Source organism: Pristis pectinata, chromosome 32 (genome assembly GCF_009764475.1).
Source record: "Pristis pectinata isolate sPriPec2 chromosome 32, sPriPec2.1.pri, whole genome shotgun sequence".
Classification (NCBI taxonomy): domain Eukaryota; kingdom Metazoa; phylum Chordata; class Chondrichthyes; order Rhinopristiformes; family Pristidae; genus Pristis; species Pristis pectinata.
The window spans coordinates 13,753,334-13,825,422 of NC_067436.1; the positions used below are offsets into that span (position 1 = coordinate 13,753,334).

A 72,089-nucleotide genomic window follows, 5' to 3' on the forward strand; every position below is an offset into this window, starting at 1 on the left:
AGAAGTTTAAGGAAGCAAATTCAGAGTTTACAGCCCAGTCACAACATGAAAGGGCTGAGAGAGCATGCTTGGCAAAACCCAAGAAGTGTGAATCAGACGATCTGTACTTGAACATCACAGACGTTACATTGTTAAGCACCCTGCAGGTCCTTCAGTTTTCATGTGAAAATGCAAGATACAGACTGTGCTCCAATTTCAAACAACCCTCGAGCACTAATCCAATAATCCACAGATGACCATTTTAAAAATTCCCCATAAAAATATTAACCATTACGCAAGAGTCACCTTCAACACCATTTTAGAGCTTGGGGAAGTTTTTGAGGAAAATATCGCAGGCATCAGAGTTACCTTCTCAGCAAAGCTTCAGAATCAGGTTTATCACCGTCTTATATACGTGAAATGTGTTGTTTTGCAGCAGCAGTACAGTGCAAAGACATAAAAGTTACTATAAATTATGAAATAAATAAATAGTGGATAAAAAAGGAATAACGAGGTAGTGCCCATGGACCATTCAGAAATCTGATGGCCAGGGGGAAGAAGCTGTTCCTGAATCGGTGAGTGTCTTCAGGCTCCTGTACCTCCTACCCAATGGTAGTAATGAGAAAGGGCAATGTACCAGAGGGTGAGGGTCCTTAAAGATGGATGCCATCTTCTTGAGGCACCGCTTCTTGAAGACGTCCTCGATGATGGGGAGGGTTGTGCCCGTGATAGAGCTGGCTGAGTCTACAACCCTCTGCTGCCTCCTGGGATCCTGCTTATTGGAGCCTCCGTACCAGGCGGTGATGCAACCAATCAGAATGCTCTCCACCATACATCTATAGAAACGTGCAAGAGTCTTTGGTTACATACGGGATCTCCTCAAACTCCTAACAAAGTAGAGCCACTGGTGTGCCTTCTACGTGAAGCTTTTATCAGAACTCAAAAATTAAATTTTAAGAATAGCTTCAGATCAAGTAGAAGCACTTACCATCACACCCCTTCTGGAGATCACCACCATCCCCATCTCTGCTCAGCTCTTCTTCACCATTCTTTTTCTATCTACCCCCTCCAGCCTTGGCACTCTTTCAAGCAGTTACGCCTCTAAATTTCTCCCATTCCAATGCACACCCCAAAAATATTACATTCCTCCTTCTCACAGGTACCACCTGATCTGCCAATTTCCAAGGATATTTTTTAAAAAAAAACAATTCTGAATATACTTAAGCATCAGTTCCTGGTGTTGGTCACAAATGTCTTCATGGTTGTCCGTGAAATTGCTTTGTCAGCTATTTCAACCCATTAAGTCAGTATCAGAGATTGACAATGACTTCCTTACAAGCTTCAAGCAGCAAGAAACCATTCGTTAAAATCCTGGATATTTTATGGAAGTCACAATCAACACTAGAGGGCACTGAGGTTGCATACTTCAGATGCTAGTTTCCGAAAGTCTTGTAAAGCTGTTGCTGTCCTTAAAGGATGTGTCAAATAAATACCAAGGCAACTCACTTTGGTGAATGGATTCGTCAAAATTTATGATTCAAAAGTTTAAGAAAATGTGTTTTTCCTGAGACTAGTCGGAGAGTCGTACAGCACAGAAATGGGCTCTTCAGACAACCAAGTCCACACCAACCATTAAACACCCACTTACACTAAGGAGTAGTGTACTAATCCCAATTTATTCTTCCCATATTCCCATCAATTCCCCCCCACAATCAACTGCAATCACCACTACACCAGGGGAAAGTTACAGTGGGCAACTAACCTGCCAGTGTTTGAAATGTGAGTGGAAACTGGAGCACCCAGGGGAAACCTACTTCGTATTGGTATTGGTTTTTTAATCACTTGTACCGAGGTACAGTGAAAAATTTGTCTTACATACCGATCGTACAGGTCAATTCATTACACAGTGCAGTTACATTGGGTTAGTACAAAGTGCATTGATGTAGTACAGGTAAAAACAAAAACAGAGCACAGAGTAAAGTGTCACAGCTACAAGGAAGTGCATTCAAGGTAGACAATAAGGTGCAAGGTCTCAACAAGGTAGATTGTGAGGTCAGAGTCCATCTCATCGTATAAGGGAACCCGTTCAATAGTCTTATCACAGTGGGATAGAAGCTGTCCTTGAGCCTGGTGGTACGTGCCCGCAGGCTCCTGTATCTTCTGCCTGATGGGAGAGGAGAGAAGAGAGAATGACCTGAGTGGGTGGGGTTTTTGATTATGCTGGCTGCTTCACCAAGGCAGCGAGAGGTAAAGACAGAGTCCATGGAGGGGAAGCTGGTTTCTGTGACGTGCTGGGCTGTGTCCACAATTCTCTGCCGTTTCTTGTGGTCCCGGGCAGAGCAGTTGCCATACCAAGCTGTGATGCATCCAGCTTTCTATGGTGCATTGATAAAAGTTGGTGACTGTCAAAGAGGACATATCAAATTTCTTTAGCCTCCTGAGGAAGAAGCAGCACTGGTGAGCTTGCCTGGCAGTGGCATCTACATGATTTGACCAGAACAGGCTATTGGTGATGTCCACTCCTAGGAACTTGAAGCTCTCAACCCTAGCGCCATTGGTGTAGATGGGTGTGTGTACACCACTCCCTTTCATGAAGTCAATGACCAGCCCTTTTGTTTTGTTTTGTAATAGGGAGAACATGCAAACTCCACACACACAGCACCAGACGTCAGGACTGAATTCAGGATACTCAGCTGTGAAGTAGCTGCTAATAGCTGTACCAGTTTGCAAGGATAGATTAGCGAGGACAGCACTGTTTCCTTTGAAGAAGGTGGAGGCTAATATAGAAAATGATGAGGATAGGCGGGTTCTTCTGGTGCAAAGAGAAACAAGAGGCAAAATTCTCTCAGAAATGCAGTGTGGTTACAACCCAGAACGTTCAGCCTGCAGATGTGGAGGAGGCAGATTCCACCATGGCCATCAAGAGTGACATGGAGACACAAGAAACTACAGGTGCTGGAATCCGGAGCAACAAACAAGTTGCTGGAGGAACTCAGGAGCTCATGCAGCGTTTGTGGAGGCTAAGCGATAGCCAATGTTTCGGGTCAAGACCCGGATTTGGGACTTTAAGAGCAAGTTGGATAAATACATGGTGGGGAAAGGGCCAGTAGGTGGAACTAGAGAGTTGATCTGGTACAGGGCTAGCACAGATGTTGGGCTGAATGGTCTTTCTGACCAAGATCATTCAATGAGCTCATTGGCCCATTAATATTGTAATACAGTTGATAACTTCTTTTTTTTACCTCTCGCTGCCTTGGTGAAGCAGCCAGCATAATCAAAGACCCCACCAAGGTCATTCTCTCTTCTCTCCCATTGGGTAGAAGATAGAGGAGCCTGAGGGCACGTACCACCAGACTTAAGGAAAGCTTCAATCCCACTGTGATAAGACTATTGAACTGTTTCCCTTATACGATGAGATGGACCTTTACCTCACAATCCACTTTGTTGTGACCTTGCACCCACCTTATTGCACTGCACTTTCTCTGTAGCTGTGACACTTTATACTGATATTGTTTTTACCTGTACTACCTCAATGCACTCTGTATTAGCCCAATCTAACTGCACTGAGTGACAAATTGATCTGTATGAACAGTATGCAAGACAAGTTTTTAACAAGTGACAATAATAAACCAATACCAACTTATCAATGTCTTGGTTCCTTGTGAAGGTGCTTGAACCAGGTGCTTACTTGGAACATACTCATTCCCTCTGTGTTGCAATGAAACTGTAATGGGTAAAGCTCACAACCAAGCCCTCAGCATATTCATACGACAGCACTGTGTGCTAATTTTAAACAGGCATTTGAGATATTAACTCCCTTATCAAAATAGCACAGAGGAATGTGGCATGTGTTTTAAGCATTTGTTGGCAAGCTCAAGTCCGTATTTCTACCATATCAGGAGCAAATGGTTCAGTTGTAAGAGGCCTCTAGATCTCAGCTGAATTTTTGAAGAGGATGGTCGATCCCCATAACCTCACTGAGAGGTGATTCGACTGATGTTAACAATGGGTATAAACATTGTGTAAAAAAAAAACTTGCCCCACACATCTCCAGAAGACAGAAGCAGAATAAGGCCACTTGGCCCATCGAGTCTGCCATTCAATCATGGCTGATTTATTTTTCCCTCTCAACCCCATTCTCCTGCCTTCTCCCCGTAACCTTTGACGCCCTTACTAATCAAGAACCTATCAACCTCCACTTTAAATACACACAATGACGTGGCCTCCACAGCTGTCTGCGACAATGAATTCCACAGATTCACCAACCACTGGCTAAAGAAAGTCCTCCTAATCTCTGTTCTATAGAGACATCCTTTTATTCTGAGGCTGTGCCCTCTGGCTCTAAGACTCTTCTACTACTGGAAACAGCCTCTCTAGCCAGGCCTTCTGCCTTTGAACTTACCCCTTCTAACCTTAAGTGCATGCCCTCTAGTACTAGACATTTTGACTCTGGGAAAAAGATACTGGCCGTCAACATGAAAAGAAAACGTTAACTCTGGTGCTGGAATCTTTCCTGCTTTCCTTTGACCCATGTTTACAACAGGATAGTAGTTAAATTAATACGTTGAGAAGTCCCAATGAGTGAAAAGCCAGGATTCCATATCCAGAAGTGAGATACCTTTGAGGTCAAAATTACTTTACTTATTATGTATAATCCTGGCCATGCCACATTGGAGGCTTTAGAAAGGGTACACGAGGTTCACCAGGATGCTACCTGGATTAGAGGATATGTGCTATGAAGAGAGGTTGGACAAACTTGGGCTGTTTTCTCTGGAGCGGAGGCCGAGTGGAGACCTGGTAGAGGTTTATAAAATTATGGAGAGGCAAAGATAGGGTAGATAGTCAAGGGACAAGAAATTCTGCAGATGCTGGAATCTGGAGCAATACACAAGAAGTGCTGGAGGAACTCAGCAGGTCAGGCAGCATCTATTGAGAGAAATAAACAGTCAACGTTTTGGGCCGAGACCCTTCATCAGGACCGGAAAGGAAGAGGGCAGAATCCAGAATAAGGTGAGGGGAGGAGGATAGTCAAGAGTTTTTTTTAAAAAAACACCCCACAGGATAGAAATGTCAAATACTAGAGGACATGCTAAGGTGAGAGGGGGAAACTCGAAAGGAGATACGGGGCAAGTTTTTCTTTGAAGACAGCGGTACGTACCTGGAACGGGCTACTGGGACCAGTGGTGGAAGCAAATACAACAGTGGCATTCAAAGGGATTTGACAGACACATTAATGTGCAGGGAATGGAGGGATATGGATCATGTGTGGGCAGAAGGGATTTAGTTTAATTTGACAGTGTTCAGCACAGACATTGTGGGATGAAGGGCCTGTTCTTGGATTGTTCCATGTTCTATCCCAAAGACATGTGGGTTTAGGTTAATTGGCCACTGTAAATTGTCCCAAGTACATCAGTGAGTGGTAGAATCTGGCAGTGCTGGAGTGAGTGTGGGGAGGATGGGGTTGGTGGGAATTGTTTGATGATGAGCAGGAACTTGGAAGGGCCTGTTTCTGTGGTGAACACATGGCCCCTTGCCCTAGATTTTCTCTGGAGAAGTAACTTCCCACTATCACTTCACTCAATACCTTGAAAACTTTGATCCCATCACTCAATATTCCAAATTCAGGTGTGAACAGCAGAAGCCTTCAGGGAGCTTGACAATGGTTCACATGCTGTTGCATGCACCTGATCTCCTCCAGGGAAGATGAATGGGCACTCACCACTAGTTGGAAGTTGTCCCAGCAGTTGAGGGGCTTTCACACCATCAGTCTGGGCTGATATCAAAGCCACTGTCTCACAGCACAAAGGCCTCCAACCTCAAAGTCAAAGTCGAGTTCATTGTCATCTGCACAAGTCCATGTGTGCACAGGTGCAATGGAAAACTTACTTGCAGCAGCATCACAGGCACATAGCATCAGGTAAGCAGCATTCACAAGAAAAACAAATTAAACACAAATTATACAAAGAACAATTAGAACAAAATCCAAAGTCCATTGTAGTGCAAAGTGGCCATAGTATTGCTGTACTGAGGTAGTGATTAGGGTTGTGCAGGTTGGTTCAGGAACCAAATGGCTGAAGGGAAGTAGCTGTTCTTGAACCTGGTGGTGTGGGACTTCAGGCTTCTGTATTTCCTGCCCGATGGTAGCTGCGAGGAGATGGCATGGCCTGGATGGTGGGGACCTTTGATGATAGATGTTGCCTTCTTGAGGCTGCATCTTATGTAGATACTCCTGATGGTGGGGAGGGATGTGCCCGTGATGTATTGGGCCGAGTCCACTACTCTCTGCAGCTTCTCATGTTCCTAAGCATTTGAATTGCCGTACCAGACCACAATACAACCGGTCAGGATACCTTCAACAGTACACCTTTAGAAGTTTTAGTGTTCAATGACATGCTGAACTTCCTTAACATCGTAAGTAATGCCGCTGGTACACCTTTCTTCTGATTGCACCTATGTGCTGGGCCCAGGATAGGTCATCTGATGTTGCAGTACATAATCTCATCCCCTAAAATGAACCCCTCCATCTTCATGGTCAGTGCTCTAAGCCCAGTAACTGAGGGAATAGTCTATGCCAGGCATGAAACAAGTCTATTCAGATAAACATTCAGATGCCATTGTGTTACTGGTGTAGAGCATTCCCCTCACCCAGCCCAAGGGTCTGGGCCAACATTCCTCTCAACCAGTAGCAACAGAAAAAGTATTCACTGGACAATTGTTTGATTGTAGTCATCGACATTTAGGCCTACCTGACGTAGGCCCAGTAGGCGAAGAGATAATTATCATAACACAGGAGGCTCATCGGCCCATCAGCTCCATGACATTCCCAATTTGCTCCAGCAGTCACCTCACCGTAACAATTGTAAAGCACGTAAACCAGGGATAGTGTCTTCCTTCTTCCCTCTGGCCAAGAGCACTTCTGCAGGCAGTCACCCTCCCCCCTCCAACAGATGAACACTAACAAAACTTCTAAACAGATACTGTTGAACGTATCCTGACTGTTGCATCACGTGTACGTGGATGGTGACTGGATGTCAGGTGCTCACCTGAGTCAGAAAGTTGTGGGTTTAAAATCCCACCCTGGAGACTTGACACCAACACTTAGACTGATACTCCAGTGGAGGTCTCATCTTCCAGATGCAATGTTAAACCGAGGCCCCTTCTGCTCTTATTTTTAGTCTTACAGGATGTGGACATTGTGTATAACATTGACGTCTATTATCCATTGCCTAATTGCCCTTAAAGAGTCCATTAAGAGTCAACCACATTGGTGGGGTCTGGATTCACATACAAGCCAAACCATGCAAGCACAGCACATTTCCATAGCTAGTGAACTAGCTGAACCTTTATGTCAACCAACTGCTTTCATACTGTTAAGTCTTGCCCCTTTTTTAAAAAAATACATACAAATCCACATTTTACTTGAATTGCCCAGCTGCCTGAGAAATCTGAACGTGTATTGCTGGATCAATGGTCAACACTGGTCCCGTAACTTCACTAGTTTCTCAGAAGGATGCAAGATTTCATTGCAGCATCACGATGAGGAGCTGTCCCCATTGTCCTGGCCAACATTCTTTACTCAGCCACATCAAATTTAGACACTAACACATCACTGTCTGTGGAACCCTGCTGTGCACATGGCTCCTTTTTGTCCGACAAAAGTGATCACATTTCAAAAGTACCCCACTGGCTGTAAAGCATTTAGGACCTTGTGAAAGTGAAAAGCTTTGCATAATTGAGTTATTTTTTTTAAATATATAAACATAACAGAGCTTGAATGTGCTCACTTTATCCCTCACTGGCACACAAACTGCTATCAGCTGAAGCCCCAAATAGTCTTGCATCTTCCCTCCAACTCAAATGCAGTGTTGATAACAACTAACTGCAACCATTCAAACATTCAGTTAAATCAACACAGTACGGGTGCCATTGATAGCTTAATCAGAAGTACCCTTAATCAAATCAAAACACTGTGGGCTCAAGTCCCACTTCTGAAGCTCAGGGACAAAATCTAGACCAGCTCTCAATACAGGAGCTGGAGTACTACACTGTCAAGAGGTCCAGTCCTTCAGCTTTTAAACAAAGTCAGCATGTGCACTGCCTTACTGTCTTTCAGATGAGGTGAAAAGACCAAAAGTCACTGTTTCAAACAGAAGGGAGCTCTGCCACTTCAAGTCATAGCTAACAGATAGCTTTCAACCACAACAAATGATTGGTTGTCATTATACTGTAAGAGTTAGCTGTGTGCAAATTGGCTGCTCTATTTCCAACGTCGTGCTTTCGAGCATCCCAAAATCCTGTAAAGTACTATAATATGCACAAACTTGCACTGATCTTTATGGCTTGTTAGCTCAACCCAAAAATACACAGATTGAAGCATTAGACTTTGTTCCACAGTAACCCACAGAAAGCCAGAATATTTGTTTTTAGCATTAACTTTAAATAAACACAATAGACTGAACTCATTTAAAGCATTCTTTATTTTAATCTGCCATACCAATAACATACAAAAAATAAATGCAATTTAATAAAATGTAGTTAAGTCTATGTATTGCACAGACAAAATATTTAGTCTTTTATGCTCTGCAAGCATTTGCCTACACGGCAAAACTTCAAATGTTTCAGAACCCTTATGGCCCAGTGCATTTTTGCAATCCATCAGAGCTTCCAGAGAACACAACACAAGTATCACATTCAATTTTCTTAAATATATCCACATCAATGTTCACAGAAATTTCATGGTTGAACTAGTCTAGAGATTTTAAACTTCTACTTATACAAAAATCTTGCTTGAACTCCCTTTTTGTTTCATTGACCCTGACTTAATTCAAATAGCAAGAACATGGGAATGCCATTTTATTTTAAAACTGAATCTCAGTAATCTCAAGTTTTTGTAAATAACAGCATTGTAAACTTATGACCCTGCCACTTTTCTTATAAATAATTTCTACTTTGGTCCAAGTGTGTTCCTGTTACTCCCACAATGTAAGGTGCTTTCGGGTTTTTAGCATGGACTTGATCCACCGACTCTCTTGAACAAAGTTCACCAGACAGATGTTTGTACAGCATTGGCAGTAATTGACTGATCAGGTAACACTGGTCTAATTAGAGGCACTTCCTCCGCCTTTAGATGCTAAGCATATATCCTCGATGCAAACTGATACCAACTCCAATCCCTCATCTCCCCACCCACCTCCCATCTTTCTCTGGAAATTAAACTCAAGGCACTACCACAGCCAAACACAGTAAATACAAGTGTTTTAGTAGGCTGCTGGCATACCAGACTGCTACACATCTTGGTCTTTACATAGTCCAAGATGAAATATAAATTCAACTGATAACAAGTGCTGAAGAATCCGGCTGCTGAAGGCAATTGTGCATGAAGTGCGGGAAACAGCTCCGCACAAACAAACAGTTCACAATCAACCTCTGCGAAAAGCAACTGCTCAAAGCTTTTAAAACACATCTGCCGAACCACAGTACATTTTTAACAGGCTAGAGTGCGTGAAGTTTGGAGATTTCGGCATTTACTGTCCGAGCAGGATTGCAGTTCTAAAGCACACAGACGAGTTCCAATAGGTGAGCCAATTTATAAAATAACCATACTACATCCTGCAATTGTAAATGGGGTTTAGTTTATTTTTCTTCAGATACTGATCAACTCTCCTTGGCTAACATCACGTGTGTACAACTTTCTATAGTGCTTTCAACTACTCAATATTGCAGCTTGTAGTATTCCCCATAATGAACAAGTAGTAAACAAGAAGGCAAAATTAAATATTGATGAACAGAAGAACATGCTTTTAAACCCTCACTTTTATTTAACCCTATCAGCAACCTTTGTCACTGTACAATTAACACTTCAACAGCAACTGTAAGAATGATAACAAGAGCAAGGCAGCATTTCCCATGGATAGGCCAGCCTTCGTGTGGGATCCCTGTCAACTTTCCCAATGCTGGTATAAGGTATTACATGTATGGGAATGTGACGGGTGACTGTGGGATTTGACACGTGGTCAATGAGAATCCTACAAGTGGGAGACAAACTGATGAGCCGACATCACAGTTTGCTAACTATTACGTGTAAGATGCCATACTGACTTGTACTTTATGCAGACTCCAAATCAAAAAACACAATACTTCCAAATTGATTCACTGCTAGTCAGATCCAATATACTGCACTACAGTGCTCTGACTAAAAAAGTCCAAAACAAAAAGGAGTCTTTATTAATGACAGCAAAATAAGAATGGATTACAGAAGTCAAACAGAAGTAAACTTCATACAGATGCATTTGTAAGTGCCAGGAAATTTCAGCTTACTCTAATGTTCCACCTGCACTTCAGCCACATTCACCTGTAGCAGGGAAGAGCTGGGAAAATTTCCTTTGCCTTAACATTTAGCAACACCTCAAGATAGCAGCACTAAATGACTACCTTTCTGAATTGAGCAGCCAATGTTCCAATCAATGCAACAGTTGGAACTAAGTGCCAAAACTGGAATGAATCGATTATCCAATTTAATCTAATCATGCATTTAAACCACAGCTCATACTCGCATTCCAAGAGATTCAGACTTCATTCTAAATTACAGACATGGCTTTGAGAAAATTCTCCAATCCTGAAATTTCTAGATAAAACTTTTGTATATAAATGATTCTCCAGCACAATGTCTTCAGTTTACTGCTCAGGATAGATGAGACTTTCCTCTGCATGTTCTCCTCCTAATATGGATCGAAACACATGAACTGTGCAAATGTGAGTGCTAAGCAATTCTTTGGAGGGCTATTTTATGGAGTTATTAACCCACTCATTTTAAAAAGCTTCCTATTAAAACAGGCCACAAATGATTGCATGTAAATGCTCTCATCATTCATACACTAATATACACAGCAAAATCCCAGACAATGCAATGCAGAATCCTTTTACCTCCCCCCTACCACCTTAGATTAAACAGAGGTTTTCAGTTAAATATTTGCTATTTAATATTGAAAAACAATGCAACTGGAAGCCAAGATGCAGGAATGTCAAGTCTGCACCATGCATAAAGACAGAATTTTGGTGAGATATACAAAAACTTTAGAAAGGGAAATTAGTGTTTCAACCAAGCTCAACTGACAGCATATAAAACAAGAAGTCCAAACCTCACATCATTGCATATATTAAACAAACTTAACTGGAAAAGCAAACATTAAATGTACAGAAAAATGCCACATCATTAAAACATGCAGAGCTATGCACACAAATTTCAATCCACCAGTGCTATAATGAATGCTTCAGTGTTTCTGTGCAGTGGGACCAATTGATACTCAGTGCAAGGGACTGAGTTGGTGCTTTGGACATTGTCCTGGCCCCCTATAACATGAAATAGGTTGAAGCATCATTAAAGTGTTAGATTATGCACATGACATTTTAATCCAGTGGCATTGTTTAAAGAGAATGATCTGGATAAAGGACACCAGACTGACTAATAATCAAGAGGCAGGCAATATCAGGTCAGGTGTTGCTCATGTGGAGATCACTGTGCACACTGCTGGAGCTGGATAAAAACAGGCCAATTTCAGGTCAAGAACTCCTACAGAAGTCCACGTAAACATCTGGATAAAACTTCTATGGTGACGAGAATCAGTGCATCAGCTATCACTGCCTTCAAATTAAGCAAAACAGGTATCCACTATTTATTCACTCAGAGTACCTCAAATAGGTTCTCTTTGGTTGCAGTGGGCTTGTAAAAACTGATCTGAGCTCTCAACCATTTCACATATTGCACCTGGCTCTGTAGTACCTAAACACATTATAAAGAGACTTCCATTCTGAATCCATTTAATATGCAGTTGCTTTGTTACAGAACAGAATACAATGAGGTAAATATCCTTCTTATTCTGCTCCACCGCATTTGTTATAGATCAGCTCTTGCCATGGGAATTAGTGGGAGGTTTCATTAGAAACGTCCATAAAAACCCATTCAATTGCTTGCCTGAACACAAGTGCAACCAGAACAGTGATTTCCACACCTTTCACCAACTTTACTTTGTTCGGCTATTTTTAAATGGCATATTGTATGTTGCTGCCCAAAACCAGACAACATGGCGATCACACCTCTGAAAAAAGTGGTACCTGGACAGCAAAGCATAGTAATGATATCTGTACAACCCATCGCAGTGCTGCCTGCTGCTAAAAAGCAGCACAGTCGAGTTACTTTCTCCATTTCATTTTTTGGGCACTGCAGTAAGTCACCTGACCAAGTGGGGCAAAGCTAAGCTGCCCCAATAAACGCTGCATTGATCCTCTTTCAAACCCACAGTCTTCTTTCCTCAAAAGAAACCTCTTTACTGTGATTATGTGCCCCAAGATAACGCAGGTAAAATCTGGAACTGGTGCTGTGAATATGCTCTTCCACGGTGCAGATATTTAAAAAGAACCCAGTTAATGCAACTCCAAAAACAATTTAAATATTTCATAGACATTTTGGATGCTACACTTTGCATCAGAACTGTCTCTGGTCATTGCTATACACAGTCCCTCCTGCACAAACCAAACATTGTCCTGGTGCTGGTTCATCCAAGTTTCATCTTTAGAGGTGCCAAATGTTACATGTGCAAAGCCAGACACAGATTTTTGCTATTTGCCATTCAGGTTCAATTCAACTTTCCTACTACTGCCCATTGATGGTAAATGTTCGAAAGTGCAGATTTAATTTTTATTTCTTGCCAAACTGACATTCTGTCATGGAATTCTTCCTGATAGGTTCAACTGATGACTAACAGATCGTCAGTCTTCATAGGTTCAACTGATGACTAACAGATCGTCAGTCTTCACAATCCTTCATTCCCGAGTCACCCACTAAATTCAATCTTCACGTATGGGAGGAAACAGCGGAGTCCATTAATGTGCACATAGTTTGTAAAAAAAAACCAGTCTGGTAAAAGCTGTCACATGCATGATGGGGTCAACATCTTACATTAATGCACAGACATTTCTTATGAATGTCCACTCTGAAATCAAGTGAATTAATTTTACTTACCCAAAATTTCAGTCTCTTTCCACTTTCTTTCAGTTTGGTGGTGGTGGTGGTGGGGGGGGCGGGGGGTGGTGTGGTGGGTAGGCAACCAGCTGCAGAAATGGCAGTTTAATGCTGCATCAATGCCATTCAGCTAGGCAAGTGGCAAAAAAAAATCAGTAGCCGACACTGGAGAAATTTAGTTTCAGCTTTACCTCCAGCTACTCAAACAGATAAGATGCAGATGATATAAATTAAAAGGGGCACACATTAAACTTGGTGAAGATGATGAGCAATTACAATCCACACATCAGGTTTTTAAAAATCAGGTATGCAAATATGGTTTCCCAGTTCAAAATATATATATATATATATATTCATAGTGTCAGGTATGCAGTGCTTTAAAAAATTCAATTGTCCAAAACGAGATTTGCCTTTGATATGATGTGGATAGGCCGTGACTACTGGACAGTACAAGAGCTTTCTGCCTGACAACAAGCACAGGCTGATGAGGTAACAGGCTTCGGAGGAATGAGGTCAAGATCTTCATCGTCCGGTATTTCGTCCAGGTGGTAGCCGTCTTTCAGGAGCTGACGGTTCAGGTCCTGATTGACTTGCTGCTGAAAGATAAAATGTGCTTTTTGTTTCCCCAGCAAAATAAAAACCAACTGCTTAGTCCTCCACTCATGCAGGCAATGGCTCAACAAAATAATCAGCTGGGCTGGAACCAGAAGGGCCAACAAGCTTTCAACACCCAACCCTGTAACATGACATGCATGCTAATATGACGGAGCCATTCCAAACTTTTTAATTCTACATTTAATTGTATCCCTATATAGTTCCAAGATTAGAATCCAATATTGCCCACTCTGTAGCCCTACAATAGACGATGGGCCAAATGGCCTCCTATGTCATAAATATGGAAATATACAAGGAGCCAAACAGGTGTTACGTGTACAAGCCAGGATATTGGAGCATTCCAATGTTCCCCATGTGTGGGATCATCATTTGCATTTTTCCCCACTGCACTCTCAAAATGCAACCACCAATTCCCAAGGTCTCAAACCTTCATTGCAGCAAATTCACCCAAAATCCTTTCTACCCTCCTTTTGCATTCTTCATATGGGATCTCATTCTTGTGGAACTCAGAAGTATGTAGACAGTTGCTCACCTTCTCCGAGCAATAAATCCCACCCCTGCTGTCCAAAGTGTGCAATGTGTCTGGTAGAAGCAAATTGGGCTCAGAACCAAGGGGAAGTGTGGCTGGCTCATTAAGCGAATGCTAAAGCGTGTTTCCCTTGAAGGTGAAACAACAACTGCAATGTATGAAATGGTTGAGAGCCCAGAATATGGTTGAGAAAACGGTACAGAGCAGAATGGAAGACTGCTGAACCCCTGTAAGACACTGGTACAATGGTTTGACCACTAATGGAATGCTAGGTCCATAATAAGTGCCACACTTCAGGAAGGACAAAAGACAGGGTGCATGGGATAAAGGACTTCATGGATAGATGGAAAAAACTCAGAATTTCTGTTCACAACTGAAGAGGTTGACAGATTTTTAATCAACATAACGAAGCATCCAAACAAAGAAAATACCCACTAATGATTGGCAAAATAAAGAAGCCATTTCATATGTCCCGGTTGAAAGAATAGTAGGGTAATTAACCATAGAGGAGCAAGTACATGAAGGAAAAAAAATTGCAGGGTTACATAAGGGAAGAGCAGATGGAAGTCACTGAATTGCTGCAAAAAGCTGCAACAGGTCAATGAGTCAAATGTTTTCTTTCAACGATGAAATAAATTTATGATGTGATTCTGAGTGCTTCATTCATCTTACCTCTGCAGAAGAATAGCCTGATGATGAATAATACTTGGATTCAAACTCGCCATCACTGGAAAACGACACAAAGAAATCAGTTTGCGATGCATGAGATTTATTAAACGTGTTTTTGGATTAAATCATCAAGTAGAAATATTTCACAGAAACTCACTTATCACAAAACGCTCGTGGTTCTAATGGAAAAGATCCATTTAAGTAACATAAACCATTGCCCATATCACCACCCTACATGTCATCTATGCAAGATTAGCTGATCTCCATTCAGGCACCTGTTTTATTAGAACTGACCTGGCCATAGCTGACATTAGAGGAATACCAATGACTCCAGCTCAATATTTCTACCCTGTTCAAAGTCAATGCAGACATAAGCAAACTAAGGTGGAAGGGCCAGCTATCCTTTCAAAGTAAAGGCTTTCAAAGCCAATGAAGGCAACTCATCACCTATGCAACAGTAACCCTCTAAAACAATCATGGCTTCATGAGATAGCAGAAGTGAAAATCAGTGCCAAGAGGGAAAAGCACTCCTTCAGCTGTACTCGTCTGGAACCACAAATCAGCCATTTATACATTCTGCAATGACTTTGAGCCATTCCACCCTTAAATTTTTAAAATTACTACTTTGCCACTTCCAAGTTTATCTAGTCATCCCTATTCTATTCTCAATCTAAGTGATATTGTCAAACTAAGAAAACCTCGATGAAAGATTGTGTACATGTTCGAAAGTCAAATGCTTGATTAGGAGTTAACCCTTACCTGTCAGACTCCAAGGAAACTAAAGATTCATCTGGATGTTGCTTCAAAGCAGAATATCCTTTATTGAATTTTACTAACCTATGAATGAAAGATAAAGGACAAAGATAGATAATGGTCAAAATAAACTCAACATTGAATAAAACCAGCACTTCTCCCATTAGCCTGTTTGGGTCTTTTACTTGTATTTTCTCAAAGATCAGTTATTACAGCTTCCTGCCAACTCCCAGACAGGAAAAGCAACACTTTATGCAACTGGATTCTGGACTTCCTCTCTGAAAGGCCACAGTCAGTCCGCATTGGAAATACTACCTCAAACATCAGCAGGCTGAGCACTGGAGCCCCCCAGGGCTGTGTGCTCAGTCCACTGTTGTTCACGCTGCTGACCCATGACTGCTCTGCCAACTCAAGCTCCAAACATATCAAGTTTGCTGATGATACAACAGTGGTGGGTCTCATCAGCAGGAACGATGAAAGTTTACAGAGAGGAGGTGGTGAGGCTGGTGCTCAGTCAACAATCTCTCCTTGAACATGGACAAAACAAGGGAGATGATTGTGGATTTTAGAAAGGCCCAGGCTGACCACTCACCCCTGTGCATCAATGGCACCATTGTACAGAGAGTCAGCTGCTATAAGTTCTTGGGAGTACACATAGCAGATGACCTGTCCTGGTCAACCAACATCTTCTCCCTCGCCAAGGCGGCACAGCAGCGTCTCCACTTCCTACGGCAGCTGAAGAGAGCAAACCTGCCCTCCCCCACCCTCACCACATTCTACAGGGGTACCATTGAGTGTGTCTTGACCAGCTACAGCTCTGCCTGGTACAGTAATTGTAACACCTCAGACCGCAAGACTCTGCAGAGAATTGCGAGCACAGCTGGAAAGATCATTGGAGTACCTCTTCCCTCCATCCTGGACATCTGCAACACACGATGCACCCGCAAGGCCTGCAGAATCATAGATGACCCCTCTCATCCCTCTCACGACCTATTTGTCCCACTGTCGTCTGTCAAGCGGTACCGGAGCACCCGGGCCAGAACTACTAGACTGTACAACGGTTTTCTCCCCCAGGCTGTCAGGCTCCTGAATACCCCAGAGGCAGTCTCAGACAAATGCCGCATCAAAAGCCCTGGTTTGCACAACAGTACATAAGAACTGTGGCTGCTGCTGAACATGTTTATACACTTAGTGCAATACACTGAGTTCTGTATTTTCTTTGTCCAATTTGGTTTTGCACTAACCTTGCACTAATTTTATATCCTGTATATACCATTTTTTGCACTATTTGTGCTTGCACAATTTTTCTGTCTGCGTTTATTGTATGTCCTCTGTTCTATGTATGTTCCCTGTTGTGAGAGTCGGGGGGTGGGGGTGGGGAACAACATTTCATTCCTTCATTTGTTTTACAGCATATGAGTGAATGACAATAGAGTATAACTTGAATCAGGTGAAGCATCAACTCAGTCATCATCAGTTCACCACAAGATTTGCATTTATATAGTGCCTCGGGTAGCCCCAATGCACTTCAGTAATGTAGAAAACCTGACAGCCAATTTTGCACACAGCAAACTTCCATAATGACTACATTATTGGTTTCATTCACAGTGATAGAGGACCAAACAATGTCCAGAGCTCCAGTGATAACTCCTCTCCAAAACTAAGTGGTGGGATGTTTTATATTCACCCAAGAGTGAAATGGGATTCAGTTTACTATTACAATTGAAAGACTGCACCTCTAATAGTGTAGTACTCCTTCAATATTATGCTGGAGTACCTCCTGTATTTGTGTGTTCAAGTGTCTGAAGAGGGATTTGAACTCATCTTTCTGGCTCAGAGCTGCATCCAACTATCATGAGCTGCCAATTTCAGTAGGTTAAGAGTGTGACAGAATTACCAACACGAGCAGTCAGCCAGATGCATAAAAGATTTAAACCTTTTCCTGGTAGGAGTTGGCACAGGAATAAATATGCATTTTCTGAATTAAAAAATAATCCTCTAAATTTAACATCTTTCAAATTTGCTTTTAGTCCTGTAGGATTTCAATTTCAAGTTTTGATGGTATATTACAGAGAACACAAAATAAGAATTCTATGCAAGCTATACAGAATCTTTAGATGAGTGCAAATTTTGACAAACCGGAATTTAACATATGTCAGAAATCACAATTTACAACGTATTAAAATCAAAGAACGTTTAAAAGCCAATTAATCAGTTTATTTTGTTCTTCTAGTTCACTGAAGAAAAAAATCAATTAAAATATGAGAATAACATGCTTCATTTGAGATCAACTATGATTTGCATAAGAATATTTTCTCCAATCAGAATGTCGATCAAAAGCTTGAAAGAAAAGAAAATTAAGAAGCAATGGTTTACCACAGGATGCATCTTGAATGAAGAAGCTAATGGAGAAGTGATTTGGGATTTTCCTCCACATTGCTAAATGAAAAGCTTGTCTTAAACATATTTTATAATATAAGAGTATGCAAGTGAAGATGATGTCCTGCTGTTGGCTGGAGTCCTTTGCGTAAACTGCTGATCTATCTGAAGCCAATGACTAGGGAACATGCAGGTCTACATGTCTTCCACTAGTTAAAACTGCCAATTCCTGTAAAGTAAATGCAAGAAGCTGTTCCTCAATGTACTCAACACAAAATCAGCTTTCATGTGGAGGGGCCCAGAATAACCAGTGTCTGACTAGAACATCAGTTGCACAACATTGTTGCAAGGGCCGGATTGATTGTCTGATTCCCTTCTGAAGACCACCGGGAAACAAGGAAAGCCCCCAGTTTCCCCGAGAAGTCCTTGCCTCTCATTCCGACCATGCTCCAATATTGAAATCCGGTAGTACAGCACCAATTCCCTGCAGCCTCTCAGTGGAAATCTGGGTGCCCAACCTGTGCCAGCTTCACCAATTCCATTCCTTTCAGTATTGGGCGACTGCGAGGGAAACAGACATCTCTGCTAATTTACTTTTCTTAATTGTTAGTTTAAATGCCTTTGTCAATTTGAAATACATTTGTGTTTCTATTTCCTAAAATCTGATTTAAAATATTACCATTTTTAAAAATTACATGACACTATCAAGTATTTTCAGTTTTTGTGAATAGTATGACCAAAATCTTACAGACAGTAGGAATGCCAATTTTCATGGCATTGATACCCCATGTATGCATGCCTATAACAGTAAACAAAGTTGCATGGCAGAACTGGCTGTAAAAGTATTTCCGGGGAGTGTAACTTGCACTTCAGGCTGGACAACTCTGCACTGCACAAGGTTTTGCTGATCAGTGGTGTGGTGTTGCTGCAGACCACTGTGTAGGAGAGAAGTGCATAAACAGCTTGCCCATCACCGAGGCAGGCCAGTCCAAACAATCCCATGGGCTGGATGTGGGAGCTTTACCTTCCCCTGACAGGAACTGGTTTAATAGGGTGGTATAGAAGTGCTTTCTATCCCTTCAGGCAATCAGTTAGCAGTTTGGCACCACATCGCAGGAAGGAAGTGCAGAAGAGGTTCAGCAGGATGTAGGTTCGCTGAAGTAATTTAGTTATGAGGGAAGATCACCTCAGCCAGGATTATTTTGTTTCAGGAAAACAAAAATGACAGCAGGTAAATTTTATGTGACACATAAAATATTAATAAGCCAAGGTAGGAGAGTAGGAAGAACCTATCCCCCTTACAGACATCAATGACTGTGGGTATAGACTGAGGTAATTAGAGAGGAGCAGAGGAGGATGTTTCACTAGTGGTGGCAGTCTGGAAATCTCTGCTAGAAAGGAAGGATAGAGGAGGCAGAAACCCTCACTGCATTTAAAAAGCATGTGGATGATCACGATGTGCTGTAACCTGCAAAGTAATGGACTGAAGCCAAAAAGTGGAGTTAGTTTCAATAGCTTTTATCATTAACTGGAACAACACATTGACAAATTTATACAATTCAACGTAAAGAAGTACTCGCTGTAATCCTTGGAAAGAGAAACCAAAGTGCTAATAAAATGAAACTCTAGTCATATTTGTAAGACCTTGAACAGTACTCTTCATGTTGTGGAGTTAGAATTATAAAAAGGCAGAGTCGAGCAGTACTCAAGATTGAAAACTACTAAGATCAGTAACCATGTTGAACAATTTCACAAAATATTCTACAATTGCTTAACTAGTCCATTTTGACATTGATTGTCCATGCAAGCTCCTCCAAACCTGCCTTAATCCAACTTGCATTGCAGATTTAACTTTACATCTAATGGATAACTATTGCTGATATTGCTGTTAATTAGTCACAAGTCTATGACTCAGGGAAAGTAAAGTCTAACGGCACCTTCCAGATGCAGTTCAGCTGCACCTTGAAAGAGAATATCACGTTTCATCATCAAGCCCCTCGACATCATTAAAACCAAAATAAACCCACAGCATATTCTAGCCCTCTTTTATACATTAATCTTTTTAAGAGATGCTGCAATTAAAATTGCAGAGACAATAAGTGACATTTAGAAAATTGACTACCTGTTTACATATACATTTTTGAAACATTAAAATTATTGCCTACTGCACGCAAGGCAATTTCTTTCAATCACACTTTACTGATAATTCACCCTGCTATGATAAAACAGCTCACACCCCATTCAGCATGATCAAAGCCATGGGAGATCTATAATGCGAAACATCTTTTCAAAACATGTTGTAGATAAGTGGACAATCTCAACTGAGTGGTATTTTCACATGTAATTCCTCCCACCCCAAACTGGTGGACAGAGGACTACCAAGGATTGCACAAATTGGATTAACCCAGGTGCATCGGTCAGCAGATATACTCAGCGACACCAGTAATAGGTTCACAGACACGATGGATGGACTGGCCTTCACTCATGCTACATTTGTAATTATGCTGCTGAAGCACCTAGAGCCCATATCGTCTCTTCTCCCCTGCTCTCTCTCGCCCCTCCCCCAAATGGTGTAGCAGTTACCATAATGCTTTACAGCGCCAGTGACCTGGGTTCAATTCCGGCCACTATCTGTAAGGAGTTTATACATTCTTCCCGTGTCTGCGTGGGTTTCCTCCGGGTGCTCCAGTTTCCTCCCACATTCCAAATACGTACGGGTTAGGAAGTTGTGAGCATGCTATGTTGGCGCCAGAAGTGTGGCGACACTTGCGGGCTGCCCCCAGAACACCCTACACAAGATGTATTTCACTGTGTTTCAATATACATGTGACTAATAAAGATATCTTATCAAATCAGGCAGAAAATACAAAAGCCTGAAAACACATACCACCAAGCTCAAGGACAGCTTCTAGCCCATCGTTTTAAGACTACTGAATGGTCCCCTAGTGTGATAAGATGGACTCTTAACCTCACAATCTTCCTTGTTATGACCTTGCACCTTATTGTCTGCCTGCACTTTCTCTTTAACTATAGCACTTGATTCTGCATTCTATTATTGCTTTTCCCTTGTACTACCTCAATGCACTGTTGCAATGAAATGATCTGTATGGATGGCATGCAAAACAAAGTTTTTCCACTGTACATTGGTATATCAGTGATAATAAACCAATTTAATTTATCTCAATGTTAAACATTCTACAGGTGCAAATTACTGTTTCCACATCATCTAAATAAACCAGACTGAAGGTGGTTTATTAGGAGGAACACAAGACTGCATTTATACTATAACTGGGAGGTCAGTTCAAATGTCTTTGCTTTATACAGAATGAGGCAGCAGTGAAAACCTAACTGGCAGCAGAGCAAAAGATCAAGAGCACCCCTTCTGTGGCAGGGCAGCAAATTAGCACAGCTACTAGAGCTGCTGCCTCACAGCTCCAGCAAGCCAGATGTGATCCTGACCCCCCAATGTCATCTGTATGGAGCTTGCACGTTCTCCCTGACCAGTTTTCATCATATCCCAACAATAACCAGGTTGGTAGATTAATTGGCCACTGGATATTGCCCCTGGTGTGAAGGCAGAAATCTAGGAGGGAGTTGATAAGAATGTGGGGAGAATAAAATGGGATTAACGTAAATGTGTGCCTGATGATTGGTGAGACAAAGGGCCTTTTTCTGTCTTGCATGACTATGAAGCACTGTTTGAACACTGCAAAATTTTAGTGTGGCCCAGGAGTAGTGAACTCTAATATCAGAGTTGGGTGCTGATTCATTTTATTTTTGCTGGACAATCTGTTTTACTTCATGTACTCATACAATCCCTGCAATGCATAAAAACTTTTGGATAGGACAGTAAGTGAGGAAACAGGTCTGCTTAAAAAAACTCACTGAAAGGCAATAACCACAGTTCAACATGCAGAATTCAATATTGTAAACAAAATGAACAAATCATTAATCCTGATGACAATCTTTTGCTCGATAATGTAAGCCTCATTGCCAGGAATTTTAATTTCCTTCTGTACTTTACAAAATATTTAAACAAGTACTTTAATCATATGCACATGTTCTATCTTTAGTTAGCATTTTGCACAACATTTAAAAGCCCAATCAAAGCCCATGTTGTTTGTTTCCTGTTTTCTTATGAGAGAATTCTTGAGATTGGCTACCGAGTCCACTTGATGACATCACAGCTGACAGATGCCAGGAATCCAATGAGCTGGTGCCTAGAAAAGTGCAACTCCATGCCACAGAGATCCCTAGATGTTTGAGTAGCCTTCATCAAGGCCTACAATTACTCCAGTACCGAGCCGCTGACCACAAATCCTCAGCCACTTAAGACTGGGGAGCTATTAATACGAGATAGTCACAAATTAATACAATGCAGAATTCAGCAGAAACTTCTTTAGTAAGGGAGTGGTGAAAGTGTGGAATTTGCTACCACAATTGCTGATCAAGGGAAATACTATTGATTGGTTTATGGTGGAGAGAGGGAAGACGCTCCACATAACTGTGAAATGGTGGTGTAAGTATCAAACAATCGTATTGTAGGAAAAAGGAACATTCAGTACTGATCCAAATAAGTCTTTGTTTCCTTGAGGCATGATACTCAAACAGAAAAGGACGCCTTTTAGGCTGTCAATGCAGCCAAATAAGAGTACAGTGGAAGGGGAAAGAGATAAACAGGAATACATGTGGAGGAGTGAGAACAAAGCCATTAGTACATCTCTGCTGCAATTTCATAACACAAGATATTAGGGTATCATGCAGTATGTGGTCTATTGGGTCAACACAAGTCAATGCCACAATATAATTCAGACGGAACTGCAAGATTATGCTGATAGTGTTTAGATGAAGAATGGGGATGGGAGTTGGTCAGTGTAGAGCATTAGTCACTTAGGCCAATGCAGGCTGTTTCTCTGAAGTGCCTTCTCCATAATTTTGTCCAAGACTTCCAGAACTGACCAGACATGCCTGTAATTGCTGCCGGCTCCAGCAACTGAAAGAACAATGTCAGATACAGACTCAACCAATGCTTTACACAAAGTATTTTTTTTAAAAAGAGGAGCTAGCTTCCATTCCAAATTAAATTTCCAAAAATATCAGTCCTTTGAGTCACAGGAGTTCCAGGTCACATTGGAGCAGAGCAGGATGACTAACCTTTTTGTCCCCGACTTAGGCTGATGCAAGACCGGACCTCCAGCCATTGCCTTCTTCTTGAGGGCTCTCTTGGCCAATTCCCGATGCTTCTCTGCAGAAGAAAAAAAACACAATTTAACCTGGAGAAAGCTACATTGTTTCATCCAAAAAACCTAAATGTAGCAGGAATCATAGTTGAATCCAATCAAAGCTCAAGTTGTAAGGTCAATACAATAAGTTAGTCTTATGCTAACACATGCAGACACAGGAGACTTCAGATCCTGGAATCTGGAGCAACACACAATCTGCTGGAAGAATTCAGTGGGTCAAGCAGCATCTGTGGTGGGGGGGGGGGGGGGGGGGGATGTGGTGGGGGGTGGGGATGGAGGAGGAGGAATTGTTGATGTTTAGGGTCAAAACCTGTGGTTTCAACCCGATATGTCAACAATTCTTTTTCTCCCACAGATGCTGCTCGACCCACTGAGTTCCTCCAACAGGACTATTTTATGCCTTTTTTTAAAGAAAGGGCAAGGTGGACCCAAGTCAACCTGTTAGGTCCCAGTTCTATATGATGGAAGCAATTACAATAACTAATTTTGCTTAGCTATCAATTTTTCTGCTGCTGGAATTTCCAAGGTTAAACTTGAGTGATGACATTCATTGTGCATTTTCCTTCAGCACATTTTCATCACCGAACAATGCAGCATTGGACTGCACTGAAGTCTATTCACATGGTACAAGGGAAGTGTGCTTTCTTATTGAATGGGCATCAAGGACTTGGGGCCAAGTAGAGGCATCAAACACCGCAAAACCTGCCCACAACTTGCATACAATGGAGAGACTGAAGCACCAATGGGCAATAAATGCTGACCTTCCCAGCTATGCCCAGATCCAAAATTAAACTAAAAAAACAAGTCCACTTGGATGACATCAACTCAAACCTCAATACACAATTTAATTAACCTGCACCTTCTCTTCTATTGCTTGCCATTACAATACCAAAAGAACCAAGGAACTCAGAACAGTTTCTAAGCTTGTGCAGTGTATCATGCCTTGTAACAGTTCAATCGATGATCCCTGACCTCCAGTAATGAAGGAAATAATTCCTTTTGAAGTTTCAAGACAGATTTCCAATTGCTGTAATATATTTTCCTTTGTTAGTTTCTCTTTTATTGAATGGTTTAATCATCTTGCTATCTGCTCAGATTAATTGCCCTAAAGTGAATGTTGTTGATTTTTTTTTAAAACTAATGCATTTGAACAATCTGTGAAGCCAGTGATTTATCGCTGCACAACGTCCTGCAACAATCCAAGAATTTGCTCCAGAGCAGTGCTATCATTTTATACTGCAGCATTTGTCACGAGTTTTCCTCCTCAGAACAAGTTGGGAAATATTGTTCTTTTAGAGTCATGGAGTCACACAGCATGGAAGGCGGCCCTTTGGCCCAACTCGTCCATGTTGACCAAGATAAACCCTACAGCTTGGAATTTGACTTTCCTTTACCAATACGAGAGAGAAACTTAATTATGTGACTGTGCAGAGATACATCCCTGACTCATGTCCAACAAGGAGGTAAATTTTCCGACAATTCCCCTTAATGCTAGATCCATGAGAAATTAAACTTTAATATTACTGGATGTTGTACAGTGTACCCACCCAAGTAGAAAATTCATAACTCTTAACTCATGGACACAAGGTTCAGAGCAGCAAATCTGAATGGTGATCTAATCAGCCCAAGACCTATTAATATCACATGGACATCAAAAACTCTTATCATTCAAATATTGGCAAATAAAATTCAGTTAGAGTGATAGTTGTCATGTCAATTTGAGAAGGATTTGAATGAACAGAACAGTCTCAAGATCAATGGCCTGTTATTCCTAATATCCCACTGCAATTAGTCAATTGCTCCAGTGATAAACTCCTTAACCTACCCCTATCCTTCTCCCCAACATATGCTGAGACCTATTTAAAATTAAAATTCTTTGATTCCGTGCTTTGATTCCTTAAGGATTCTTAACTCCATTAAAACCCCAGATGCTTTACAACCATGAATTCTGCAGCTTAGTCACTTTAGGACAGACAACAATGAGAATATAACAATATAATCTATTCTAGATTCCTCAATCTATTGATCAAAGACAAGCATTGGCTTGATCCCTTGGATCAACTGCACCCACAAACCAACCTGACCCTGACATGCAACACCACCCTCCAACAATAGCAGTTTATGTGATGGTCTGGAAAATGCAGATTACTTCCACATCTCAGGAGCCACCCCTCATGTCGACGTTAAAATTCACTGCCGCTTTCAGCACAGTCTTTGGTCAAACGAGGAAAAGGGCAGTGGAAGATCAAGACCTCCAACCAAGCACAAGGTACATGATCTACCAGGCAGTGGTAATCCCTGTCTTCCTATATGTTAAATTTTTTTAGTATGTACAGCAGTACCTCAAAGAATTGGAGAGAAACCAGCAATGTTGAGTCCACACAACATCCTCCAAACCCAAGGAAAAGCAAACTGAAGTCCCCATCTTCGATCAGCCCAATATCCCCAGCATCGAGTCCCCAGTTACAACTGGTCAGTTCAAACGGACCGGTGACATCATTTACATGCCCATCACTGGACTTTCAAATTAAACGCTATTCCAAGCTGCATCACCGGAAAAGATTAGCAGATAGACCATGGAAATTATTCAAGGATGTGCTCAAATCTTCTGAAAATACGCAACATTCCTCCAACTCTTGGGAATCTCTGGCCAATGAGCACTCAAAGTGAAGGAGCCTTTGGATTGGCACTGAGAACCTCAAGTCCATGCTTTGGAGTTGTAAGGAAGGTCAGTGTAAACTACAGGAGTGCACAACTGAGCAACTATCCTCCCACCAAGCAGCATCTGCCTAATCTGCAGATCCCAAACTGGCCTCATCCTTCACCTTAAAACCCACAGTGGAAGGAAATCATCCTCAATCCCTAATACAAGAGTTACTGATGTTAATCATATTACGATTCTTATCTCTATCCAAATAATCTGCATTTTATCCTCTGATAAATACTGAGATGTTTGATTTCTCATATTTTCTTCGAGGTGATGGCCATTTGGCCCATCAAGTCTGTGCCAGCTCTCGGAGCAATCCCATTGGTCCACTTCTCTGCAACTCATTCTCTCTCATATACCCATCAACTATCTAATTCTCCCACCACCCACCTACACTGCGGGTAAATTACAGTAACTAATTAACATACCAATCAACCTGCCTTTGGAACATGGGAAGAAACAGTCGAGGAATACCCATAGTCACAGGGAGAATGTGCAAACTCCACACAGACAGCACCGGAGGTCGGGATTGAACCCGGGTTGCTGGAACTGTCAGACAGCAGCACTACCTCCTGCCCAATAGTGGCACCTTCCCTGTACAAGGAAATCATTATTTTTGTAATTCTCAGGCTTGGAGGTAAATGAGACAAAGAAAGTCTTTGCTTGACGAATCCAGTGTTGACACGCCCTACGCAGGTTGTGTTCCAGTTGACCAGTGGGTCAAACAGACTGCAGGCACAATGGTCTTTAGTGAAATACTTCTGGAACTTAACGCAAGGTAACCAGGCAAACAAGTCTGCAGCGGCTCTTACTTTTCACTAAAGTCAAACCTTACCAAAAACTCTCCCAATCACCCCACAGCTAACATGAACAAAAGAAACTGAAGTAAAATGTAGCTAATGCTGAAAATCTAAATCAAAAACAGTAAACACCAGAAACACTCAGCAAGTCAGGCAACACCTTTGGAGAGAGAAACAGAGTCAAGGTTTCACAATGATCCTGCATCCAAACACTAGCACTTTCTGCTTTGGTTTCACAAGCAGGAAAAGCTTTACTCCACTGACATCATAGCACAATGAAATGTGACATAACCCTCACGGATAGTTTGCCTTCATTTTGCACCTGTTCAATTTCCCAGTACAACACCAAGAGGCCAATAGACAAACCAAGGGAACTGATAAAACTACCACCCTCTTGAACTCTGGTTATTGACACTGAGCAACCTCCTCCCCACCACTAGAACAAAGCCAGGTGAAAATGCAGTGAGTCTCATGTCCCCCCCCCCAACCCCCCCACCTGAATTAGCATAGGAGAGGATTAACACAAAATCTATTGTCAAGACTGCCAAGGCTTTAACAAGACTCTCTAAAATGATCAAGCTTTTCTTTTATAAAAATAATTTCCTTTCTCTGGAAGAAGGGAAAGTATTCACTTAAGCAGTAAGCCTGGAATCTGAGAAGAATTATTCAAGAGGAAATACAAAGTGCCTAATATGCAGTTTGGACTAATGCAGCTGATCAGTGACTGATAAGAATGTCACTTAAAATATAGATTTGTGGCTCTGTATGAAAGAGAGCTGTTAAGTTCTGTGTAAAACAGGCATTTATTAATAACTAAATGGCCACTGGTCATATACTAGATGGGTACTGTTTAAATAATGTTAAGCTTCCTCATTATTGCAAATTAAGCTGTAAATACTTTGTCACCTGGCTGCTCAGTAACCTATCCCTTTACTTCAGCCCTATCAACTTAGACTGAAGAACAAACAATGATCCAGACTGTATTCAAATTATGTTTATCAAAGCACCAACCTTACTGGTTTCTTAGTTTGCAAAGTAGCATAACTGAGCAGGGAGCAGCACGAGGTGATGCACAGCATTCTGGGAGGTACAACTGAAGCTCAGGAAGTTGCTATCTTTTGACAGAAGCTGGAACGAGAGGAAGGCCGTCGCCTAGAGAAAGACAAATGGGACAGCAAGAGAGAGAAAAAGAAATCAAGAGAAAGAAAGAAGAGCCAGTGTAAGGGACAAAGGAGGAGAGGGGGGGGGGATAAAGAAGAAATAAAGATAAAAAGTAAGTGTTGAAGCAGTGCAATTGATGAGAATAGTTCCTGAAGAGCAGGGTGTATAACAGAAACGAGAAGTGAGGAATAACAGATAATGCAGCAAATTGATTTACAGCTTTGTGGGCATTTCTAAAGATTAACACCTTGAGTTCATCACACTCCATCAATGGGTAGATTATTAAACAGCGTTGCATTTCAGATGCCAGCAGGCCCAATGTGTTTCAGACATCTACCTTTGTTTTAGATTTCACATCAATTCAAGGAGTTGAGAGGCTGAGACCAGAGCCGCAAATAAGGGGATCATTGGCAATAAAGGCAGAGCATCTCTAACAGAGACTGGACTGCCGCAAGGATGCTGATAAAGACACAAGCAAAGCAGGGTGAAGATGGACTTACTGGGGTGGTGACAGGCAACTGACTTACAGCCTGCCATTTAAGCTGCCATTCACTGAACAGCTAACTCAGACAAATGACAAATAATACTACATTTTCTTTTTGAATGGTCCAAGGGCAGACGTTGGGTTTTTCCCACCATCATCAACAAAAGAGGGGCACAAACAATAATTATACAAGTCATTAGAACAGCATTTACATTATCCAATACATATTGTAATCCCTACAGTGACCAGGCAAGGCCCCACGTATTTGAGCGCACACCTTGTGCTCATCTTCCATATCACCCTGGAGCCTAACAATGCCAGAAGGAGAAAGGTAGGCACAGCAAGTACCTCTGGATAATCAACAACCAGGTCTTGGAGCAGGCTCTCAAGATTCTCCTCACTACTACCACACATCCACTGGGGAACCAAAGACTCCAAATGTGGGATTACAGTGCAGCATAATATTTCTCCCTCATTTTATATAATGCAATACAAATGAATCATTTACACTGAGCAAGAACAAACTAAACCTTTCTACTTGGATACTTGCTCCATTGGCTGGGTTATGAAGAATTATCTGACTTTTCCTTGTGCAAGAACATTGTGAAATGCTTCTGTCCTAATTTGGTGATTTCATGGGATGATTCAACACCACCTCACGTTCCCAAACCATTCCAAAGGACAGGAGTAGCAATGCTATCACGTGAGGTTCATTTGGCACAGTTCCCAAGCTGGGACTCAAGCCACTTTAAGCTGTTATTTTAACCAACAGGATAGGCAACCAATGACTTATACAGAGAATGAGAGAAGGAAGTTCTCAGAGAGCAAAATAACAGGCAACGTGATAAATTTAGTTATTCACAAGACCAACTGATACTTCGCAATTGATTGGATCACAGTGGGGGTGGAGAGGGGATTTTTAAAAGGGATATGAAAAGCCAGTTCAGCAGCTGAAGTCAATGAAGGGAGCTAAACACCAAAGACAGTTGGTAGGGAACAGAGAGAGTGGCATTGCTGAGATGAGTCAGCGCGAGCACATTCTGCATTTTTGTAATGGGATGCAAACAGAAGCTGTATCAGTTCATCAATTTTGGCATTACACCCTGTGTTGGTTCGAGAGATAATGAATCAAACCACTGACTGTCCCTGCCTAATGTTAACACCTCCACTTTCAAACAAAATGAAAGTACACACATCATTGGTAGATTCCAAAAGCCCACTGCTGTATAAGGAAATGACAGAAGTCAGACATCTGCAAAGAGATGGCAACCAGAATGTGCAGTGAAATTGCTGACTCCACTGGGCCAGGGCTGATGCCTGTAGCATACCCGAACTTGTAACAAACAAAACAAAAAAATCACACCACTGTCACTCCCCATCGCGTACAATGCCAGTTTGGGACACAAAATTCCTGCACAGGTACAGAGTCAAAGTCCTGGAACTCCTTACTCAATTGCAAAGTAGTTACACCTCAAGGGCTGAAGCAATGTAGGACAGCTCAAACAACTCCTCAGGGCAGGATAACAAATCTGAACACATCAGCCGCCCGCATGCATTCAAAAAGCAAATTAGAAAGCCAGAGATCTTGACTTCTGCAGGACGAATTATCAAAAGACACTAATGGTTCAAAGATGTCCAGAGGATTGGCGTGGCGATTGTTCCCTCCACTCCATTTCCCTTTGTGGCCCACTGCATTTCACATTTTAGAAACAGCTCGATGGCTCTTCCATAAAACCCTGACACTTCAACTTGAACACCAAGGATGCATTCTGCTAACATTAAGCCTAGATCCTTGGACTGCCTTCCCACTGTTAGCCATAAATTACCAAAGTTAATCAGATTCATTTTGAAAACTTTCTCCAGAAGGGAAATGTTTTGCTGCTCAAATACCCACCACAGCTCCTAAAGTCTTTCAATGTGGAGACACTGTGTGTTGCACTTCATAATCATAATGATTTGAAAAGTATATCATTTTCATAATACTTGCGTCAGGAATTTATTTAACAAGTTAGAACAAAAGTCAACCATTTAGCAATGTCATTAATCTACTGCAACACAGCAACTTCAGAAACATTTTGCAGTCATCCATTTCACTACATAAATCTGGGTGCAACATTTATCTCCATTTTCTCTATACAATTCTAAATGTCCCAGTGACTAAAGGCACCAACTGATTTGAGGTAAGGACAAGAAAGATCCCCCATGTTTGGTCAGCATTTGGACTTAACCCTTCTGGAACACAACATTCACTGGGGTTCCCACTCCTGTATAACAACCAGCCCACACTCAATTATACCACTCACATTTGAAAAGCATCAAGGTTCACAATGGAAGAATGGCATTCTTCCGTTGCTGCAGTGCTGGTTGAACTAATGAACCTATTCATTACAATCAGACAGCATGCCAGTATTATCAAGGCTCATACATTAGGAATGACAACAAGCCCAGAGTACTGGAAGGCTGCCAACCTTTGAAATCATATCTTGGATTCAGACAAGAAAAATGTTATTGTGTACCATCAAATTACCATTAAAATCCACAACCTGTGCTAGTGCCCAAAATGCTAGAGTGTCCATAAAAACTACACATGATCAGCTAGCTTGTGACTCACGTAATCTGAGGTGTATTGATGGAGTTCTGGTGGTGGTCGGCAGCTTCTTCTTCTCATTCATCTTAAAGGCTGTCTCGTTTTTCCAGCTTTTGTTGTGACCCTTTAAATGGAAATAGGGAGAGATGAGGGAAAATTCTACACACAGTCAGCCACCTCCTGCTAAGAGGGGACTCTGCCCCTTTATCCAATAAGATAATGGCTAATCTGACTGCAACCTCAACTCCACGTCCTTGCCAATCCTGGAACCTTTCATCCCCTTACTTATCAAAAAGCCACCTCCCACTGCCTTAAAAATATTCAAAATCTGTTTCCACTGCCCTTTTAAGAGTTCCAAAGACTCTATGCCAAAGGGGTAAAACATTTCCCCATGTCTTAAATGGATGATCTCCTATTTTTGAAACTGACCTCCACCCCACCCCCTCCCACAACAGGAAGTATCATCCCAAATCCATTACTCTAAATTCCTGCAGATATAAACTTAGCTTGACCAAATGTTCCTGATACCAGTTTGGTAAAACTTCTCTTTACTGCTTCAACTCATTTCTATCCTCTAAATAAGGAGATCAATACCCTACACAGAAGTCCAAATGTGGGCTCCAGTGCAGCACATAACCTCCCTACTTTTATTGTGAATTCCCTCACAATAAATGGAAACTATCCCAATAAGTTAGTTAACATTAATATTTTGCAAACCATGCAATTGGATACCCTGATCCTTCTGCATCTCAGAGCTCTGCCATCTCTCAACATCTAGGTTGTGTACTTTTCTCCTTCATGTCAAAAATGGACAATTTCAATTTCCCACATAACACTTTGTTTGCCCACTCAAGTCAAAATATCTCTTTGTAACTTCCTCATCTCCTCTTCACCACTCACTCCCGAATCTATTTCCGTGTAATCAGCAAACGTTGCAACCATTTCTTTGGTCCTTTTGCCCAAATCACGTACGTAAATTGTAGAAGCACATTCAAAAGGTAACTAAATGACTCCTTTCGGGGTGGGGTGCGAGAATGTGACTAACCAGAGTGCAGACCCAGGCATGACAGACAAATAGAGTCATCAAGTCAGGAGTTGCACAGCACAGAAGATGGGCTCTTCAGCCCACCAAGTCCATGCTGATGTTTTTACCCATCTACAGTAATCCCCATTTGCCTACACTAGGTCCTTGTCCTTCTATGCCTTGTTATTTTAAATGCCTGTCTAAATCCAACTCAAAATAAGCAAAGCCACTTTCAGAGTTGGATTTGAACTTTTGTATGGAAAAAATGTGGATATCACAAACAGAGAATACATCGAGGAAGTGATAAAGTGCTTGGTTCCAAAATAAAATTGGGCGCCAGGAATCAAAGGATCTTGCGCGCTCAGATATGCGCCTTAATCAGGAGCAGCCAATGTTTCTCAGTGACCCAGTAACTCATGCTGGGTGCACAGAGATTCAATCTGAGTAAGATAAATTATTCAGAATGATGTAAAAAAAAGCTAAGAGAAGGGAAGTGCAAATATTGCCAGAAATGAGGAACATGGGGTTATCTCATTCCTGTTGCAATTTTGTGTAACCTTTCTTTAGAAATTCTCAAAGTGATGACAGGACACCATTTAGCCCTTCAAGATCGAGCAGGCTCTCTTCAAAAGCAAGGGAACACCTTCCACAGCTTGGACCCATTCCAGGCAACAATGCAATTACACTTCATACTTGATATAACTTCTTTCCCAGGTCACAACTGAATCTGCCTTTCACCACCGTGTCAGCCAAATGCCAACTGGAATGTCAACACTTATCAAAAGTAAATAATTGTACAAAATCTGATGTAGTTAATTCACCCAGTGGTGATGCAGCAACATTCAGTTGCAATTTACCAGCATCATTCAGTTTTGTCAGTCATAGAAACAGGCCCTTTGGCCCAACTCATCCATGCTGACCAAGTTGCCCATCTAAGCTAATCCCATTTTCCCACTTTTGGCCCATATCCCTCCAAGCATTTCCTATCTATGTGCCCGCCCAAATGTCTTGCATGTTGTTAGTGTACCTGCCTCAACCACTTCCTCTGGCAGCTCGATCCATATACTGAACCTCTGAGGGAAAAAGTTGTGCCTCAAATTCCTATTAAATCAGGAGGTTCAATCTTTCAGTACCTCTGACTGCAAACCAACTCCCCTGACCAAACCATCTGCTTTTGAAAATCATTATGGGTGAAAATAAAGACAAAATATCTGTTTTTAACATTTTGTCACTGAATACTTAGAGATTTTTTCTTAAACGTGACAGTCATCTGATTTTATGGGAATGCAAAGAGAATAATCCCAGGTTTACATTTTGAATCAGTTGTTAAAGGTTTAAAGTCCAAATCCAACAGAAGTGCTAATGAACCATTTTCCTGGAGAGAAACATTAATTATTGGTTTCAGTATATGTGCATGGCACAGCACAAAAACAGCTCAAGTGCAGATTCAACAACTACAATGAAGCACCTTCAGCCAAAGTATCCAAGGATTTGCAGATTAAGTGGAGAAGAAAAGAAGCGACATGTTCCAAGTATTCAAGACAAGATGTGCCAAAAACCCACACCAGGTTTAGTAGCAATTTTGTGCAGCATAATGAGAAATTGCATAGTGTACAAGGGAACGTACACAATAAACCAGCCCAGGAGTGAGGTTTGAGACTTAGGAACTTCAGAATCACTGGCATACAAACCAGAGAGAAAGTGGCTTCTTCCCAGAGATTTCAGAATGGTCCTGGGTGGAAGTTGGTTAAGGGTTGGGAGCCAAGCAGAAGAATTAAGCAGTATAATTTTACTGGATAAAGGATATACATTTAACACAGCCCAGACTGCTGTAATAATTATTTTTGCCTGTTTGATCCAAGAGTCCAATCAATTTGTTTGAGAGCTTCAATCCATTTAAGCATTCAATGGATTATGGTTTTCATTTTAAAATTGTACATGGAGAATATTAAAGAGTTGAATAGCTTCTGCCAAGCAGGACAGGGAACAGGTCCAGTAAAATAGAAAACAATCCCAATGGCTTTGTTTCAAGTGCAGAAAACTGGTGCGAGAAAACTAGCAAATGGAGGTACAAGCATTGAATTGGGGGAGGTTGGGGGGGAGAAATATAGCTGGAGCCCATTGATTCAAGGCCATGTATAGCAGTTTTGTTCTAATCCATCATCCATTTGTGAATTTGTAACTAATTGGGAATCCAGACACAAAGTATATCCTGGTTTATTCATTTTTCAGATTTGTGCGTCACTGGTGAGGCCACCACTTATTGTCCATTCCCAATAGCCCCCAAGAAGGTCCTTCTGGTAAAGGAACTCCCATGGTTTTTGGGTGGGGAGATTCAGGATTGTTAATTTCCAAAGGTAGGAGGCACCAGCATTGGGCAAGTGACCTCAACATTCTTTCACTCCAACTTTCCCGTACATTTGTGGAAAAAAAACAGAAGAGTGAAGAGTAAGTATTATTTTGATCCTTACAAGGGTCTTATTTGCAGGATTACTGAATGGAGATTGGTGTTTGATATAAGTATGCACACGTGAAGTGTATGTTGTGTGAGTGACCAAGTTACTTTCTGTATGTGCCCACAGTTTCATTGATGTTGCCACGTCAAAGACATCTGGTTAATCAAGAACTTCCATTTGACAACACTCGAGCAGAGGGCTACCCTGTTCCACAACTACATGGATGAGGCAGCTGTATTTAGACCCAGCAGTATCTGAAAAAATTGGCATTTTGAAAATGATATCAAGCTTTACATACAGGAGTGAGGACTTTGGTAAGGTCAAGGTAAACTAATAGGAAAGATGCATCTCCATAAATCAGAATTATAGAACTACAAATGGTTTTAAACTTCAACTAATAGTATTCATTATTCAGGGACAAAAAGCAGGTACATCTCATACAAGTGTGAACAAAATTTTCCAAATTAAGGCATGCAATATTTTTAATCCGAAGACAAAGTGCAAGGTAGGCATAAATTTCACCTTTACACAAGCAATCCAAACAGATGGCCCTGAGCTTTCATCTACTGATCTGCATTCCAGCTTACACAGGAAAGTAGACTTAAAACAAAGAATTTAGCAGGTAACACAGACAATTCAAATTTATCACCAAACTATTACCTGGATTTAATTTCAAAGAGAACTGAGCTTGCACCCACCCTATTTAGCCTCATTCCCAATGACTTGATTTCACATCCCTCCACATCTTCAATTCTTGCTATCTCCAGACTTTTCTAATATTATAAACCTGCAGGAACTCTGCACATTCACAAGTCTAACCACTCCACTATAGGTGACTGTCATAGTCTTATCTCAGGGATTCCCACCCCAAACCACTTTGGCTCTCCAACTCTCCCCTTAAAGACTACCTAAAAAGCTACCAATTTGCCCAACATCCTGGTTCATTTCTGTTACTGGTTTGGAGTCAAATATTGCTTGGCATCCCTCCAGAAAAAAAAGCAAGGGCCCTTCACAAATGCTTGTTGCTGCTGCTGAAGTTGGCCTTGTCAAAAAAAAAGTCTGACAGCACTTTGTACTTTAGTGAAAGGTACAAGACACCACAACCTGGTCTGGCCTACATTCATCTCCCAACTCAACGTGTTTGACTCTTAAATGGCTTCCAATTCCACCATTGAGTCACAAGTTTAAGGAGCAATTAGAGACAGTCAATAAATCCTGGCCTTACCAGTGATGTCCAGATCCCAAAAATTAGTTATTCTAACGTTCATCCTACAATCGAATTGCAATGTTATTGATCTTCTTTCTGTGCCTCCTGGAGATAATGTTTCCACCTTCTCTTGAAGTCTAGACTTCTCAGCTTACTTTCAACCGAAAATGTGGAATTATCAAACTGTTGAACATTTGTCCACCTGCCCTCACCAACAAGAATTCCAGCCGGGCATCACCGAATGCCCATCTCGTAATTTAACATCTTTTCTGCTACACTTGTGAACTTTGCTGGTCATTATAGAACTTTATCTGTTATCCAAGTTCTAGTGCCATCACTGATGGCAGATTCTAATGGACACAGCTCTTCCCCTCACCTCCCCCCCCCCCCCCCCCAGAGAAAGGGAACCAAAAACTGAAGGGCACAGGTTTAAGGTGAGAGGCGAAAAATTTAAAAGTGACCCAAGGGGCAACTTCTTCAATGCACAGGGTGGTGAGTGTATGGAACGAGCTGCCAGAAAAAGTAGTTGAGGCAGATGGTTAGCGTAACGCTATTACAGTGCCAGTGACCCGGGTTCAATTCCGGCCACCATCTGTAAGGAGTTTGTACGTTCTCCCCGTGTCTGCATGGGTTTCCTCCGTGTGCTCCAGTTTCCTCCCACATTCCAAAGAATGGAATTTGTGGCCAGAAGTGTGGCGACACTTGCGGGCTGCCCCCAGAACACTCTACATGCACAAAGATGCATTTCACTGTGTGTTTCGATGTACATGTGACTAATAAAGGTTATCTTCTTATCTTAATATTTGAGACACATTTGGACAGATACATGAATAGGAAAGGTTTAGAGGGATATGGGCCAAACGCAGGCAAATGGGACTAGTTTAGGTGGGAACCTTAGCCTACATAGACCGGTCAGGCTGAAGGGCCCATTTCCATGCTGGATTACCCTATGACTCAAATACCACAGACAGTTCCTAAATGATCCCATCAAGCATGCAAGCGACCAGAGTAACAGTGGATCCAGGCACTCCCATCTTGCTCAATAATCCTGGCCAAGTGGCCATCTTCAGTGCATATCATTGCGATCATTCCATGCAGGAGAGTGGAAACGCCTCCCTTAAAAAGCAGCAAACTAACTACACAGAGAGACAGACAGAATTGCAAACAGCTGGTTGTCGAGATCATTACATCCACACTCATGCAAAGTGGTTTTACTTCTCACTGATTCTGCATACTACACCGTGTACGGATTCTGAATTCAGAGTATAAATTCAATTAGGCACTGGTTCAAAGCTCCCTGGAGGCAATTAATTAATCTCAATCCATCCGGTCCAGAATTCAGTCGGAACACAACATCCAATTTACACCTTTCAAATTTAACATGCAAGTATTACTCAAATAATTCTGCGTTCAAGGAGAAAAAAAAGACTTTGAAACAGACAAGAGCTGATGAAAGAGCAATGTAAAAACTGAGTGCATTATAACTGAAGATCAAACTGTGCATCAAAGTGGGACCAGTCACATCCCCCAACATCCTCCCCTCCCCAGAGGGGCGCCCCCCCACCACCCCCCCCGCGAGAGGCGCGCCCCCCTACCACCCCCCCCAGCGAGAGGCGCGCCCCCCTACCACCCCCCCCAGCGAGAGGCGCGCCCCCTACCAACCCCGCCCAGCGAGAGGCGCGCCCCCCTACCACCCCCCCCCAGCGAGAGGCGCGCCCCCTACCAACCCCGCCCAGCGAGAGGCGCGCCCCCCTACCAACCCCGCCCAGCGAGAGGCGCGCCCCCCTACCACCCCCCCCAGCGAGAGGCGCGCCCCCTACCACCCCCCCCAGCGAGAGGCGCGCCCCCCTACCACCCCCCCCCAGCGAGAGGCGCGCCCCCCCACCACCCCCCCCAGCGAGAGGCGCGCCCCCTACCACCCACCCCCCAGCGAGAGGCGCGCCCCCCTACCACCCACCCCCCAGCGAGAGGCGCGCCCCCCTACCACACCCCCCAGCGAGAGGCGCGCCCCCCACCCCCCCCCCCAGCGAGAGGCGCGCCCCCCCCCGCCGCTGTGGAGTTGGCGCCTGTTACCCCACCCCGCGGTGCCCGGGAGCTGCCCCCCACCCCCAGTACCGAGGGCCCGGGCTGCTGCGCCCCGTCCGGCGGGCAGTAAAGCTCCGCGGGCTCCATAACGTCGGCGCCGCCTCTCCCCTCACCGCCCGAGCGCCATCCGCTTCCGGGTCGGAGGCCGCCTCCCGATCAGCTGACGGAGGGAAACTATGGCCCCGCCCCCTTGGTCAGCTGGTAGAGGGATGGTCCCGCCCCCTTGGTCAGGGTGGAGGGGTGGCCCCGCCCCCTTGGTCAGCTGGTGGAGGGTGGCCACACCCCCTTGGTCAACTGGTGGAGGGATGGCCCCACCTCCTTGGTCAGCTGATGGAGGGATGGCCCTGCCTCCTTGGTCAGATGGGGCAGGGGTGGCCCCGTCCCCTTGATCAGCTGGTGGAGGGATGGCCCCACCCCCTTGGTCAGCTGATGGAGGCCCCCCCCCCCCTTGGTCAGATGGGGCAGGGGTGGCCCCGTCCCCTGGGTCAGCTGGGGGAGGGGTGGTCCTGGCCCTCACCCTGCCCCCTTGCTGTTCCTCCTATTTCTTGCCCTCATTTCCAGGGCTCTGCCTCTCGCCCACGTTGGTCATGAACTGGCTTCCTGGACCACTGTAATTATGTTCCCTCTGCTCCAAAGCCCAGTGTTGCCTCTCATTTCACCTGGGTTAAGTCTCTCTGCAGAGTTTTTATGTCTATAAATCCAGGCTGAAGACATAAGAGACTGTAGGTGCTGGAATCTGGAGTTAAAAACAAACCACTGGAGGAACTCAGCGGGTCGAGCAGCATCTGTGGAGGCAAAGAAAGGATCGACGTCTCGAGTCAGGACCCTGCATCAAGACTGTCCTGATGTGACTCACGACCCGAAACATCGACGTTTTCTTTGTCTCCACATATTCTGCTTGAACCTCTGAGTTCCTCCAGCGGTTTGTTTTTTTGCACCATATATGTCAAAGTGGTTGTGGAAAAAGATAGGGATCGGTTGGGAATAAAGGTCTTAAATTAGGGAAGGCCAATTTTATTAAAATAAGGCAGGATGTGGAAAAGGTAGACTGGGAGTGCCTGCTTGCAGGCAAGTCTACATCTGCCCAGTGGGAAGAATTCAAAGGAGAATAACAGGTGTTCAGGACCATGTTCCTGTAAGGGAGAAAAGCCAAGGAGAATATAGGGAACTCTGGATGTTGAGGGATTGAGGGGTGGATAGAGCAGGTATAGAGAACTAATGACAGGGTAAGGCCAGTCAAGGATATAACAAGTGTAGTGAGATGCTTAGAAAAGAAATTAGGAAGGCAAAGAGGAGTCATGAGAAATCACTGGCAAATAGGACTAAGGTAAAGCTGAAGGTGTTTTTTAAGTATATTAAAGACAAAAGGATAACCAGGGCAAGATTAGGGACCATTAGGGACAACAGAGGCAATCTGTGTGTGGGGCCAGAAGGGATAAGTGAGGTCCTAAATGAGTACTTTTCACCGGTATTCACAATGGAAATAGTTTGTAGTTAGAGAACTCTGTGAAGGGGAGGGTGAAATTCTAGTGCAAGTTTTCTTAAATAAAGAGGAGGTAGTCAAAGGTTAAAGGTGGATAAATCCCCACAGCCAGATGGCATTTAACTCAGGCTGTTATCAGAGGCAAGGCAAGAGAGACTGCTGAGGCTCTCGGTGAGATTTTTGCATCTTCACTGACCACAGGTGAGGTGCCAGATGATTGAAGAACGGCAAATGTGCTCCTCTTTTTCAAGACAGCAAGGAAAAGCCTGGGAGTTTAACATCAGTAGTGGGGAAGTTATCGGAAGAAAATTCTATGAGACAGGATTAATGATTACTTGGAAAGGCAGGGGCTAATTGAGGAAGCCAGCAACGGCTTTGTCAAGGGCAGATCTCATCTGATCAGTTGATTGAATGTTTTTCGGAGGTAAGAAGTATATTGACGAGGGCAGTGCAGTAGATATGGTTTACATAGACTTCAGTATCCCACATGGGAGTCTGGCTCAAAGGGTTAGGGTCCCCTGGGATCCAGGGCAAGTTGGCAAATTGGATCCAAAATTGCCTTGGTGACAGGAGACACAGGGTGTTGGGTAGGCGGTTGTTTTTGTGATTGGACGCCTGTGGCTAGTTGTGTTCCACAGGGATTGGAATGTTTTGAATGATTTGGATGTTGATGTATGAGGTACGATCAGTAAGTCTGCAGGTGATACAAAGATTGGTGGAATTATTGACAGTATGGAGGGTAGTATGAGGCTACAGGCTGATATCAAAGTGGTGGTGAAATGGGCTGAGAAATAGCAGATGTTGTTTAATCCAGATAAATGTGAGGTGATATATTTTGGGAATACTAATGAAGCTAGGGCATGTACCATAAATGGTAGTCCTAGAGAATATTGAGGAACAGGGAGACCCTGGGATGCAAGTTCAAATATCCTTGAAGGTAGCATCACTGGTTGATAATGTGAGTTACAGGCTTTTATTAGTCAGGACATTGAATACAAGAGCAGGGAGATTATGCTCCAACCTTATGAACCATTGGCCAGACCTCAGCTGGAGTACTGAGTGCAGTTCTGGTCACCACACTATAGGAAAGATATAATAGCACTAGAGAGGATACAGAGGAGATTCACCAGGATATTGTAGGGGATGGAGCATTTTAGTTATGAGGAGAGACTGGAGAGGCTGGGTCTGTTTTCCCTGGAGAGGAAGTGGTTCAGAGGTATATAAAATTATGGGGGGTACAGTTAGGGTAGACTGCAGGAATCTTTTCCCCTTATCAGAGCGGAGAAAAACTAGAGAACATAGGTTTAGGGAAAGGGGTAAATGATTTAGAGGAAGTCTGAGTGGCACCCTTTCCACCCAGAGAGTGGTGAGTACCTGCAATGCTGTGCCCGAGAGAGTGAAGCAGAGTCACTGACATCACTCTGTGTCAGACAAGAACTTGAATCGCCCAGGCATTGGTATTGGTATTGGTTCATTATTGTCACTTGTACTGAGGTACAGTGAAAAACTTGTCTTGCATACCGATCGTACAGATCAATTCATTACCCATTGCAGATACATTGAGTTTGTACAGAGTGCATTGAGGTAGCACAGGTAAAAACAATAACAGAGTACAGAGTAAAGTGTCACAGTTACAGAGAAAGTGCAGTGCAGGTAGACAATAAGGTGCAAGGTCATAACAAGGTAGACTGTGAGGTCAGAGTCCATCTTATCGTATAAGGGAACCATTCAATAGTCTTATCACAGTGGGATAGGAGCTGTCCTTGAGCCTGGTAGTATTTGCCCTCAAGCTCCTGTATCTTCTGCCTGATGGGAGAGGAGAGAAGAGAGAATGACCCGGGTGGGGTCTTTGATTATGCTGGCTGCTTGACCAAGGCAGTGAGAGGTATAGACAGAGTCCATGGAGGGGAGGCTGGCTTCCGTGACGCACTGGGCTGTTTCCACAACCCTCTGCAGTTTCTTGCGGTCCTGGGCAGAGCAGTTGCCGTACCAAGCCGTGATGCATCCAGATAGGATGCTTCCTATGGTGCATCGATAAAAATTGGTGAGTGTCAACGGGGACATGCCAAATTTCCTGAGGAAGTAGAGGCGCTGGTGAGCTTTCTCGGCCGTGGCATCTACATGATAGGACTAATAGGGATTGGTGCCCACTGGTTGGCATGGACATGCTGGGCCGAATGGCCTCTTTCCACGCTGTATGACACTGTGATATCAATGCATTAGTTCAGTCAGCACAACAGTGACAATTCAGTCTGGAGGTGTGTAAGTTAGTGCACTCAAGAGGGCAGTCAAATTAAAGAAAGAAATATCAAGGTAATAAGAAGTGTAGAGGGGCAGTGGGATCTTGGGGTACAGCCCTGAAAACAGCTGAACAGATCGTTACGAGGGCAATGCCTGAGGCACAAAATACAAATTATGTCGGAGATGTGTAACACGGCAATTACATTGTAGCTTACGGACAGTTCTGGTTATCACGTTGCAAGCAAATGTCTCTGTTACCACCTGCAGTTGATCAGCTTAACAATTGGATGTCTTCAGAATAATTGTAGATACCAACCCCCATTCCAACAAGTCAACCCTGCATTTCCATTAGCCTGTATTGAGAAATGCATCAGAATTTGTATGCACCATTTTGTGAATCTCATTGACAGTGTTTCCTGCTACTAGTTCTTGTGAATAACCCCTCCCCCCCAAAAAAAAGTCAAAAATAATTCATATTCCTTTACTACGCCACAAAACAACTGAGGTCATGATGGTGAATTGTCTCAAATGAGAATTTGGTTCCTTCAGGCAAGTCAGCAGAGGAACCATCGCAGGCTGCTATTCCCGCCCTCTAGTGCTCAGTTCAAGAATAGCAGCAGCAGAGGTCACTGAGAGTCATAGAACATAGGACACTACAGCACAGTACAGGCCCTTCGGCCCACAATGTTGTGCCGACATTTTATCCTGCTCTAAGATCTATCTAACCCTTCCCTCCCACATAGCCCCCCGTTTCTCTATCATTCATGTGGCTGTCTAAGAGTCTCTTAAATGTCCCTAATGTATCAGCCCCCACACCCTCTGCCGGCAGTGCGTTTTACGCACCCACCACTCTCTGTGTAAAATACCTACCCCTGACATCCCCCTTATATCTTCCTCCAATCACCTTGAAATTATGTCCCCTCATGTTAGCCATTGTCGCCCTGGGAAAAAGTCTCTGACTGTCCACTCGATCTATGCCACTTATCATCTTGCACATCTCTATCAAGTCACCTCTCACACTCCTTCTCTTCAAAGAGAAAAGCACTCGCTCACTCAACCTATCCTCATAAGACATGTTCTCTAATCCAGGCAGCATCCTGGTAAATCTCCTCTGCACCCTCTCTAAAACTTCCACATCCTTCCTACAATGAGGCGACCAGAACTGAACACAATACTCCAAGCGAATTCTAACCAGAGTTCTACAGAGCTGCAACATCACCTCGCTGCTCTTGAATTCAATACCCCGACTAATGAAGGCCAACACACCATACGCCTTCCTAACAACCCCATCGACCTGCGTGGCAACCCTGAGGGATCTATGGATTTGGGCCCCAAGATCCCTCTGTTCCTCCACACTGCTAAGAGTCCTGCCATTAACCTTGTATTCTGCCTTCAAATTCGATCACTTCACACTTATCCGGGTTGAACTCCATCTGCCACTTCTCAGCCCAGGTCTGCAGTCTATCAATATCCTGTTGTAATCTGCAGCAACCTTCTACACTATCCACAACACCACCAACCTTTGTATCATCAGCAAACTTACTAACCCACCCTTCCACATCCTCATCCAAGTAGTCAGAGAGTCATACATCAGGAAAACAGGCCCTTTGGCCCACTGAGTCCATGCTGACCGTCAAACACCCATTTACACTATTCCTATATTTTATTCTCCCCACATTCTCCCCAACCTCCCCCACTCACCTACACACCAGGGGTGATTTACAGCGCCAACTAACTTACCAATCTGCATGCTTTTGGGATGTGGGAGGAAACCAGAGTGCCTGTAGAAAACCCACATGGTCACAGGGAGAATGTGAAAACGCCACATTGACGGTACCCAAGGACAGGATCGAACCCAAGTCCCTGGAACTGTGAGGCAGCTCTACCAGCTGCACCACTCTGCAGGTCAGGACACTTGTAATTTCCAAACTGACACTCGAAAGAGGAAATGAAATCCAGTTGACCAAACTCAAAAATGGTAAGTGATTTCTGTTACCCATTGGGAAACAGAGTAGTAATTGCACTGCATTCAACTGAGAGGAACGTAAGTAATAGGAGCAGGAGTCAGCCATCAGCTCCTTGATCCTGCTCCAGCATTCAGCGAAATCACAGCTGATCTGATCTTGGCCTCAGCTCCACTTTCCACCCTGATCCCCATAACCCTTGACTCCCATCCAGTCCAAATATCCATCTTGATGTTGCATACAGGCTGTCCCCAGGTTACGAACAGATTTCTGTTTTGACAGGCGTCTATAAGTAGATTTTGTCCATAAGTCGGAAAATACACAAAATCAGTCCATACGGTAACAGTCCCTCCACAGTATAGTAATGAATGGTGTTGATGAGGGCAAATTAACATGAACGTTTATTTATTGTCTTCTCCTGCCTAGTTACAATGGTACAGAGTCAGCATGTCCCACGTTCAACTACTGGTCTCGATAGACATAACGATGTTACGTTGTTTAATATAGTATTGTTGCATAAGTAAAGATAAAGGTGATTGCTTGTCAATTTCCAAAGCAACTCCCTTAAGTGGCTTCCCGTGATGAAACTGGCAGCATGTTCTTAAGAGACAATAGTGTCTGATTACTGTGGGGAGGTTCCTCATTGATAAGATAAGATCTTTATTAGTCACATATACATTGAAACATACAGTGAAATAGACCTTTTGCGTAGTGATTTTGGAGGGCAGCCCACAAGTGTTGCCACATTTCCGGCGCCAACATAGCATGCCCATAACTTCCTAACCTGTACGTCTTTGGAATGTGGGAGGAAACCGGAGCACCCGGAGGAAACCTACACAGACACGGGGAGAACGTACAAACTCCTTACAGACAGTGGCCGGATTTGAACCCGTGTCGTTGGCGCTGTAAAGCATTGTGCTAAGGGTCGGTGCTGGAAAGGGTGAGCAGCTTCACACTCCTGGGTGTCAACATTCTGGCCCAGCATATAGATACAACCATGAAGACGTCATGCCAGCATCTCTACTTTCTTAGAAGTTTAAGGAGATTCTTCAGCATGTCATCGAAGACTCTTACAAACTTCTACAGATGTACAGTGGAAAGCATCCTGACTGGTATCATCACGGCCTGGTATGGAAACTCCAATGCACAGGAACGCAAGACGCTACAGACAGTGGTGGACTCAGCCAGTCCCATCCCAGGTACAGCTCTCCCCACCATCGAGGACATCTACAAGCAGCGATGTCTCAGGAAGGTGATATCCATCATCAGGGACCCCCACCATCCGGGCTGTGCCCTCTTCTCGATGCTGCCATCAGGCAGGAGGTACAGGAGCCTGAAGACCCACACCTCAAGGTTCAACAACAGCTTCTTCCCCACTGCTGTCAGGCTCTTGAACTGACCTGAAAAACCCTAATTCTACCTTGGACTATATTTCCCTCAGCTTGCACTAATGTCATTATGTTATTTTTGTTTATTGTGTCATGTAAGTTATGTATATGTTATGTTAATTTATGTTAATGTAATTTATGTTTATAAAGTGCTGTGCTGTTACTGCTGGAAGCTAATTTTCATGGCATTTATACCCTGGGTACGTATGCCCATGACAATAAACTTGAACTTGAACCTGAACTTTATAAGATAAGATATCTTTATTAGTCACATGTACATCGAAACACACAGTGAAATGCACCTTTTGCGTAGAGTGTTCTGGGGGCAGCCCGCCAGTGTCGCACACTTCCGGTGCCAACATAGCATGCCTACAACTTCCTAACCCGCACGTTTTTGGAATGTGGGAGGAAACCAGAGCACCCGGGGGAAACCCATGCAGTCACAGGGAGAACATACAAAATCCTTGCAGACAGAGGTCAGAATTGAACCCGGGTCGCTGGCGCTGTAATAGCAAGAAAGACCCGAAGTCCTATAATGATTTACACATCCATTTCAGGATTACCCAAAGCATTCTTAAAGTGTTGTCACTGTTGCATTGTGGAAAACACATCCCTCTAACCTATGCACAGCAAGCTCCCACAGCTAGGTGATAAAGACCAAACCCAGTTTTTTCTCAGCACTGTTGAGTGAAGGTTAAATATTGTTCAGGACACCAGTGATACCTCCTTAGAAATCGTGCCATGGGCTCTTATACATGAAGAAGTTCTCAGAACCTCGGTTTCAGTAGTGACACTGCCACACTCCCTCAGTAACACACTGGTGTTTTTGTCTAGAATCTGTGATCTAAGTTTTGTTACCCACTGCTTTAAACTAAGCATGGTGATGTTGAAGTTCCACACATCTGTTTTTGTTCAGTTCTCCCAGAGTGACTCAGTTTATTGGTTGGGTCATTCAACAGTAACTTCAGAAAGTCCCTGCTATTTTCCAGCTTGAGCACATGGACTGACTCTGTAACCTAATGCAACAAACAATCTGCTGGAGAAACTCAGCGGGTCGAGCAGCATCGGTCCAGGGAAAGGAATTGTTGATGTTTCCGGTCGAAACCCTGCATCAGGAATTCCTTTCCCCCACACAGATGCTGCTCGACCCGCTGAGATCCTCCAGCAGATTGCTTGTTGCTCCAGATTCCAGCATCTGCAGTCTCTTATGTCTCTATGGCCAAACCACTGGACAACCACGAGGCAACCTCAACACCTGCTGCCTCTGTCTCCTCCTTTAAGTTGTCTCTCAAAACCTATCTCTTTTGACCAGGCTTTTGGTTACCTATCCTGATATTGGTATCGTAGAGTCAAACAGTCCCTTCAGCCCAACATGTCCATGCTGACCATCGAGCAACCTGGCTACACCAATACCATTTACCTGCACTTAGTCCATATTCCACTATGTGTCAGCGATTCAAATACTTCTTAAATGTTATGAGATTCTCTGCCTCCACCACCCCCTCAGGCGGTGTGTTCCAGATCCCAACCAACCTCTGAGGGAAAAGGTTCTTCCTCACATCCCCTCTAAACCCCTTAAACTTAACCTAGTTTTGGATATCTCTGCATTGTCCATTTGATGACACAGTTATGAACACTGTGAGATATCTCACTATGTTAAAGCTACATTATAACTGCATTTTCCCATTGCAAATTCCACTTGATCTGCACCCATCGGACATTTCCTGATCTGTTCGGTCGACATGAGTGTCGATGAAACCAGACTCTCTTGAAGAAGGATTTCAACTTAAAGCAGAAGTAACAAAGCATTCAGACCAGACCAAGTGAGCTCCATGCTCAAAGCTGCTGGGGGTGTATTCTTGTCTCTACTTCTTTAGCTGAATTAGTGCGCCCTTTAGCTGAACAGCCATGCTGTGCTATAGGCTTTCTATAATGTCCTGAAGTGCCACATGGGGAATGTGCATCCATACAGAGCCTTTCATTATTAATAGCACAAGAGGACAGTAGTCTTATTGAATTACATTTGCCCAGTTAGTCTCGAGGGATTCCCTCAGAAGAGCATGGTGTTAATCTCCTTGCTTTTGATACCTGGCTGATGCATTATTGATGCACAGCTTCCAGGGAAACGAAAGACCAAACCTGGTGCGGTTGAAAGTTTACCATTAAAATTTCATAGCTTCCCAGTGATCGAGGTTTCACATCAGTAGGACCAGCATCTGATCCATTTCTTTGCCAAGCATCAGACTTCCTTTCCAACTGTGCCAGCCCTTTCTGTTGCCATAATCTCACTGCATTTGAGGTTTATTTTTAAAGATTTCCTGTCTAACGCTGCCTTCAAGTCACATCACAATTACTTGAGGTGTGATTGCTTTAACAACATCAAAAAGAAGTTAGTCTCTTCTCTCTTATCTGAAAATGTGCTCCAAACCCAAGGGTCAATAATTGAACTTCATTGACTGCCAGTCCTGACTCTCTCCAATGTTTACAATTATCTCATCTAAGGCCTCCAACAAATATAAACTTACTTCTAGAGGGAGCTCTCTTTTTATATATTCTTTCACAGGATTTGGATATCAGTGGCAATTGTCCATCTATTACTGTCCCTGAACTGTGGAGGTCGTTACTGAACTGTATTTAGTTCTGGTCACCTCATTATAGGAAGGATGTGGAAGCTTTCTAATGGTGCAGAGGAGATTTACCAGGATGTTGCCTGGATTGGAGAGCATGTCTTATGAGGATAGGTTGAGCGAGCTAGGGCTTTTCTCTTTGGAGAGAAGGAGGATTAGAGGTGATTTGATAGAGGTGTACAAGATGATAAGAGGCATAGATCGAGTGGACAGAGACATTTTCCCAGGGCGACGATGACTAACACGAGGGGACATAATTTTAAGGTGATTGGAGGAAGGTATAAGGGGGATGTCAGGGGTAAGTTTTTTACACAGAGAGTGGTGGGTGCATGGAACACACTGCCGGCAGAGGTTGTGGGGGCAGATACATTCGGGACATTTAAGAGACTCTTAGACACATGAATGATAGAGAAATGGGGTCTATGTGGGAGGGAAGGGTTAGATAGATCTTAGAGCAGGATAAAATGTCGCACAACATTGTGGGCCGAAGGGCCTGTGCTGTGCTGTAAGGTTCTATGTTCTATGGTTAAGGTCAACCTCATTGGAGTCACATATGGTGGATAAGGAGAGCAGATGAGACATCAGTAAACTAGGTGGGTTTTAAGAACAATCTGGTAATTTCATGGTTACTGTTATCAAGAACCACTTATACTTTCTTTGGACCTCCCATGGGTCTTTTATTTTGCTTCTTCTTTGCAATTTATTAATTACTATTTATTGGTAAGAAATTGCAGATTTATTTAATGATTACTTTAAATTCCCCAGCTGCCATTGGTAGGATTCGAACTTGCATTCCTGAACCAATGGTCCAGAGCTCTGACTGCAAGTCTAGTAACCCAACCTCTATGTTCCCATACCATAGAATAGTAAAAACCAAAACATTCCTGATGCAAGTGCATTCAAGTGCCAGGCAGATTAAGAAAAGCATCAAATGCACATTGTTTCCATGTACCAAAGGCACACATGCATTATGACAGCCGCAGATTGGAAAAAGCATCAAATGCATGTGTGCTTTCAAGCATCAAGTGCAGACATGCATTTTAACAGCTGCTGATTGAGAAAACCTTCTGAAATTTTCCCGGTTTCACTTCAATTTCAGGAGCAGATATATGCAGATAACAGGAAGGCTAACAGTGTCGTCAATGCTACCACTGTGGCCATTCCCTTTTCTCACTTCAACTATCCAGGAGAAGGTACAAGAACCTGAAAATCCAGACGACCACACTCAAGAACAGGTTCTTCCCCACTGCTATCAGACTTCCGAACCAATCACCTCTTTCACATTCCCTCCTAAACCCCTGTGCCTCTCTTTCCTCCGTTAAAACCCTTCTTAAAACCGACTTGCTTAACCTCTCCTTCCTGGCCACCGGGTGTGAATTTTAGTCTTGTGATGCTTTGCTCTGTGGAAGAAGCTGCAGCAAGGGAAGTCATTTAGCCAAAAGGGTTTCACATTGATGGAGGTGCGAGCAGTGGGGAAACCAACCATTAAACCTTGGGCCAAATAAAATGTTTCCTGAGATCATGACACCCAAGTAGAGAATGACATTATCATAGAACATAGAACACTACAGCACAGTACAGGTCTTTCGGCCCACAATGTTGTGCCGACATTTTATCCTGCTCTAAGATCTATCTAACCCTTCCCTCCCACATAGCCCCCTATTTCTCTATCATTCATGTGTCTACCTAAGAGTCTCTTAAATGTCCCTAATGTATCTGCCCCCACAACCTCTGCCAGCAGTGCGTTCCATGCACCCACCACTCTCTGTGTTAAAAAAAACTTACCCCTGGCATTCCCCCTTATACCTTCCTCCAATCACCTTAAAGTTACGTCCCCTCGTGTTAGTCATCGTCTCCCTGGGAAAAAGTCTCTGACTGTCCACTCGATCTATGCCTCTTATCATCTTGTTCACCTCTATCAAGTCACCTCTCAGCCTCCTTCTCTCCAAAGAGAAAAGCCCGAGCTCACTCAACCTATCCTCATAAGACATGCTCTCCCAATCCAGGCAACATGCTGGTAAATCTCCTCTGCACCCTCTCCGAAGCTTCAACATCCTTACCATGCCATCAGAGAATGGTACAGAGATCCAGCACAGAAACAGGCTCTTCAGCTCACTGTCCATGTCAACCATCAACCACCCATTTACACTAATTCTACCCTAACCCATTTTATTCTCTCCACATTCCCATCAAGATTCTACCACTCACTAATACACTAGGGGCAATTTACAGTAGTCAATTAACCCACCAACCATCATGTCTTTGGGATGTGTACCAGAGCATCCAGAGGAAACCCCCACGGTCACAGGGAGAGCGTGCAAACTCCACACTGGAGGATTGAACCTGAGACACTGGAGTTGTGAACCACTGGCTCTACTCGCTGAACTACATGCTTATGGGGCCAGACATTGCAATACAGAAGATCTCAAAGAATTATAGTAGCAAATAGCATGAAAACAGGCCATTCGGTCCAACTCATCCATGCTGACCATATTAATCCCGTCTCCCAGCACTTGGTCCACTTCCTTCTCTGCCTAAGTGCTCGTCTTGACACTTCTTAAACGCTGTCAGCTTCAACCATTCTCTCCAGCAGTGCATTCCAGGTACTTATCACTCTCTGGGTGAAGAAGGTCCCCCTGATATCCTCTCTGAATCTCTTCCCCCTTACCCTAAACCTATGTCCTCCAGCTTTATCTACCTCTCGTATGGGGAATATTTTCCTGCAGTCCTACCTCATCTATATCCCACATAATGTTATAGATCTCAATCATGTCCTTTCTTAACCTCCTCTGCTCCAGGGAGAACAGACACAGCCTCTCTAGTCTCTCACTTGTGAAATGGGAGGAAATAAAGGCAAAGGCTGCAAGTAACATGGGATCAAAGAAACCACTGAGCTTCAGTGGTCAATGATAGGTTGTGCAGGACGGAGCTGGCCAACGGTTCACCACCTTAGTAGCATCTTATTGACATTGAGTTTGATCCTTGTCTCAGAGGAACCAAAATGAAGTATATCCTCCTCCTCCTCCTGAGTCAGTGTCGTTCCACTCCACAGCTGAGACTGAATAACATGATCTGTTTACCTATTCAAAACAGCAAGCTGAATTCTCAGTGACATTTTTAATTCCTTTTTAGAATCATTGCCTTAACGCAGTGAGGTACGCCACCCTGAGTATCCACACTCTTTCTCCACCCATGTGAGAAACCCAAAGCTGCACAATTCATCATCGAGCTGCCAAGTTAGAACAAGCCAAACCTAATCCAGTACTAGTGCACTTCAAGCCTTGTTTGAAATACAAGCTTGTCTCGGTCAAACTAAATCAATTAGCTGTAGGAGGATTCGACACTGTCAAGGCAGGATCCGGGTTGCATCATGAGAACAAAACTCCACCTTCTCACACGGTTACTGTAACTTGGAATCAACTTCATCCTGCAGTTTGATTGATTCACTCAAGACATGAATTGTGTAAGATCATTGCTTAATACTGCTTCTCGTACTATTAAGAAGATTTTTGTAATACTTTAAGGGTTTTTGATAAACTCTTTGAATCATTTAGTCATACAATTTAGAAACAGGCCCTTTGGCCACTAGGTCTATGTTGCCCCTTCACACCATCCATTCACACTACAGGCAGTCCCCAGGTTACAATGGCCAACGCTTCTCACTGCCTTAGGAAAGCATAATCAAGGGCCCCTCCCACCCCAGTCATTCTCCCTTCTCCTGTCGGGCAGAAAATACAAAAGCTTGAGAGCATGTACCACCAGGCTCAGGGACAGCTTCTATCCCATTGTTATCAGACTCTCGAACAGACCTAGTATACGCCACAGATGAACTCTCTCGATCTGACAACCTACCTCGCCGTGGCCCTTGCACTTTACTTGTCTACCTGCACTGCACTTTCTCTGTAGCTGCAACACTGTATTCTGCATTCTGTTTTCTTTTTACTACCTCGATGTATTTATATATGGCATGATCTGCTTGGATGGCATGCACACAAAAGCTTTTCACTGTATCTTGGTTCCATAATACCATTAAATTCAAAAGTCCGATGTAAGTTTGTTCCTACGAACGGTAGAACAAGTTCTCTCTCTCTCTCTCTCTCTCTCTCCACTTTTAATAATTGTTCTTTCTTATCAGTGTTATGTGTTTTTGATGCCAATCATTACAATACTGTGGAGGTGTGGTCACCATATAAACAGATCTTTGTGCATTTTCCAACTTATGGACAAAATCAACTTTGGATGTCTGTAAAAATGCAACCTGCTCATTACCAGGAACAACCTGTAATCCTGCACTGATCCAATTTTATTCTCTCCACCTTTCCATCAACTCCCCCCAGAATCTACCACTCACCCACATACCGGGGGCAATTTCCAGCGGCCATTAACCTATCGACTCACACATCTTTGGGACACGGGAGGAAACTGCAGCACCCAGGGAAAACCGATGCGGTCAAAGGGGGAGCGTGCAAACTCCACACAGACAGCAAGGGAAGTCAGCACCAAATCTGGGTGTCTGGAGCTGTGAGGGAGCAACCAGTTGCACCAATGAATGGGCAGAGATGAAAGCGGTGTCAGAGCTCCTAAGAAAGAGAGGATTGCATTTCTATAGGATATTAAACCTACTTGGGATGCATCAATGGGCTGGATAGACTATGACCTACATTGGCTGATCTATTCCAGACTACATCTCCTCCTCTGTGCCAGTTCCCCGTAGTCCTCAATCCCTGGTCTTGCAAAGATTTATCTACGTCCACCTCAAATGCCTCTGATGATCCACCATCCACAATTCTCTGGCGTGGAGAATCCTAGACATTCACGACCCTCTGCGAGAGATTTCTATGTACCTGTGTTTTAAATGACCAGTCCCTTATCTTGAAAATATGTGTTATGTCAGAGCATTCTGACTAGTTGCATCACCTCCTGGTATGGAGGCCCTAATGTGCAGGATCGAAAGAGGCAGCAGAGGGTCGTAGACTCAGCCAGCTCCATCACGGGCACAACCCTCCCCGCCATTGAGGACATCTTCAAGAGTCAATGCCTCAAGAAGGTGGCATCCATCATTAAGGACCCTCACCATCTGGGACATGCCCTCTTCATGTCACTACCATCGGGGAGGAGGTACAGGAGCCTGAAGACCCACACTCAACGATTCAGGAACAGCTTCTTCCCCTCCGCCATCAGATTCCTGAACGGTCCATGAACACTACCTCGTTATTCCTTTTATGCACTATTTATTTATTTTTGTAACTTATAGTAATCTATGTCTCTGTCTTGCACTGTCCTACTGCTGCAAAACAACAAATTTCACGACATATATCAGTGATAATAAACTTGATTCTGATTCTCTTGTTCAAGATTCACTCACTAGTGAAAACACCTTAGGATTTTATACGTTTCAATAAGGTCACCCCTCATTCTTTTAAGCTCCTAAGAACACCAACCCACAGGAGAGACGGCAGGTACTGGAAACCTGGAGCAACACACAAAACGCTGGAGGAACTCAGCAGGCCAGGCAGCATCTATGGAGGGAAATGAACAGTCGACGTTTCGGGCCGAGACCCTTCATCAGGACTGGAAAGGAGGAGGGCAGAAACCAAGATAAAAGGCTAGGGGGAGTGGGAGGAGCAGGAGCTGGCAGGTGATAGGTGAGTCCAGGTGAGAGGGGGAAGGTAGGAAGGTGGGGGAGTGGGGCTAAATGGGAACGATGTGAGAAGCTGGGAGGCGATAGGTAGAAGAGGCAAAGGGCTGAAGAAGAAGGAATCTGATAGGAAAGGACAGTAGATCATGGAATAAAGGGAAGGAAGTGGGCAGGTTGTGAGGGTGGGAGAGGGGAAAGAGAAGGGGTGAAGACCCAACCTCTTTAGTTCCTCTTGATAGGGCAATCCTCTCACCCCAGGAATTGGCCTGATAAATCTGCTTTGAAGTACCTCCAAATGTTACTATAGCTTTTCATAGGTAAGGGGATCAAAGCCATGCACAGTACTCCAGGTATAACATCACCAACACCCTGTATAATTGAAACAAAACCTCCCTATTTCTATACTAGAGCATGTGTTAAAACTAAAAGTAATATTCTAACTTCTTAATGATTATTAAAAATCTTTTACTGATCACAGGTATGGCTGAGTGTTTGGAAATATCAAACACTGACGTCTTTACTACCCAGTGAGTCCGGGGTGCTGCCCTGCCTGCTGTCAGAGCCGTTGTGTGAGAGCAGCTGGCTGCCTGTGCTGAGACAGCTCCTTATACTGCACTGAGCCAGTCAATGCCAGGCACCTGACTGGTGCCTGCACTGAGGCCACACTGGGGTACACAGCACAGTCTAGGGCAGCTGTCCAGCAACCTCAGGGCAACAGAAGATCAGTCCCGTTCAAAAGAAACTTGCAGAGGTTTAAACCTGGGAATGAACTTACAAATAGAAACTTAAACACAATGGGGGAAGTATATCGATAAACAACGTGGCTCAGAAGTGTAGCAGTTAGCGTAACGCTATTACAGAGCCAGCGACCCGGGTTCAATTCCGGCCACTCTCTGTGAGGGGTTTGTACCTTCTCCCTATGTGGCTGCGTGGGTTTCCTCTGGGTGCTCCTGTTTCATCCCACATTCCAAAGACGTACAGGTCAGGAAGTTCTGGGCATGCTATGTCGGCACCGGAAGCATGGCGACATTTGCGGGCTGCCCCCAGAACAATCTACACAAAAGAAGCATTTCACTGTGTGTTTCGATATACATGTGACTAACAAAAATATCTTAAAATGTCACCATTGCAGTGGTCACCATGTATACACTGGAGTCACTACAGCAGAAAGGACAAACAGACAGATTTACATAAATTAACACCTTATAAACACTTTCCCCATGCACCAATTTATGATCAGTGGTGAATGATCACATAGAATATTTTGTTTCTGTGGTGTTGGCGGAGAATGGAATGTTGGCCGTGATCAACAGCTAGATTTCACTAACGAGCCCCAGGACAGAACTCAGCTCAATACATCATCTGTCAAGAGGCGGTACCTTCAACCATGCAGCACACCCACGCTACTGGGTGCACTGATTGTAAACTTCTAACCTTTTGATGCTATCAGGATTGAGTAATCCGACAGAAAAATAAGCACATACCAATAAAACCCACAAGTTGGAATACCATGACTGTGCATGTCAAGGAAAACATGAAAGAAGAAGAATATATGGAAAGAATTCAGCAAAAAGATAAGATATCTTTATTAGTCACATGTACATCGAAACACAAAGTAAAATACATCTTTTGCGTAGTGTTCTGAGGGCAGCCCGCAAGTGTCGCCACGCTTCCAGCGACAACATAGCATGCCCACAACTTCCTAACCTGTACGTCTTTGGAATGTGGGAGGAAACCGGAGCACCCGGAGGAAACCCACGCAGACACGGGGAGAACGTACAAACTCCTTATAGACAGCAGCAGGAATTGAACCCGGGTCGCTGGCGCTGTAATAGCATCGCGCTATCCGCTACACTACTGTGGATGATTCTGGATTTTAGAACATAAGAAACAAAAATTTTAAAAAATTGCAGATGCTGGAAGCACCCAAGACTGGAGATGCTGGGAAATAAATCTGTAGCAACGAACAAGTTGCTGGAGGAACTCAGTGGGTCAGGCAGCTTCTGTGAAGGCAAAGGATAGTCAATGTTTTGGGTCAAGACTCCGCATCAGGCAACGGGTCCTGAAGCAGGGCCTCGACCTGAACCGGTGACTGTCCCTCTGCCTCTGCAGACGTGCCAGACCTGCTGAGTTCCTCCAGCAGCTTGCTTGTTTGCTCCAGATGCTGGAAATCTGAAACAGGAAATGCAAAGAAAATTTCAGCAGGTCAGGCAGCATCTGCGGAAAGGGAAACGTTTCAGTTCTGCCACTCAGACAAAAGCAAGTTAATCCAGGTAACAGTGTACGTTGGGGAGTCAGTGGCTGAAACAAAGGGAACATCTGTGATAAGGTGAAATAATGCAACCATTAAAGGGCAGTTAAACTCCTTGGTCTGTGTATTATGTTGTTAATGTCTCAGCGACCTTGTATATTTAGGGTCATGGTCGGCTGTCCAACATCTTGATAGCTGAAAGGGGACTCAGTCAGCTGTGCAGGAGAAGAATATGAACAGCAACCTTCTCCCACTGCCTACAGACCCGGGTCCATTAATCAATTCCATCAACAACACTCATTTCCACTATGGACACACACGAGACTGCAGATGTTTAAGATCTTAAGATTTCTTTATTAGTCACATGTACATCGAAACACACAGTGAAATGCATCTTTTGCGAAGACTGTGCTGGGGGCAGCCCGCAAGCGTCGCCACGCTTCTGGCGCCAACATAGCACGCCCACAGTTCCTAACCCGTACGCTTTTGGAATGTGGGAGGAAAAATCTGGAGCTAAAAAGCAAACTGCTGTTTTGTGTGTTGTAGGCAGTCGCTCTACCAGCTTGACCCCTGTGTTGTATTGCGGACAGTACAGGGTTAACTTAATTGCTCTTGCTCCAGAGACGCAAACATCAGCTGTGTAAAGGCTCCTGATGCCTTCCCTTTAAGGGCGTCATAGAACCACGTAGGTCTCTCCCCAGACCAGTAAATGCTTGGTCACTAGTGGCACAGGTAGCAACACCGCTGCCTCACAGCTCCAGAGACCCGAGTTCAATCTTGACCTCTGGCGCTGACTGTGTGGAGTCTGCACGTTCTCCCTGTGACCGCATGGGTTTCCCCCAGGAGTTCCAGTTTCCTCCCACGTCACAGAGACGTGAGGGTTTAGCAGGTTGATTGGCCGCTGTAAACTGTAAAGTGTAAGTGAGTGGTCGAACCTGGGGGGGGAGAGGGGGGGGAGTTGATGGGAATATGGGGAGAATAAAAACAACTGGATTACCGTAGGATTAGTATAAGCGTGTGCTCGATGGTCGGCATGAACAGTGGACTGAAGGAGATGTTTCAGTGCTGTATGCCTCTACAGCCATTCTTTGATTTATGGAAACACTAGTTTCCTGGAAAACGTACTGTCAATCAAAAAGGCTGGACAAAATCCATCTTGGAACAATACATTCCTGTGTGCAGAGAGTGGCACCATATCTGTATAGTGAAAAATAGATTTATAAGTTGAAGAAATATACTACGAGTCAATGGTAACACAGCATAAAATCATATATAGGATGTCCATAAATCTAGGAATTTCTCATATTGCTGATATTAGACTTCTAATCCCTGTCTTAACTAATGTAATTTAGTTTCTCACTTACCATGGTGGGATGTGAACTCATGCCCCTGGATCATCTATCGAGGATTTACGAGGATGTTGCTAGGACTGGAGGGCCTGAGTTATAGGGAGAGGTCGGTCAGGCTAGGCCTGGTTGGCAGGCACAGTAGTGTAGCAGTTAGCGTAACGTTTTACAGCGCCAGCGACCCAGATTCAATTCTGGCCACTGTCTGGGTGCTCCGGTTTCCTCCCACATTCAAAAGATGTACGGGTTGGGAAGTTGTGGGCGTGCTGTGTTGGCACCGGAAGCGTGGCGACACTTGCGGGCTGCTGCCCAGAACACTCTATGCAAAAGATGCATTTCACTGTGTTTCAATGTATATGTGACTAATAAAGATATCTTATCTTTATTCCTTGGACCGTAGGAGAATGAGATAATAAAATCACAAGGGGCATAGATAAGGTGGAGGGTAACAGTCCTTTCCCCAGGGTAAAGGAGTCCAAAACTAGGGGGCATAGGTTTAGGGTGACAAGGGAAAGATTCAAAAGGGACCTGAGGGGCAACTTTTTCACACAGAGGGTGGTGAGTATATGGAACGAGCTGCCAGAGGAAGTGGTTGAGGCAATAGTATCGTTTGAGGAGCACTTGGATAGGTACATGGAGGGGAGGGGCTTGAAGGGATATGGGCTAAACACAAGAAATTGGGACTAGATGGGTGGGCACCATGGTCGGCATGGACTCATTGGGCCGAAGGGCCTGTATTGCTCTATGACTCGATGATTGCTGAACCACTCTGCAGCTATACTGGGCCGCCTTTTGGTCAAATGTATTAATGGGGGCAGTTAGAGAAGTAATAACACAAAGAAGCATAATGTGTTGCTAATAGCAGGGTTGTGGGACATGTCCAGGTCCAGCTGAACTCATAGCAAGAGCAAAACTGAGCCACGATCACAGGTGGATGACTTGCAGTAGATCGGAGCAACACAGAAACACCCTGCAGACGCTGCTTAACGCACTGAGTTCCTCCAGCCATTTGCTTGCTGCTCCGGATTCTAGCATCTACAGTCTCTTATGTCTCATCTCTGACTTACAGTAGAAATGGCCAATTCTGGTACAGACAGAGAAATCAAGGTACCTGAAGTTGGAGAATTCAATACTGACTCCAGAAGGCTGTAATGTGCCCAGACGGGAAGATGAGGTTCTGTTCCTCTAGCTTGTGCAGGAGACCACAGACCGGTAGGTCAGAGTGGGAGTGATTTGGAGAATAGAGTAGCAGGCACCAGGAAGTTCAGAGTATAGACTATCGTTGTGGGATTCTCTGGTCAGTGGCTTGATGGCGATGATCTGGTAGATGGCAGTCAATTTTATGCTAACGTAAATCTAGAATTATTTTTAAATTAGCTTTGATACAGCACCATGGGAGCCCCTGCTCTGGAAGAACGGCAGTGGAAGTGGCTCACCACCTTGTCAAAGGCAATAAAGTATGGCCAATTAATGCTGGTCTTGCCAGTGATGCCTTCAAACTATAAAATTCATGCACTGCTAGTGTCACCGACTTCAATTTAATGCCCTTTAGAGATTGAAAGTTCTTGCATTTCTCAGCTAAAGTTACTTCATAACTAATTTCACCAAACTGATAAAAATGGAGAAAAACACCCCAAAATGAAAAAAGTATATTTTAAACCCTAATTATTAATCATTCCCCAGAGTAGCCTCCTAATCCCAGAGCGCACCACTAAGCTCTCTAACCTTATTATGATGTAGGTCAAAACCGTCGACATACTACAGGAGCAGAAAGGTATTAAAGCTGTTACATCTTTCTTTACATTTACAGCACTGTGTACTTGTTAGTCGATAATGAAATGTGTTGCCTCAGGCATACATTAACCTTGTCCCTAGAGACAGTGTAAGATGCATTGATTTTAGGAATACATTTAATCGCTGAAACCTCAGAAAGTACAATTTCCAGCCACCCTGAGATCAGATGGCTCAAAGGAAAGGGAGGGAAGGTGTCAGAGAGAGAGGGAGAGGGAGAGGGAGAGGGAGAGAGATAGAAAGAAAGAAACAGAAAGAAAGAGAGAGAAAAATAGAGTAAATTGAGAGAGAAAGGAAGAGACAGAGAGAGAGCTTGACAAAGAAAGAAAGATAGAGGTAACAAGATTGAGGGAGATAGAGAGAGAGAAAGTTTGTGTTGGTGTTCCTGTGGAGCTCCTCGGAGTCATACAACATGGAAAAAGGCCCCTCAGAGCAACAAATGCCCATTTACACTAATCCCTCGTTAATCCCATTTTATTCTCCCCACATTCCCAGCAAACCCCTCCCTCCATAGAGATGGACTCTGACCTCACAATCTACCTTGTTGTGACCTTGCACCTTATTGCACTGCACTTTCTCTGTAGCTGTGACACTTTACTCTGTACTGTTATTGTTTTTACCTGTACTACCTCAATGCACTCTGTACTAACCCAATGTAACTGCACTGTGTAATGAATTGACCTGTACGATCGGTATGCAAGACAAGTTTTTCCACTGTACCTCGGTACAAGTGACAATAATAAACCAATTCCAATATTACTCGCAAACACACCAGAGGCAATTTTCAGTGGCTAATTAATATATCAACATCACATCGTTGAGATGTGGGAGGAATCTAGAGGAAACCCATGAAGACACAGGGAGAACTTGCAAACTCCAGACAGCACCCGACGTCAGGATTGATCCCAGATCGCTGGAACTGTGAAGCAGCAGCTCTATTAGCCATAGCACTGTGCATTTTAAGCGATTTCTGATTTCAATAATAGATGAGTTATGTTCATCAAGACCATCCTAAGAATGGATCAAGGCTATCATCAAAATTGGTCCTGAGAACCCTTCCAATATGAATAAGCTCAGGGGTAGGAAGGGGTCTCCACAAAGTTACCCGACACTGTTCACTTAACAAGAAGGAAAATTTATCAAAATGCTAGTTCGATACTCACACTGATCTAATAAATTTGGCAGTGAATCCATTGGTTGAGAAAGGATGTGAAGGTCACAGAAACCCCTGGACCTCACTTGAACACTTGGATGCAATACTTGTTGACTCATTTTGGAATATGTTTAAAGAATTTATATATATCTTTTGCTCCTCTTTTGTAATTTTCCACAAATGCAGCACCTCTTGCAACAGTGTCTTTGCAAGAAATGGGCTTGATAAGCATTCTGTCTACGTGACAGATATCATACTGTGTTCGCATGTTTGCTAAGGAGTGGGACATGAAAAAGTACTGAATTCCTTTCCCTATATTTGAACAGTGGTGCCAGGGTTTCCGACGCACTACCTCACTCTGATATGGAAACGTAACAAAGCTCCACTGGGCTAAATAAGGTGGGAGGTGTCCTTTGTGTTGGACAGATGCAGAGAATCAGGTAAGGAGAGAGATCAAGTCATTCAATAACCCTTTTGACTGGATATAAGTGGCAGTTTGGGCTAAAATCATATACAGCTTAAAAATATTATCCTATGATAAAGTGGCTTAAAACAAGATCTAATCTAACTGTGCAGGTGGAGGAATATTGAAGGAAGTGATTCCTTTGTTTTATTAATATAGATGGACATAACATTATGGTGAGCATCACCAAGCATTAAGTGTACATTGCAGCTCCATGAGATTTTAGTAACCAACCACACATTGTTCTCAAGTCTTCACATGACTTCATTTTAACTGCAATGAAGGAAATTGTAACATCTGTCTAAAAATTTGGCTAACACTGATAATCAGTAATTGGTTTATTATTGTTTTGCATGCCATCCAGAACAGATCATTCCAAACAGAAGTACATCGAGGTAGTATGAAGGGAAGAGGCAAAAACAGAATGCAGAATAGAGTGTTACAGTTACAGAGAAAAGTGCAGTGCAGGCAGACAAATAAAGTGCCAGGGCCAATGACAAGGTAGATTGAGAGATCAAGGGTTCATCTTTATCTCACGAGGTCTGTTCAAGAGTCTTATAACAGCGGAATAGAAGCTGTCCTCAAGTCTGGTGGTACGTGCTCTCAGCCTTTTGTATCTGCCCGATGGGGAGAGGGAAAAAAGAGACGAATGACCGGGGTGGGGCCCTCGATTACATTGGTTGCTTTTCCGAGGCAGTGGGAAGTGTAGACAGGGTCAATGGTCAATGGAGGGGAGGCTGGTTTGCATGATGGACTGGGCTGAGTTCACAACTTTCTGCAATTTCTTGCAGTCTTGGGCAGAGCAGTTGGCCTACCGAGCTGTGATGCATCCAGATAGGATGGTCTCTATGGTGCATCTGTAAAAATGGGTGAAGGTCATTGGGACGTAACGAATTTCCTTCGCCTTCTGAGGAAGTAGAGGCACTGGTGTGAAGCCACTGCCTCCACTCAGCACCATTCCCCTAAACATACCTTGGCCAGGTCTGGAAGGCTGATCTCACTGGGTCAGAAGGTTTCCACAGCCTCAGTGGCTAGGTTCCTGAGCATCAGCAGCACCTCAAAATAATGTAACTGGGTAAGGTAAACAAGTCAGAACAAGTCCTGACTACAAAGCTCCGCTGGAAGCATTTGACAGGAAAACTCTGCCCCAGCTTTGCTATTTGTTAACAATTTAAGCAACAACTTAAACATTTAATCAACGTATTTTGAAGTCTGTACCCACAGCACCACCGTGAATAACCGAGAGATTAGTGACCAATTTAAGCAATACCACTGACGAGGTTTAAGGAGTGAATTAGCATCAGAAAGTGATCAAGTAGCATGAAACAATCATTTAACAAATGAATATACAAGAGACATCAGATGCTGGAATCTGGAGCAACAAACAAGATGCTGGAGGAACTCAGCGGGTCGAACAGCATCTGTGGAGGGAAAGAGACAGTCAACGTTTTCAGGTTGAGACCCTGCATCTGGACTGGTATAATAAATTTCCAGTGAGTTTTAAAGTGAAGCTCCAGATAAAAAATACAAGCACTCCAGACACCCATCTCACACTCTGGACCAATGAGTGAGCCAGATACCAAACAATGAGATTCAGGACTCTGAATCTTCTACTTTCTTTAGAAGAGGAGTTCAATACAACTAAAATGACACAAACACATTCACTGAAAGGATGTCTGGGATGAGAGGTTTTTGAACAATGACCTGAAAATTTAGTTCTTTTCAATGTAACAAATAAAATTAAAAAGGAGATGCTATAGAGGAGTGCTATATTATACAAATTTTAGAGGTTAGTTATAGCTAAACCTTTCTCTATTTTGCTGTCTGTGTGAATAGTTACAAAAGGGATAAATGGTACATCGTAAAACAAAAAAAAACTTGCACTTCTGCCATAATCTTAAACTTAGTAAAACATCCCAAAGCAATTTGCAGGAGCCTTGCCAAATGGAACATGACACCTGGTTGCTCGAGGAGATACTAGGTGTGGTCTTAGATAAAATATCTTTATTAGTCACATGTACACCGAAACACACAGCGAAATACATCTTTTGCGTAGAGTGTTCTGGGGGCAGCCTGCAAGTTTCGCCACGCTTCTGGCGCCAAACACAGCATGCCTGCAACTTCCTAACCTGTACGTCTTTTGAATGTGGGAGGAAACCGGAGCACCTGGAGGAAACCCATGCAGACACAAGGAGAACGTACAAACTCCTTACAGACAGTGGCCGGAATTTGAACCCAGGTTGCTGGCGCTGTAATAGTGATACGCTAACCGCTACACTACCGTTTTACAGATCATCTTGAAGGTGGGCAGAAAGGAAAGGTTTAGGGAGTGATTTCCAGAGTAGGACCTGGGCAGCTAATGACAAAGACATCATCGGTGGAGGCAATGGAAGTCAGGGATGAACTGGGGACAGAGATTTACAACTGATTCAGAGAAGAAATTCCTATTTATCTCCATTTAAATGGATGACCATGTATGCACCTGGTGCTCTGTGGATGAACAGGTGAATCACCCTCCCTCTCACCTCTTTATACTGGCTATCTCCCCTCTATCTTTCAGTCCAGATGAAGGGTCTCGACCCGAAACGTCGACTGTCCATTTCCCTCCACAGATGCTGCCTGACCCGCTGGGTTCCTCCAGAATTTTGTTTGTTGCTTTAAGAGATTAATGTCTGGTGAAATCACCAGATCTCCTAGTGCCATGTTTTTTGATTTCTATTCTACATTAAAGTCACTCCACTATACTGTAATCAGGCAAACATTTACATTTTGTTAATTGTTGATTTTCAGAAACACTTAACTATTCAAAGTTAAATAATTTTAAATATATTGGTCTTCAAAAAATAAATTCAATTGAAAAGAAATAAATAAAAATGTAAAATAAATAATTGAAAATAATGTAACTTTACCTTCTTCTTCTTGTTCGTATTGGAACCTGGAGTAGTGTTCCAAGAGCAAATTTTGGAAAATCATAGGCAGAACTTAGCTTGAAGTTTGTGTCTTCCACATTCACGTTGAAGCCCTGAAAGTTACAGGACTCTTGCTGAGAAATATGGGCAGTTTCATGCAGAACTGCCAGTAAAACCTTGCAATATCTGGGCCATTATGTTCTAAAAGGGATTTTTTCTTTCCTTATTAATCTTCTGAAACCCCACAAAATATGTGACAAATGATCATCTCCATTACAAACCTACCCCACAGAAAAATGCAATTATCATACTTAATTTCCTTTTTTTAAAATACTCCCTAGGACAACCTTGATTGGCAGCAATCCCAGTTCTGTCAATTCAATTGATTGCTTCTCAAGATCTGAACCAGATCCAAGATGGTTATCAGTAATGAACTGTAGCTGTTCTGCCACCCCTCCAATAGAAGGCAAACTAAAAACCTTTTACCTGTTTCAATGGCTATTCTCAAAATCTTCCATGACCTCACCCCTCCCTATCTCTGTCATCTGCTCCAGCCCTAACACTTGACCAACTATGACTGCCAAACATTACCAAGCCTGAAGATCTAAAATTCCCATCAATCGCTGCTTCTTTACTTCTCTTTCCTCTCAGGGCACCACTTAAACCCTCCTGCTTTTTAATCAAGTTGCCTTATTCTCCCCTCATTGATCTAGTGTCAATTTAGTCCAAGTCGAGTTTATTGTATATGCACAAGTACATGTGTGCACAGGTGCAATGAAAAACTTGCAGCAGCATCATGGGCACATAGCATCAGGATAAGCAGCCATTCACAGGAAAAACATAAATTAAATTACTATTTTTTACAAGACCTAATTAGAACAAAAAAAGTCCAAAGTCCATTGTAGTGCAAAATGGTCAGTGTTGCTATACTGAGGTGGTGATTAGGGTTGTGCAGATTGGTTCAACCAAATGGTTGAAGGGAAGTAGCTGTTCCTGAACCTGGTGGTGTGGGACTTCAGGCTTCTGTACCTCCTGCCCGATGGTAGCAGTGAGAAGACGGCATGGCCCGGATGGTGGGGATCTTTGATGATGGATGTTGTAATTACTAATTACAATCTTGTGATGTGCCTTAAATGTGTTATAGAAATTATTGACACTAGGTGGACATGGTACTTCCAGCAAATATTAATTTCTTAAATGAAAATGATTGCTCATGCTGCCTGACCTTTGGAGTATTTCCATCCCTTCGTGATTTTACTTCATTATTTAAACCTCTTCAATTGTATTGCATAAGTTGGTCTTTCATCACTTAGTTATCTGTGGTGGCACTGTGGATAATGAGTTACAGAACATCAAAAGCAATTCATTACATGTTTAAATTGGGCAGCTTTATGTCATCAAGCTGCCTTCTAAGTAATGCTCACCACTCTAGGCAAGTAGCTTGCTTCACTGATATCTCTCCACCCCAAGGCACTGGGTTGCAATAGCCCTTGCATCAAGGGAAGAATTATCAGAGGCTCTCTAATACACCAATGGATTAAGTGGCTAACTTGCGAGCGCGGGCCTTACTTATGTTAACTGATCAAATGCAAGGCAGCACTCCCGCAGCACCTTGCCTACTTTTTCACCAAGTAAAAGGATCATTTCACAACTTCAAAAAAAAAGCCAGGAAATAAAATGGCAGTATATTTAAACTGCAGATCACAATGAGAGGAAATACATCAGACAGATGCAGACCATGAACAGCTCAAAGGAAACCACAGAGAATCTGTTATGATGAAATCCCACTTACATTAATTTTAAATGAGAGTATCCTTTAAGCTGATCTTTATCAATTTTTAAGCTTGCCATCTCTTTAATACTTGAAGAGGATCTTTTTTCTTAGGTCAATGTGGAAAGCTGAGCAGAATGGGACAAATAGAACAGCCCTTCAGAAACAGCACAGTCCTGTAGAGTCATTCTATTGCCTTCTGTGATTCGGTGTCAACAGGAAGGGTTCTGTGATAGCTCACATTCACCGATTTTGGTCGAGAATAATAGCATTGATCTATTTAAAAAATAATGAACCCACACATTGTGGTGGTGTGAATCTGGAGGTTAAAAAGTAGACATCAATCAGTGGAAGTTCATGATGACACAGATCTACTAGACTACAGTAGAGTTTAAGATGTGGTATTAAATGCATGTTTCTGCTGCAGCAGTCATTTGAAACTCAAATCAAACACTCCATTGGTAGGTGTGTGTTTGCTGCTTGTGGTATTAGCATTTTATTGTTCACATTACATGGGTTTTACTAATTTACGTGAGGCAGGCATTGCCCACCTTTAAAGTACTTTGGAAGTGCAGCTACTGTGATGTAGGACATATACAGAAGTTATTGTGTCTGTCAGCTCTCTCACACACGCATGTGCGGTGTTGCTACCACATTCTTGATCTCTTAACTCTCCCTCTTGGTTATTCCATTATTGTCACTTTAGCATTTATTTTTGCACTACTTCAGATCTTTGCACCATTCTGTTGTTTGCATTCATCGTTATACTTAATGTCCTATTCATTATTGCCCTGTATACTGTTTACGCTGTGAGTTTTCATGCGAGCGAGGAATTTCATTGCACCCTGGTGTAGATGACAGCAAACTGATCTGACACACACATTCATGTCCTCTGCCTCCTCCTCGCACAACCTCCCCTTGATCCTGCTCTCCCTCGATCATTTGACCCCATATCTCCTCCACCTCACTGTCCCTCACTACCTTCCATATGACCACTCACTCAGCCCACCCTCTCTCTTCACCCTGCCACATGGGAGCATCCTCTTCCCTGCACCTTGCTTCCTCTGCCCTTCCACCTCCCTCATCAATACGAACACTTGATCTTACCCATGCCCTCTTCCTTAGGTTCCCTCCCAAAAGCTGATCCACCATTTCCAGTTATGTCCCTCAGCAGTCTCCCCTTCTTCCTTCTTCTTCGCTTTTAGCCGGCCCCCATTTCTATCCCAGTGCACTCCCCCCAAACCTACCCCACCCCCAATTTTCCAGCTCCCAGCTGCTCACAATCTTCCAGTGAGACAGAACCCTCTCCTCCACCCATAGCCCCAACAGACGCCCCATCCAGAGTCTGCAGCCCAGAATCCTGACCCTCCCCTAGAAAACCAACCACTCAATACCACCCAATGTCTGTGTAGTATGGGCTCCTCGTGCCCTGTGGATGGACAAGTGAGTCCAAGCATGCAATTAATTTCCCAGCCCACCTGAGTGTGTATATTAACGTCCCTCCAGCAGCCTGGTCTCCAGTCACTTTGAGACACAAGAGACTGCAGATGTTGGAATCTGAGCAACACACTAAGTGCTGGAGGAACTCAGCATCTATGGAGGGAAATGGACAGTTGATGTTTCGGGTTGAGACCATTCTTCTGGAGTTCACTTGGGTCCAGATGAAGGGCCTTGACCCGAAACATCAACCATCCATTTCCTTCCATAGATGCTGCCCGACCCGCTGAGTTCCATTCACTTCGTGCCCTGCTCCAGTCACCTTGAACCCACTTGCCGGTGGATCAAGTCTTCACTCTGATGAGCGTAGGTGGCAGCTGGTGCCATGAACATCCCTTGTCAACAGAAGCAACTTCCAGTTCCAAAGTTCAGGACCCTGAACAAACGGTCCCTCATGGACAGTTCTGACCACTGCTCCACCATCATAGCCTGGAATCTCAGAACCTTTGACACAGATACGAGTGAGACATAGTGGGCAGAACAAAGTGGTGGGTGCACCTTCTGGAAGGGGAAACCAGGGAGGAACCTGGTTTTCACTTCCTGGAAAACCAGGGAGAAGCTCTTCATGGGATGAGTTTTGTCACCAAAAATGGACTAGAATGGTGTCTCACTGACTGCCCCTGTGGGATGTTAACACTAGGAGCCTCTGGCTTCCTCCAACCCTGAAGCAGCATTCTTGAGCCAACAGGGTACATTACCCAAGTCTGAAAGTTATGGCCAAGTCCCAGGAGGACTATAACTGACCTCCAGAAACCAATCAGGTGGACAGAAATGATCCAAAGATGTTCCAAAGCCATAAGGAGTTCAACTTTCCCACTGACTCATGAAAACCTCTCTGGCCTATCACTGCTCAAAATGACATTGCTGCTTCAGGATAGCATTGAGAACAGAGTCCCTATATTAGCACACAGAAGCCCAGGAGGAGGGCAGCAATTCCTGAACTACACCACACATCTTTTGCCCCACCTATGGCAGTCTATGGGTTCCACACGGGCCCCATAAACCACCTCAGAACTGAAATGGAAACAAGTCACCTTTGATCTGAAAGGACAGAGAGAATACAGAAAAATGGGCGTTTACTCAGTAAGCTGCTGCAAATGACAGTGTAATTATGAGGATAATTGGTTTTGTTGGAGGTGATTTAAATATTGCCCAGGGAGCCAAAAATAATTTCCCAGCTCTTTGAAATTGTGACCTGTGATATTACATCCAAAGGCAAGAGGTAAGGCTTTGGTTTAATACCTCATTTCAAAATCATAGCAGTTAGCGTAACACTTTACAGCACCAGCAACACAGGTTCAAATACAGCCACTGTCTGTAAGGAGTTTGCACGTTCTCCCCGTGTCTGTGTGGCTTTCCTCCAGGTGCTCCAGTTTCCTCCCACATTCCAAAGACATACAGTTTAGGAAGTTGTGGGCATGCTATGTTGGCACCGGAAGCGTGGCAACACTTGCGGGCTGCCCCCAGAATACTCTACGCAAAAGATGTATTTCACTGTGTTTTGATGTACGTGACTAATAAAGATATATCTTGTCGTATACCCTCAGATGCACCAGATACAAGTTAATGCTTCTAATGACAGAAGAGTGGATTACAAATGTATTTGAGGTAATTTACCAAAAATCAGAAGGAATGAGGAAATATTTCAGTGGCATGATCATACAGCGATCATAGGCTGAAACAATGGTGACAATTGAATTCATAGCAAATCTTTAATGGGGAATGAAGTATTGGGATGAAGACATCTGCAGGTCTAGAGGGAAGAGTAGGCAAGGAGGACATGTCTTGGAAGAGGTGACACAGACACAAGGGGTAAACAGCTCCATTCTATGCCAAGTTCAAATTCTCCAGCTTCAGGACATTCTTCTCTATCCCCACTCAAGCGTTGCCTGGATTCAGTTAAGATTCAAGGTTCCAGAATCTGTCTTGTAGTCTTTGAAAATTGGTCAAAATGTTAATTTATGTTTTCTGAATTTGTGACTCCATAATTGAACAAGAATAGAAGCCACACCTTTCAATCTCTCACCATTTGTGTTTTTCTCAGTGTGGATGACCTCAAATTTCACACATCATAGGCACAATCACACAGCACAGAAACAGGCCCTTCAGAGCAGTGACCATCAACCACTCATTTACACTAATCCCAGTTTATTCCCCACATTCGCATCAACTCTCCAAGATCATATCAATCACCTGCATCTTGGGGATAATTAAGTGACCAATTAATTTACAACCTACATGTCTTTGGGTGTGAGAAGAAACCAGAGGCAACCACAGACAGAACGTGTAAACTCCACATTAACAGCATCCAAGGTCAGGTCTGAACCAAGGTCCCTAGAGCTGTGAAGCAACAGCTCTACCAGCTGCTCCACTATGCCACACAATTATATTCCATTCACTTAGCTGCCTCCTCACAACACGCACACAGTCTGGTATATTACACTTGGCCCTCTCACCCAAACCATTGATATTATAAACCCTCATGACACCTTAATCACAGCTTCCCAGTTATCTATTTATAGAAAATAATCTATACTGTTGTGTTCTATGTATGAACCAATCTTCAATCCAAATTGTTTTTTTACTACCAACCCTTGTGCTCTAACTTGTTTAATAATCTGTTGCATGGCACTTCATTAAAAACCTTTTGAAACATCTGCCACTGGCTCCCCCTACTAATCACAACCTTACAGATTTGACAAGCAGCATTTCCCATCCATAAATCCATGTTGACTCTGCCCAGTCCAATTATGTTAAGTAGCGTGTTACTACTTAACAGATTCTATCTAGCATTTCTTCTACTCCTGATGTCAAGCTAACTTGTCTGTAGTTTCATTTTCTCTCTCTCATTCATTTTTTTAAAAAGGTGACGTTACGATACCTTCCAATCTGTGGAAGGTATGAAATTTAGAGGATTTAAAACCAATCAGTCCACTATGTTGACAGCCACGTCTTGAAGGGCATGGCAACAAAGCGGAATTTCAGTTTTGTAAACTGTAAACCCACATGGCTCAAAAGCCAGTGGTTGAGAGCGAAGTCCTCAATGTCTCAAATTACAAAACCTTAATTATAATGGTAGGATTAAAGAAAAAGATAGCATCAAAAGGGAAGCCACAGTCTGCAACTCATTACCTGAAAGGACGATGGAGCAGAAACCTTCATCATACACAAGCACCTAATGAGTACAACCCCAAGAGGATTATCAAATGAATTGAACAGCACAGACATAGCCTAGGTGCCATAAATTGCTATGAAATCAATGATAATCAAGACACCACGGACCCAGTCAAAAGGTTGCTCACAAATATTTGTTACTGATTTGCAGTTAGTCTTCAGAAGTGGGTGAAAGCAAATTTCCCAGATTCTTCTCAAAATACTGTTAGCAATGTACCACAATGCCCTCTTGGTAATCAAAGTAAAGCTACATCTGACAGGTACCGTAGCAACTAGTGTCAGCGTTCATACAAACACTGAAAAGTTGCTGCCACCTGGGAGACTGGAATTATTGGCACTGCTAACTGTTCAAAGGTTGGTAGGAAAGATTATATCTGCACATAAATCATTTCTACAGTAGGTATCCATCTGTCAGATTTCTGAACAACCCATGAACACTACCTTGTTATTCCTTTGGTTGCACTATTTTTGTAATTTATACTTTGCACTGTACTGCTGCCACAACACAAGAAATTTCACGTCATACAAGTCAGTGATAATAAATCTGATTCTGATTAATTTATCAGGCCATTCTTTATTGAATTGAGTTCACAGGGAGACAATACATACAACAGAACAGAATTAAACGTCCAATAGTAATATTTCACACTGTATCTTGTATCATGTACAACCACATCAAATGAAGGTCTGGAAACTGTCTGGAAGAAAAAAAAGTTGCAATGTCAGATGGTTTTCTTTTTACTTAATTGCCCTTAAAAACTGAACAAAGTTGGCAATAAAAATAGGAAGTCAGTCAGCATAAAGTGATGAGAACTCAAGGATTTTACCTTGGAGGCTTAGTTCTACGCAAGGGAACTTGCATTTGTGTTGAATGCAGTAAAGTGTCCCAAGGCACTTTGTAGGAGAGAGAACAGAACTTATCCAACTATGAGGGAATATTAGAAGTGCCAAAAGGTTAATTAATAAGGGAGAATTAGAAATGTCTGAGAAAAGTGGGAAAAGTTTTGGGGGTTCCTGTGCTTGCGGCTTAGAAAGTTGAAGGCATGAAGGCACAGCTGGTATTTTATCCAGTCAGGCCTGTGCATTTACTGTTTTTAAAATAAAAGAGCTAGGGTATAGAATGTGGAGGTAGGATTTAGAAAACCTTTCAGATCTCCTACTGAATCTAATAGCTAATCTCATGTACGGGTAACATGTTCTCCTCAGTAGACATATCAAACTAAAGAGAAGTTTCATGTAGATTCAAATGTTCTCACAGATTTCAATGAGAATAACTTTGCACATTACTTCATGACATTAAAGTGAGCAGAATGCCATTCTACTTAGTGCAGGGAAACTTCTTATTGCCCAGTTGTGCAATCATTGCTTGGCAATGGGCTTATCTTTTTTCCCCTGGGAAAAAAAATGGAGGAAACCAGAATGATAGTAGATCCTTCCACAGGAAGGAATGAGGATAGAGATCCTTTCACAGGAATAGTTTTAGTTCCCTGACATCTTGAGAGTCAAAAATTAGTAGATCTGCTACAATATTCCTTAACATTATATGCAAAAGTACCACACTTAAGCTCATTAATTTGTTCAGAACCAGATTCAAATCTTCAAATAGCTGCCATATGGCAACCAGTGTTGTTTTCCAAGCCACTTCTACAAATCTAGATACAATAGATGTCTAGATTCCCTTCCACAGACCTGCCTTAAGCAGAAACATTTGCAATGAGAATGTAAGGATCTGGGTACAAAACAAAAAGCAACAACCATAAATGCAGATTTCATAGGTCAGGCAATTATGGTTGTTAAATGCAAGTAACCTTTGGTTACAACTGCAATGATCATAGGTACAGAATATAAAAGACCTACAGATAGATGCAAAGTATCAGGGTATACAGAGCAATATTTTCCAATCAGTGCAAGGGCTGAATCACAAAATCCAATACTGTACTCTACTTGGCTTCAAAAGCATCTCAATTTTTGTTTGCATTTATTGAAAACTAATCAAGCTGTTTGATTTGAAATGTTTCACTTACAAAACAATATTTTGGATCAAGTGTATTAACAACTATTACTTATATAAAGATGTCAACTGTCCAGGATGAAAGTGATACAGTGGTCTACTAAGGTGGTAGTGGGGCAGGGGGTGGGGATCACTTTCCCTATTGAAGTGACAGTATTTTCTATTTGAGTGCAATAAATGACAAAATGAGAAATCAAAACTAACATGTTTTTCAAGAGAACACTTCATTAAAAATGGACAAGTAACTAATGAAACCAGTTAATGAAGATTTCAACTCATTAATAAACTTATCACCTTCGCTAAAGAATGGCTTACAGTAGACACACTCAAGCATCATTTTAATGAAACCTTGAAAATTTTCTCCACCACAAGGAGTCAAGAATTTTTGAGAGGGAAAAAACAAAGTGCAGGAGGAACTCAGCAGGTCAGGCAGCATTTGAGGAGGCTTTTTTGTATGGTTGACTTTTTGAGACCCGAAATGTTGACCTTCCCTTTGCCTCTACAAAAGCTGCCTAGCCTGCTGAGTTCCTCTTGTAGTTTGTTTTTTGCTCCAAATTCCAGCAGCTAAAGTCTCATGTCTCCAAGATTTTTTTTTGAAAAAGTTTCCAAATCAATCAAGAAAAAATTCAACTGCCAGGAATGCTCCAGTTTTGTGCATTTGGGGAGACAGATTCCTTTAACAGAAA

At 43.2% G+C, this 72,089-nt stretch overlaps 2 protein-coding genes across 5 annotated transcripts in view; both read right to left on the reverse strand.

Annotated features, from left to right (window-relative positions):
• Nucleotides 1-8,437: 8,437 nt before the first annotated feature.
• Nucleotides 8,438-43,285, reverse strand: fam219b (family with sequence similarity 219 member B). Of its 3 annotated transcripts, none has more exons than XM_052042657.1 (6): nucleotides 37,727-37,874; nucleotides 30,949-31,048; nucleotides 23,097-23,187; nucleotides 15,570-15,647; nucleotides 14,814-14,868; nucleotides 8,438-13,593 (listed from the first exon to the last, which is right to left on the reverse strand). In XM_052042657.1, the coding sequence occupies exons 1-6, from the start codon at nucleotides 37,781-37,783 to the stop codon at nucleotides 13,435-13,437; spliced, it is 540 nt and encodes a 179-aa protein (XP_051898617.1). In that variant the 5' UTR covers nucleotides 37,784-37,874; the 3' UTR covers nucleotides 8,438-13,434. The 3 variants fall into 3 exon arrangements, with proteins under 3 accessions (XP_051898617.1, XP_051898619.1, XP_051898618.1); XM_052042659.1 differs by lacking the exon at nucleotides 37,727-37,874 and adding an exon at nucleotides 43,161-43,285 and having other exon boundaries at nucleotides 8,445-13,593; XM_052042658.1 differs by having other exon boundaries at nucleotides 8,445-13,590; nucleotides 37,727-37,870.
• Nucleotides 43,286-69,946: 26,661 nt separating this feature from the next.
• The window catches only part of LOC127585234 (cytochrome c oxidase subunit 5A, mitochondrial-like), a 13,328-nt gene continuing 11,185 nt past the window's right edge, over nucleotides 69,947-72,089 (reverse strand). The window contains exon 5 of one of the 2 annotated variants that reach the window (XM_052042533.1): nucleotides 69,947-70,086. The gene's annotated coding sequence lies outside the window, so the exon portion shown is untranslated. Of the gene's footprint in view, nucleotides 70,091-72,089 lie in introns of both variants that reach the window. The other variant, XM_052042532.1, reaches the window with a different exon arrangement.

Coding starts and splice junctions, on each gene's coding strand:
- fam219b (XM_052042657.1), bottom strand. CDS start 37,783: ATGGAGCCCGCGGAGCTTTACTGCCCGCCGGACGGGGCGCAGCAGCCC. Junction 14,869..15,569: donor GTTTCCTTGGAGTCTGACAG/GTAAGGGTTAAC, acceptor GTCGTTTTCCAG/TGATGGCGAGTTTGAATCCA. Junction 13,594..14,813: donor CAGGCTATTCTTCTGCAGAG/GTAAGATGAATG, acceptor TTTATCTTTCAG/CAGCAAGTCAATCAGGACCT.